Source organism: Pleurodeles waltl, chromosome 9 (assembly GCF_031143425.1).
Source record: "Pleurodeles waltl isolate 20211129_DDA chromosome 9, aPleWal1.hap1.20221129, whole genome shotgun sequence".
Classification (NCBI taxonomy): domain Eukaryota; kingdom Metazoa; phylum Chordata; class Amphibia; order Caudata; family Salamandridae; genus Pleurodeles; species Pleurodeles waltl.
In genome coordinates this window covers 81,174,250-81,246,338 of record NC_090448.1, presented here as the reverse complement: position 1 = coordinate 81,246,338, position 72,089 = coordinate 81,174,250, and positions in this window count along the sequence as shown.

The following is a 72,089-nucleotide window of genomic DNA, read 5'->3' as shown; positions in this document are numbered from 1 at the left end:
TGGCCCATAGTTTGTTGTGTAGCCATTTTAGTTATAGCTCCATGCACGTTATTTTAACACACTAGGCCGCTATGCACTTTAACCTAGATATATTTTTATTCAGCTTCGCTTTATTATTATTACAATAACCATTTTTATGGTCTTGTTTTATTTTCATCTATCTAACTGTTTTTGCCTAGGCCAGCACTCTGTTCTCAAACAAGACATTCTTGATCACTCTGTGCTTCATTCAAGGCTGCAGCTTGGTACATTGCCGGTGAATGTGGTAGAACTTTAGTCTCCAACATTTGTGGAAAATACACATCCTTACCTAGGGACATTTTCTCAGAACATCAGCTGTGTTATTATATAAACACTTCCATGTCCCTTACACGTTAGAGGGAGATTCCAGCCAGGGAACCACGACTGTATGCCGATTGCTGAATGCTTCGCTACAGATGCTAACACAGAACGCAGGCCTTTGCTTAGGTATGGGGTTTCATGTCTTCCCGGGTGAACCTGAAAGGCAGAATTAGAGTTTAACATGCTGTGCTCAAATTGAAACCTATATAGGAAAAAAGTAAATCGATCATAGTGACAATATGATAGCGTTGTTCTTAGGCTTTACTCTTCTCGTCACAATTTTAATACTGTCATGTTGTTTCGTCCAGGTTATTGTAGCTCACGCTTTGCTATCTAAGATGCAGTTGTTTTATTAAGCTCATTATTGAAACATATACTGCATCTGTTTGTCATTTATATATGAGACTAAATTGTAAATGAGAGAACCGGATGCGACCTGAGTGACCACGACTTCCCTGAGAAGCCTAGTATGTCATGCGCTCAGCTGCCCAATCATCATTATCCTTTGGTAGGGATGAGGCACTGCAAGTTAGCCGGAGCAAAACCCGGATTGGAACGACAGGTGTCACCCGCAGTGGGTTGGACTCAGTCTCCCACACCGCAGGTGATTCTGCTGCTCAAAATCCAGTAGTCTCATTAGAATAATGAGAGCCTATGCGACAAGTTGATATATTATACTATTGACTGCAATACTGCAGGCTTTGAATTATTATCTACTTTACTTCCTATGACCTAAAGGTACAATCAAGCTTCATGTCTTTTAAATACATGGGCCCTCATTCTGACCTTGGCGGGCGGCGGAGGCCGCCCGCCAAAGTCCCGCCGTCAGGTTACCGTTCCGCGGTCGAAAGACCGCGGCGGTAATTCTGACTTTCCCGCTGGGCTGGCGGGCGGTCGCCTTCAGACCGCCAGCCAGCCCAGCGGGAAAGAGGCTTCCACGATGAAGCCGGCTCGGAATCGAGCTGGCGGAGTGGAAGCTGTGCGACGGGTGCAGTTGCACCCGTCGCGTATTTCACTGTCTGCGCAGCAGACAGTGAAATACATGTAGGGGCCCTCTTACGGGGGCCCCTGCAATGCCCATGCCAGTGGCATGGGCACTGCAGGGGCCCCCAGGGGCCCCGCGACCCCCCCTACCGCCATCCGGATCTCGGCGGTCCGACCGCCGGGATCTGGATGGCGGTAGGGGGGGTCGGAATCCCCGCGGCGGTGCAGCAAGCTGCGCCGCCGCGGAGGATTCAATGGGGCCGCGGTACACTGGCGGGACCCCGCCAGTGGTGCCGGTCCGACCGCGGCTTTACCGCCGCGGTCGGAATCCCCATTGGAGCACCGCCGGCCTGTCGGCGGTGCTCCCGCGGTCCTCCGCCCTGGCGGTCAAAGACCGCCAGGGTCAGAATGACCACCATGGTGTCTTTATAATAAACACATTATGGAGACTGCACTCAAAGCTAAATGGCTTTTAGTATGTCTGCAGTGATGTGATGCCATATATGCCATTATTTGATGACACACTGCAGCCTAATGAGATGTGTGATATTCTTTTCAAGTGCATTTTATGACTGGGACCAAAGGAGTCACATGGCTACTTTGTCTTGAAAAGCACGTGGGCGCCTTCAAATGAAATTCTTTGCACCTGTGATCAAGGCTATTATGTAACCCGAAACACACCAGGAATTAGATGTGCTGCCTTTTTTTATCACACAATAAATTGTTTGCCATCTCCTGGAATTGGGCTTCAGCACTTTCTTTGTGTACTAATTCAGAAATAGAAAATAGAGAGTAACATTTAATAAATAAAACGACACCAAAATGACAAAAATCCAATAAAAAGAGCTAGAGAAATGGAATTTTAAAGATTTAGGTGAAAATAGTGCGATAAAGCACAAAAAACCACTCATGGTCACAGCATCCTGAAAATGAATGATAAAAAACATAAAGGGGACAGGCTGACGATACCAAGGGGTTCATAAAATCCATAAAGGGTCTCCACACCCTTGAATGGCTGGCCACAATATAAAAAAATATTGTGGCAGCCATTATGGATTCAGGGGAACAAAAAGGCTGATATGAAGAATGATAACAGGATCTAGTCACAAGGTAGATAGCTTGCTTGTAGTACCATGCAAAAATTTTGTGGTGTGTCCTAAGGTGAAATTACCCTGTGAAAAATGTTGATCTTATGCTGGGATTTGATTAACCATATTTGAGAGAAATATGTTCTCTTTAACTATTTTTCAGAGATGTTATGGACAGTAATCCAGAAGCTAAAATGATAACACATTTTATAAGTTAAGAGTGTCCTGCTCCAACATGTGAGAACAAAGTCTGATGCTCAGGGTAAAGCATGCACTTCCAACAGCAGCAGCCTGTCAGTTATTTCCAAAGTGTTTTGCTGCAGCTTCACCACAGGTTAGTAATGAACAACTAGAGTGCTATTATTCTGTATTTATGAGAGAAATTAGCACACCTGAACACTTTCTTGAAGGAATTGAAGCTGTAAAATGGAAGCATCTATTACAGAGGTTATTCTAATAAATGAACAGAATTATGGTTTTCTGTTTGATACAGAACTTATTGTTAGTGGTATAGAAATTATTGTTAGTGCTCTGTGAAGCTAAAATGAGGACACATTTTACATAAATTCTCAAATTTCTCCCTCACTAATGTCAGAAGAAAAAGTCTGCTATGCAGAGTGAAACATGTACATGTTGATTCCACAGTGTTCTATTGTAGTACATCCACAGTTTTTTAATGAACAAAGAGAGTGCTACTATTCAATATTCATGACAAAAGTGTGGCATTTGAACACCTTCTTGAACATTTGAAGGTATTTTATTAAATAACAGACAGTAATAACACCAAAACAATAGATAAGTAACGTCCCAATAAAAACATATATAAAATATAACTAGTATAGTAATGTCAAATTATAATCTATCTACAGAAGAAAAAGTAAGTAACATAAAATAAGACAAAATAGGGAAAAAGCAACAACTAAGGTTATAGAAGTTAAAATGGAAATAGGAAAAATAGAATTTTGTCAGCATTAGATATGTCAAAATAAAATCATGGGAAGAAACACAAATTCATCAAATACACAAATATATTGAAAGTACAATAATAGATAGATAAATCAAATTCAAGAGGAGCTTATGTACTTCTTTGTTAACACAATAAATATGATGTTAATTTGAGACATCAATAAGAAAAGAAGTCACTGGAGCACACAAAATGTTTCTTCTACTTGAAATAGAATTTGTGAAACACAAACTCTGTCATACTATAATTATAGCAAACACTATATCACCAAGCTTTGAAAGATACATTAAAAACATTCATCCAGTTCTTAGTTATTTGCTGAAAGGTAATAGCTATTAGTAAATATAGCAACTGTGCATCAAGGGAACAAGAATTTCAGACAACTGCAACAATATCCAAAAAGACATCTGAAAAAATGAAAAGGAAACGGTATGAAATATACAGTTAAGTTGAAACCAAATCTTCTTCCAAAATGTATGCATTGCTTGACAAGACAAAAAGCATGATTAATATCAGCATTTTCATGTTTAGATGGCCAGCAAAATGTATCACAGTCTTTAGAAACTTGAAATAGAATACGGAGTTATCAGTGACCTATTATAAATTAAACATAGGTTTTGAGTTGGACAGATTGTTAGTGAGGATTTATGCAGGTTAAACCAAATTTTGTCCCACATATCCAGAAAGCAGTAGAGATCAAAATATTTTCCCATTCTAACTGAACTTGAGATTTCACTTTAGGAGCAATATTGTTCCTAAGCAAGTTCTATAGGCTGGAAACCTTGGAACTAGATGATATTGTAATGTAAAATTACCATCATTAAACTGATGATGAGATGAATCAGGCAAACAATAAAAGTACATGGTACAATATTGGGCAAAGTTTCATATTTTCTTTCCAAAGTAGTTTGTAAACATAAATGTATGCTGTATGTCAGCAAATGAGAGTATGGATGCTTTACAGATTAACCCGGATTAACCCTACATTTCTCCATGTACACCAACAGAGTATTTAATTCATTATTTTGATCAATTTAGTATGCCAAATAGTAGAATGCATGAGATTAGATTGAATAACAGGATATGTTAAATAATTGTAAGGGGTTGCAAGTGTTTTAATAATAGGAGAAGGTGGAGAGAAGAGTTTTTGAGAAAAGGACAATTCTTTAAAAGAAAATGGATCAATGAAAGATTTCTCAGTATCAACCCCAAAAGGATTAAAATATCCTGACTCTCTGACAGAATGATAGAGCATTGCTCTATACAGCCAGGGAAACCTTGAGTGGTATGGCTCCATGTACCCTCTCTAACTCACATTGCCCAACAAACCCTTTGGCAAAAAACAACCATTTCCTTTAAATTTGAGAGAGAGAAAGTTTCGGAATCTGTGGGGATCCACATATTTCCTGCCAACCAGTATTGACACGCTTGATCCGATACAAACAGTACTCCACTTATGTGGGTGGGGTTACTTCCTTCAGCATGAATAACCCAAAAACTTAACATGGATCAATAAAAAATTTCCACTCAAAACCAGGGGCCTGATTTAGATTTCAGTGGATGGGTTACTCCGTCACAACGGTGACAGATATCCCGTCCACTGAAACATAAATCCCATGGGGAATAATGGGATATATATTTTGACAGACGGGATAGCCATCACTGTTGTGATGGAGAAACCTGTCCGCTGAACACTAAATCAGGCCTAACTCTTTTTTTTTTGCAATGTGGGAAGCTGTGAGTTTTGGGTCTGGGATCAGCTACCACCCAGGGAGACCTACCCCCAACAGAAGCAGATCAAAGTAGGCACTATTGGAATGGGGTAGGCCCAGCCACACAAATATGGTAAGCTTTTGATTGGGAGAAGTGTGTGTGGAAATGTTGGGTAGAAGGAAGTTTGTCAATCTGTGCAGATTGCAGAACTTTAACGTACAAAAATGTGGGAATAATGTGTGATTGCAGGGTGCTGTGGGTCAAAAACATTTGTGGAAGTCATTCAATGCACACCAACCTGGATTACCCCATGTCTGGTTTACAAAAATGTCAGGGTTTGGTAGGGGTCCCAGAGTGGGGGGAGTGCCGAGGCCCAAATACCATAGCTGTCAGCATCACTACATCAAGTCATTGTTTGAGAAGATATATTGATGTCATTGTGTTGCACCTTGGGTCCTGTTGTGTCGCTGGCATTAGAAATGTGGTGGATCCATTCACTTTGAGGACTTCAGGGCATTGTGGGTAAGAAAGTAGCATGATATTCATCCGAAGTGCTGCCCCCTGGGCCCGTGGTTGTCTAGTATTAATAAATGTCAGGGTTTAGTAGTTTTCCTAATTGCTGGCTAATGTTTTGCCTGAATAGCGCACCCATTGGGTATAGAAAGTGGGAGAAAATTGGGCTTTATCTTCATTCATTTGACCCACATGTAAAGACTATGATCGAAACGATCATTTCCACTCACTTTTTATGGGGTAGGAATACTTTAGTATAGGAGTCTTTAGCCTTTTCTGTGATAAGAGCTACTTATTTTCAATGAACATCATCTCGAGGTACTCATATTTTCATTGTTGTAACAATGACCATATAAGACACAATTACATTAGTGTCCACAGATTACCAGCAGTAATCACCTCAGTGCATCAGGCAAGGTTGCCCACAGTAACATAAAAAAAGGCTTTGTCATTGTAGACTACATCTAATTTGGTAATACATATCAGCCATAGCTGCAGTGGCCTTGATGCCAAGGTAACAATATCAGTTGCAAGTCTCCCCAACGCCCCATGATTTAGCACTCAAACATCAGCTTTAAATATATTTTGGAAATTCAACCTTTTTTTTAGAAACATCAGTTTATGAGTTCTGAAAATACACACATATTTGACTCAAGTACACACTTTTAAATGTTAGTGTACATGTGTTAATTCAAGTGGAGCAGCCTGCTTTTGTAGCCGGGATGAAAAAAGGCTTTAAGGGTGGAGGCAAGGCCCCAATGTAAAATTCCTCATGTATTTTGGATTTTCAATCCACTTGGGGCAGATTGTGGATAAATCCATCTATCTGCCCCAGAGGGTGGGCAGAAAGACTGTACCTTCCATTCTGGGACTAGGGGCACTTCTTTTCTTTGGGCCTATTCTTTTCCTGCCGACTAGTGAGATTACAACTACCCCTGGGCAGAACAGATGTAAACTTCCCAATCTGGCCTAAAAAACAATTGCAACCTTTCTGCGGTAGCACACACCTTGATGCCTGGGTGGGACACACTACACCTCTTCTCCTATATTTAGACCTATCTGTTCCCTGATGTCTTGTGGGCTTTCTGTCCCAGGGTGCTGGTCTGTGGTGGAGCATGGCCTGATGCCTGGTAAGGCCAGCCCTTCTATTTTTGGGTGTCTAGTGGACTAATGTCCAGCCCCTCCTCCTGAAGAGAACGGAGATTGTATTCTGACTGCCCACTTGATCAGCTGGTGCCACCATTCCCAGCATGTGCTTAAATACAAACCAACAGTGAAGGAGGACTCATTTGGAATACACGAAATGCAACAGATATTCATAATAAACTAATAGAAACAAGTTTTCAAAATTCTTCTCAATCGTCAAAGACAGAATTCATGTCATAGTTGTCCTACATAATTAACATTTGTATTGCTCAAATGCTCAACAAATTAATTGAATTCATCAAATGAGCCAGACAATGCACCCGCTGACATGAGTGATACATATAAAATCATACAAAAATATATGCTATCATGCATTACAAAATGAGCACACACTCCAGCATGCTAATGTTAAAACAAATAAGGTCAAGCCCCGTCACTTACCTAAATATACCTACCTTGAAGATATTTTAGCTGTCAACACTTCCACTACGATAGTCTTGCTGAATGATATTAATGTGTATGCTATTCTGATATAAAATCATTCACGATAATGCCTTGAACCAGCTTAAATATAGTTAAATCACTTATATTTCACTCCTCGAATGATAAATCTACTGGTATAATAAAAAGCAAACTGTGCCCACACTGCATTTGCCCTACACCCACATTGCCGATGCTCCATTCACTTACTTGTACATCTAGTCACCCGCCAATGAGTTAATTCACCCATCCAGTCATCCATCAGGGTACAGATTCTACCATAAATGCACTCGCCTGCTCATTACCTCAATCTATAGGTTGCTCCTTCTCTTGCCCCACTACCATTGTAACCCATGCCACTTTCATTAACTTATGCATCTACCCATTAGTATAGCCATCTCTCTATTTGACGACTCACCCATCCAACCATTTATTTATGTACTTCATCACTCGCCTATTCACTCTACCTTTTCAACTCTATTCCCCTCACTGCTTAATCTCTCTGCCCTCAAACCCACAGTATCCTTATCTTTCACTTGTTACCCTTTTGCTTTCGTCCTTTCACTGAGCCACTCATCTAGCCATTCATCCATGCACTCATCCACCCAATCATTCCTCAGTGCATTCACTCAGTCATCCATTAATGCAAAATCATGTAGAAACAAACAATGAAGAAGCACTTGTATGAAGAGGCCAGACCTATTCGCTGCACCAATGCTTTTTTATGGATGACTAAAACACTGAATAATGAGAAGTAATTTATAGCATTATGGGCCATATGTGCAAATTTAAGGGATTGTGATTTCCTAATTGTGAACCTTTGTGAATTGCAATTAGGAAATTGCAATTCTTAATATATGAAATCCACTGAGTTTCATTTTGCGATTCCTAATGGGGTCGCAATTGGGCTCCTTCATGAATATTAATGAAGTAGGTTGCGATTTGCGACTCATTAGGAATTGCTGAAATAACAGGGATAGTGGCCTGCTGCGCTCAGCAGACTGCCATGCATGCCATTGCGTTTTCAAAAAGCAATTTTTTATGTTATTTTAAATGCAGCACGTTTTCCTTAAAGGAAAACGGGATGTGTTTCAATAAAAATTAAGGGCCATATTTATACTTTTTTAGCGCTGCATTTGCACCGCTTTTTGATGCAAAAACTGCGCAATTTCGCAAAATACAATTGTATTTTGCAAGTTTGCACGGTTTCTGCATCAAAAAATGACCCAAATGTGGCGCTAAAAAAGTATAAATATGGGCCTAAACGTTTACGTTTCTTTTTTCAACAGTTGGCAGTGGTCCCTTGGACCACAGACCGATTAGCAGAATCGTGCCGATTGAGACCTCAAAAATGGTGTTGTACATCTGGCCATATATCTCTGCATCCTGTATGTAAATAAGGACAACGTGAAAAGGATATTGTGTTACCAACAATAACCACTGCGGCTGCCCTGCTTTACTAGGTTTAACAAAATCTCCCTGACCTAGCTCAGCCATCTGACATAGTAAATCAATCACAAGCTCACTGATTGAATGATTGATTCACTCATTCAGCATTCATCCACTCTATGCTGCATGGACCCCCCGAGAGACCCTTGTGGTAGTCTAATGAGGGAATTGATCCATGTCCTATTTTACTTGTCCTACATGCTTTTTCTTCAAAAGTTCAAGATGTTCCTATCTTCTCAGTGAGATGAGGTCAATGTTCAGCATGCTTAGTTTACGGTGCCCTGCGCCTTTAAGGCACGGGAACCACAGATAATACAACTCTGTTGAATAAATGCATGAAATGAATGCATAATGCAGGCGTCTGCCATTTATCTCCCTCATACGACATTACATAGTAATACATTATTTAGCATTACCTTTGGCTTTGTTGTGCATCAAAACACTTCTGACCAGCGTCCACACCTCAGCAGGACTCGGTAGGAGCATTAGAAACAGGTTAGCAGGCTGACCTTTGAACTTGGAAGCAATCTTTTCATCTAACGGAGCAACCCATACACAGACAGACGTCTGATCTGACTCAATAGGTACTAGGGATTGCAGAGAGAAGTCTATGTGCTGGTGGTCTCTCAAGACGGGATAGACAAGGCAGATGACACAGTCCACATTATTAGATGTACTATCAAACAGGCTCCCTCCAGAGGTCCAAGGATCCTAGGTGAAAACCCACTGGTCTAGAAGATAATCCACCCAATCACCAATAAATATAGAGAAATAATGATACAGTTAAGTATTGAGATAAACATAACATACATTGCATATGTATTATTTTGAAATATAGAGAGGGTGCTTCAAGAAGTGAATTAGTGTTGGTGCAGTGTCCAACTGGTAATCGTGTTCCAAAGAAAGAAAAGGGAATTGGTAAAAACAATTAAATGACCTCATGGTATTCACAGTTGGGGAGCAGGTCTTTTTCTTTGCTGACTCCTTCTACTGTAGGGTAGGCTAAGACTGATATGTTTGTCAACATTTCGACATCAGTAGCCTTTCTTTACGGTGTCATCGTCAGGACAATAACACAAAAAGGTAGCATCTCTCTATATTAATTAGGCATTCAGCACCAAACGTGGGTGCATGCCCTAGCAGCCGGGCCAACCAATGAGGTCACAAGTTATAGGCACAACAATGAGATAACATCAGATAAGATGGCTGATTCTGAAAGATAATTAATGAAAGAGTCCGGAGGACAGTGCGTTGACACAATCGTCCCAAGGGGAGCCTCATTCGTAAGCAGTTAATCCAGGAGTGCACAAGCCCAGGCCATTCATGAAAAGTCTACGCGGATGTTGCCGAACATCGATCATTGATGCCTCAATGCCACGTCTTGTTAATTTGAATCTTTTTCTCACATTTGGCTTCCATGGAGTCCAGTTTTCAACCTGGTAACCATTTGCCAGGATGTACAAAAATGTGAATACATCTTTCAGCAAGTACAAGTTGAAAGGGACAGTCATTTTGCCGTTCTCTGCATATGTTGTGTGTTGGTGACATTAGCTCTTTCATATACCTAAATCTATCTGCAGAGGCCATAGCTTGGTCAGTGAGACTGGTGAGCTTCAGGCTGGCATTTGATTTTTTAAATACATTATACGACATGCAAGGTGCATGAGCGAGGCCTATGGGGCAGTGGAATGGTAGAGGATAAGGATTGCTAGGAGCACTAAGAGAGAAAATACAATATCTCTCTTACATTTTGAAGGCATTCAAAACAAAGAGGGAGAGTATGTGTGTGCATTTTTGTCTGTGTGCCTGTAAAAATTCCTGGTGACACCCGACAGACATCTCACCATACCTGACTCCGAGCACCTGTACCCAACTATAGGGGGGTGTAACAGCCTATACTGTCCCCCACCCAAGCTACGCCCCTGGCTATCTGTATCCACAAAGTAAAGTATCATAATTGCTGCTACCAAATGGCAGCCGCATTCAAACGTCATCATCTTGGGGAAATGTAAACTGGGCTTTTAACTGTTTATCATATCACAGCAATTACGCATGTCGGAGTCTTGCAGTCGAATTACACATTATTCACGTGACCTTTCGCAAAGTTTGTCGTGAAATTACACAGCACATCAATAGCTCCCTTTTCGTCTGAAACGCTTGTGGCGCTCCGCTCCTTAGCTGTCAATACTGTCCATTGCTGTTGCAAGACTCCTGCATTGGAGATTGGCAAATTTAGCCACCTAAAGTTAAAAATCCACTTTTAAGAAGGGAATTAAGACAGAAAGATCTCGAGATATGAATTGTAAACACCTACTAGAAGGGCAACAGTGTATTGCAATTTCCACTAAAGCCCTGGGGAGGGTGGATAATTGATGGGAGATGTGTTTAAATTGTACTTTGATTTTATCTGGGCACACACATAATCAATCACCCACCTGCAAGTGACAGCCTGAAAGACTTGCCTCCTTAAATTAGAATTTTATTGGCTTAGAAAAGAACAGAAAAGATGTTTTTATGTGAATTAAATTATGTTTCTTCAAAAGAGCACGTGCAGAAGAGATGTTATATCAAGACCCTAACAAGCTGTACAGAATAGAATTGGCAAATTCAATAAGGAATCTGTCCAGTTCTGTTAGTAAAGAAAAATGACGTTTTAACCCACTGTTTCTCGGAATGGCTTTTTGAAATACTTATGTTGTGTTCAGCAAAGAGACAAACGAGCTTTGAGCATGGTAATTTGTCAACATTTCTTACTGCACTATTCACCTTCATGTTCACAACTACTTCCAATCCCTAGAAAAATGACAATTGATTCACTGGCTTTTTTGATGTTTCATTTATTTTTCTGATGCTTCACAAGGGTGTGTGTGATTGAAGCTTGTACTCACGCTGCATTAGCTGTGTGTGTGTGTGAGCATGTGTGTGTGAGAGGGAGAGGGAGAGGGAGAGAGAGTGGGGCAGCGAGAGAGAAAAAGATTGCGCGAAATAGGCAGCCAGTAGGGTGACCACCTGGCATTGAGACAAATTCTGGACAGCATTGTAAAAAATTCAGGACAAAGGGTAAAAAATCAGGACAAAAATTAAAGAACAAACGTAAGTTTTCCAGACACACACAAGAGAGGCCATGCCTCACTATGTTGTCAGTGCATTTATTTACTCTATTTTAACATAGCACTGTTTATTCACTGTGGTCTTTTTGTGATTGCCTCCTGGTATGCTACATTCAGGTGTCACATTACGTCCTTGTTCAGTAGTAAATTAATGCCCTTCAGTACTGCTGCAAAGCCATCACCCCTACCCAAATCTACCCAATCTATCTTGAAGAGAAAGTAACAGTAACATTTTGATTATGTTTCTGAACATTTTATTACCCTGGCAAACAGTTTGGGAAACATTAAGGTAATTAATCTTTTGCTAGTTTAAAAAAATTGAACAAAAACATCTGGCCTACCCAAACCACCCATGGACTTTCACCCTAAAAAAACAATTAAAGGGGCAGGACAAATGGTGTGGGCGGCAGTCTCACACCTAATGTCAGGATGCCCAGACTACCATAAAAAATAAAAAAAAGATGAGGATGAAATCGAGATCAAATGGGAGATCCACGGCAAGTGATTCAAAGGATTGTAGCTAAAAATTAGATAAATAAGGAAGGGAAGAACAAGGTGGGACAATTCCTAAAATCAGACAAGATGGTTCCACCAAGACTACCGGAAGGTATTCGGTACCTGGGGAGTTTTCTCTGCAAACAGGAGAGAAACAGAAGAGGCACTGTCAAGTGGTTGAACAAGCAACACTCATCCACCTTGGCAAACTCTTCTAGTGCAATGGTCCGCTGTTCTTGCTTGTGAAGAGTGAGCAGGGGCTAGACCCCTTGCAAGGTTGTGCAGGGCAATTGCCAGCTTTGTCCATGTCTTTAAATGGTTTTGAAATTGAGCTAAAGCTAAACTAGTGATCTGGGTTATCCTTATGTGTCAAGTACACATTGAATCTTCAAAATATTTGGGATGTAAATTGCACGTACAAAATATAAGAATTTAAAAATGTAATTAGTGTTTCTTTAACATATAGCACTGTTTTCCCCTTTATATACAATTAGATCTCAGATTGAACTGGGAACCAGTTTTCCTTTTGATACCTAGTGAATAATATCTACCATTCTCTGCATGATTTGCAGGATGGAAATCTCAGCAGGGCGTCACAATCCCTTCAAGCCCAGTTTGCTTTTTGGTCTTCTCTTCTGCTTTCTGTAGTGGGCCAGGTGGCACTAGTGATGATGGTTTGCTACCCCAATGATAGTATTATTTTGCAAACCTTTCCCTGCTCGTCCTTCATTCCTTCTTCAGACATATCACACATGCCACACATCTGATTTGGTCGCTGCGGCACAGTCGGGTAGCTCCTTCCACTCTAAAGCTACCCATGACTGCGGGTGGATTAGGTCTTCTGGACTTAGAATGCTATTATTCAGCTGCACAGGTCCAATGGGTGGCTAGCTGGCTTTCTGTCCACCTCCCTGCATGAGAAGGGGTTTACCAGTAAAAATTTTGAGGAAGGCTTAATGCACTGCTCATTGTTTCCTACTGACCATTCTATGGATCACCATCCGAGGTTATCATGCGCAGCTTTCTCTTGTCTTGCTAGAACCTGTAAACTCACTGATACGAAGAAACCCTATGCTCCTGCAGTACATTTGCTAAGCCTTCCCACTTGCATAGGATGGCTGTGGTCAGAGCAATTCATCAGTGGCATGCTGCAGGTATCTTAAAATTGGGGGATTTGTTTCTGGACCGCGAACTACTAAATTTCCAAACCCTTGTGGCAGACTACCATCTTCACCCTGGTCAATTCCTTACATACAACCACCTTAAATAATCATTAAATGCCCTATTTCATGTCTGCCACCTAGCACTAACCCTACAAGAAGTGTGCCAGAATCTCTACACCATGGGAACTGATGGCAAACTGATAGAATGGGTGTACAGACCTTTCCTGCAACATGGAAACTACTCCAGGTCTTCTTGTCACACTACCTGGGTGATTGATGTGGCCAAACCTCTGCAAGATATGGACTGGACTAAAATACTGGACTTTCCCTGCAAAGTATCACACATCTGTCAATTTAAGTACATTCATAGTGCTTCCTTGTGAATGCATTCCGCCTGTTGCTTGTCATTGGCCTTGTGGTTTGTAACTCACATTTTGTTGCTCTCAATCTGCTTACTTTAATTGTTTTAGGCTATGCAGCGTGTGTTCGTCCCTTCCCTTGCCAAAACCTTATTTACAGTATCCTTCTGAGTGCTCCCTTTCTGTAAACATCCCTGTAAATCTTATTCTTATCTCATCACATTTGCTGTGCATTCAAAGAACAAAGTCAAATGTCAGGCTCTGTCTTCGGTGGGAATTTAGTGTTTACTTTTCTTTCTCTGACTTCAAACTGAGAGGACAATCTTGCTGGATACTGGGGTTAGGAAGAGTTTTTTTTCTATTATATGAGAACATTTAAATAAACTTCAGAATATATCAGAATTAGGAGTACAAATGAAGCACATTTTTGTTAATTCTGAACTGTGCTGGAAACAAATACCTTTATATGATTAAAACAAATTGTTGCTTTAGGTGATGCAATGTCCACACATCATCGTCTGTGCACAGTATAGTTTGATTTGAAAAACTGTATATCTGTGCAAATGTAATGGTCATTTCAATAAAAAATGTGTTGTCTGTAATGGCAGTGTGTTCCCACACCATGCATACTCCACTCCACTCTGCTCTCTACCACTCCACACCACTACACCTTACTCTGTGTCACTCCACTTTATGCCACTCCATGCCACTGCACTGCACACTTCTCCATTCTGAACCACTCCACATTATGCCACTGCACTCTATGCTACTTCAAACTATGCTTCCTACTTTACTCTGTACCACTCTACTCTATGCAACTGCACTCTACAGCACCATACTCTACTCTGCACCTCACCACTCTGCACTCTCTGCCACTGCACCACTCCACACTACTGCACTCTCTGCCACTCTATTGTATGCCACTCTACTCCACTGCACTCTATGCCACTATACTCTGTCCCACGCCACTCCATGCCACTGCACTCTAAACCACTGCACTCTACGCCAATGCACTCTAAACAACTTCACTGTACCCCACTGCACTGTACTCTGCACCACTGGGCTCTACGCCACTGCTCCTATGCCACTCTACTCCATTCCACACCACTATGCCACTAACTTTTAGCCATGCTGAAATGCAGCCACTCTGGTGTATAACATGGCTAAAAAATATTGGCAAAGCCAGTAACTCTTGCATAGACGAGACCTTTTGGCTTTGCCAATGTTTGTTAGTACTATGAGGTACCAAGGTCCCTGAAAGAACTGTGAATATGTAAGTCTTTATTGTAAACATGCATTTAATGCCTCGTCAGGGGTAGTAAGTGCTATATAAATGCAATTACCTCATAATATAGGCTGTTACAAAATGCGCAAATACATTTCGGTTAAATAAAAAAAAGTGCTTTTCAAATACAGATTTGAATAATATACAGTTTATACCTAGTACTAACATTTTGTATAACACTCTATTAAAACCACACACTCCACAGCTCTCCTTGGAATACCATTACAGTACCTCTCTAAAAGAAAATATCTTTGCCATCAGAAAGATTCAAGTGACTCCTTTGGTTACAGTCAATGCAGGTTTTCAAGCCCATTTGCATTTGCATATTTACAAGTTGCCCACATTTGCATTTCTTTAGGGAAGGAGACACCCTGGCTTGAAGGTCTGTTTCTTATCTGTCTGCCGCTCCCTCCCTCAGAGCACAGGAGACTCCCTGCCTTTCAATACAGCTTGGGAAATGAATCTGCCCGTAATTTCACCCTGCCGTCCCTTGTCCTTTTGGTAAAAGGCTAAAATTATGGACAAATGCCGCCCCTTAAGCCTTTCATCACGGACAATGGACGGCAGGGTGAAATTACAGGCAGTCCGTGTAAATTACGGACGGGTGGTCACCCTAGCAGCCAGGAGTGTTCATTCTGTGTCTATTACGTGTGTGAAAGGAAATAATGCCAGTGTGGTTCAGTCCCATTTAGTGGCAGAAGCTTGCACTCTGACTGCTTGTGATGTTGAGGTTTGTGTGTGTTAATATGAGCGACGTTGGACTAACGTTTGTCTTATGCAGATTAACTCTCTCTCATGCATCATGTGTGGTGGGGGAATACAGAGAGTATGACAACTGAAGAGAGGATAAGAGGGGAAGAGAACTGCATGTTGGCACAGTTGGTGCCCAGATTACCTATGTAGTGTGTGATGGCGGGGTGGTGAAAAGATACATACAGTTTAGTGCTCAGTATTATTGGGGGACACCAGAAAGAACCACGCACACTTTAATAAGGGAGGAGCTCTTCAAATAGCTCTCCCTTATACCTCATATTGGAAATTAGCCACACTGCTTAGTTCCCACGTCATTTCTTGTTCTGCAAGACCATACACATTTACCAGATAAGTAATAGTAGTAAAGGAAAGCCTAACAAGATTGATGTGAATTGATACTAATTTGACAATGGGAGACGTCATAATGAGGCACATGGGACATATTTTGATTACTTGCTTTGTCCTCGCTTTTTGAGACTAACCAAAATTCCTTTTGCGAACCATGTGGAACTGATACTTTTGTAGTGTTAAAAGCAAGGCAGTCATTACTGATCTTTAGGGTGCTGCCTTATATAGATATATACATAGGGCACTTGTGTTGGAATGTGACTTTTGTAATCAATATTAACGTGAAAATGCTTGCAAAATAATGTATGAGGAAGCTGCATAGATAATGTATTAATGAGCTACTAATTTACGCATTTGAAATGTGCCCACGGGGAGTGGCCACCAATGTATGCAATGACTAATGAGATCGATAAATAATGAGTTAATAATGTACTAATGTATGATTTTGTACTTGCATTATGATTCATATGTTATGCTTTTGCTAAACTAATCAATAGGCCTTAGTTAGCAAGGGTCTGGGCCTAGCTGCCTGGTCTCATATTAAATGTGTTTTTCTAACGTGCAATGTGCTGTCTTCCTGAAGGACATAAAACTGTAATTTTCCAGAAGCTAGAGATGTGTGTAACCATAGTAAATTCTTTCTAATGAAAACCCGACTTGCTCAAGGAGACATTCTTGCCGAATGCAACAGTGTAATTAGCAACAGGTGCAAGGTCGCATAAACTGGTAAAGACAATGGAGCTACAGACTGAATCGACGAGACCTGACATTCTACCCATTGAAGACGTCAATCACAGGAGCCAATAAACTATGTGAGAATTGTTTTAGGTGAAAATTCTAGTAAGGTGATCGATGGATCATTGGACAGAGATAACGATGCACCAAATACGGCACAATTGGAAATTAGAGGCTTATTCGACAAGATTAATATAATCCTGTGTCACAAGGCGAAACCAGCCATTAAAGGACATTCTTGCTGTTACTCTGATATTCTGCTTAGCTGTTCTGATTCCTCAAACCATCCTCATTTTCCTTGCCTGCCCAATACTTACTTCTCCTCCTTATGAGGGAAGAATTTCTTTTTACCCTGCCTTGCTGAGACTTTTGCTGCTTATCCTGGCTGATGGCAAATCAACTGATGTCCTGAGGACGAAGACTGACCCTGTATGCTGACCCATTACGGAGGGTAACTATATGATAATAAAATTGTAATTGTCTGTTTGCCTTTTCTTTCTAGGTACCAACTGCTCTTTTGATAGAATCCATAGTTAGATATTTTCTTAATTTGTGTTACTAAATTGTTTTGCATGAAGCCCAACATGCTAATGCTAATTCGAGGCTAGTTAAGGAGTTCACTAAAACGGATGCAAATAGAAAAATATCTGAATCTTTGCTTTGTTGAATAATGTGCTTATAATACTCTGCTAAAGTTAATCCATGTTGACGTTGTGCTTTGTTTTAATGTTCATGATCTTTGCTTTGATAAAGTCGTATTCGAGCTGCCATATCGTAACATTGTTGATGTGTTTGCTGGTTTTGAGACTAATGAACTTACTAGTAGAGTGTAACAAATAGGGTAAAAATATCATACATCTTACTAAATTTGTGTGGTTATTCATGACTGACAGGTCATGGTGTGTCTTCGTCTTTATTAATGTTGGTAACTAATTTGATTGATTTGTTTTTGTGAATATTGATGAGGTTATTGGTTTATTGATTGAAATGCTAAATAGATATCTTGTCCTAAGGAGCCCCCAATCAGGGTCAAAAGGTTCATTGGCCTAAAACGAGTCCCCGTGTAAGTAAATTATTAAAGGTGGGATGCGTTATCACTTGTTATATCCATGTGGGACCTTTGGGTGGTGGAACATTGGTGATAAGATTCTAGAGATGAAAGAGAGAGAAGCAGTGGGCAGCTGGAAGGAGGTGGGACCGCTTGGTGGTCTGTATTCCTGTATCTAAAATAAAAGCTTTAACCAACTTACCTAGATTGTGGTATTTAAACAAACTTAACATTGGTGACAAGCGTTCTTGGACCACAGTTGTTACAAAGCTGTGGTGCTGCAGTAGACACCCTGTGTTAACTTCTTCCTCATCACCATTATCCCCGTTAAAGATTCAGCTGTTATTCCCTTCGAAGATGTAAGTGCTGCAGGATGCTGGAACCACCAGTATGAGAAACTGCTTTTTTCCCTTTCCAATGTTTGCTTTGAATGCAGTCAGTCATCATCTTTGATAAGGGCATTGCCTCTGCTCAATGATTCAGGGCATCCAATGTCAATTCTTATTGGAATACGTGGTTGCATTGCTGGCCATTTTCAATTGGGGCATTATCGAAATTAGCTGGAGCATCTAAATCCGGATTGGGCATGATGACATCACTGCTAGGTTCACATCACTGTTTTAGGGATGTGTTTGGAGCATCATTATTATATATATGCTTCTGCTTAAAAGCCTCCATTTTACATTGGGATAAAATGATCAGCAAAGAGTGAATGTTGGCAGGAGGATTGCTTTACTTCTGTTATGGAAACGTTCTGGAAGCGTTTTGTAGCTGTTTTTAAGCTCACATTAATTTGACTTGAAATTGGTGTTTCTACAACAACTGAAAGATTTTGCCCCATTATTGCAAATTTGTTATTAATACTTGTTCTTTGGAATTATTTAAACTGGAAACACTGCCTCAACTATGGGTAGTGTGTCAAGCACCGCAGTTTCTAGCTGAGAAACTGATCCAGTCCTACCGTTGACGCATTGAACAATTATTTGACTCATATCTCCTGGTAATTCTACTTCAGAAACTCAATGTAGAATGCAGGAATATTTATGAGAGTTTGGATGATATTCAGATAGGTAATGCTGAAGGTGATCTAGGAAATGTCTATGAAATGTCTTGAAGCTGGAGCAACATTTTGGTTAAGAGATCAGTGTGGTTCTGGAATGGCACAAGTTTTCTTACAAGACACTCCAACAGCCAACGTATTGAACAGCTACATCTTTGGCTGTGGACTATCTCTAATTACTTCAGCCTTTGCTGTTGTTCTACATTTTGAATATATAAGAATTGATATGAATATTCAATGTTTGCACATTCACTAATATACTATGGAACAATAAACCCGGATTTTTTTTTGAAGTTGTGATGTGCCGTGGTTTATTCGTGGACTTTAAGCAACTGTTAACCCATATGGGTTCTCAGAATATACACCTTGTGGCTGGGTGTATAACCAGTGTGGCACTCTTTTGAACAAAATTGTGGACATTCTCAAATATGCATCGTGTTTGACTATTCAGCTCACATTGTGGAAGTGTGCACCAATTTGTCACACAGCCACTGTTTTTGTCTTCAACATTTGTAGAGGTGATAGAGTGGTGCCACCTACAAATTAGAGAAAAAATCTGGTTAATCCGGCTCATGAGGGGCATTTAGCCAGGAACTTAACTAAGTCTAGACTTTGTGAGTGGCATTGGTTGGCAAGCATAGATCATAAGGTAAAAGTGGTAGTTAAGGACTGTTTGTTGTGTGCACAGATTGGTAAGAGTAAATCCATAATGTCAGCTCCTCTTGCACCTGCTAAGGTTCTTACTCAGCCCAGGATGAAGTTAGGACTAGATATTGTTGGATAATTTGAATTGTTGTCTTCCAATGAGTGATATGCTTTGTTTTTGGTGGATTGCATGGAAAAGTGTGTAGTAACTTATTGTGGTGGTCATTCTGACCCTGGCGGTCTTTGACCGCCAGGGCGGAGGACCGCGGGAGCACCGCCGACAGGCCGGCGGTGCTCCAATGGGGATTCCGACCGCGGCGGTAAAGCCGCGGTCGGACCGGCACCACTGGCGGGGTCCCGCCAGTGTACCGCGGCCCCATTGAATCCTCCGCGGCGGCGCAGCTTGCTGCACCGCCGCGGGGATTCCGACCCCCCCTACCGCCATCCAGATCCCGGCGGTCGGACCGCCGAGATCCGGATGGCGGTAGGGGGGGTCGCGGGGCCCCTGGGGGCCCCTGCAGTGCCCATGCCACCGGCATGGGCATTGCAGGGGCCCCCGTAAGAAGGCCCCTACAAGTATTTCACTGTCTGCTGCGCAGACAGTGAAATACGCGACGGGTGCAACTGCACCCGTCGCACAGCTTCCACTCCGCCGGCTCGATTCCGAGCCGGCTTCCTCGTGGAAGCCTCTTTCCCGCTGGGCTGGCGGGCGGTCTGAAGGCGACCGCCCGCCAGCCCAGCGGGAAAGTCAGAATTACCGCCGCGGTCTTTCGACCGCGGAACGGTAACCTGACGGCGGGACTTTGGCGGGCGGCCTCCGCCGCCCGCCAAGGTCAGAATGAGGGCCTGTGTGTCTAAGGTTGATACAAGTAGCGTCATAGAATTTTTTAAAGATGAATGTTCTAGTGAAGGTGTTAGAAATTGGATCTCCAGCTGGCTGAGGTATACACCTTTGTTCAAGTAGGGACCACAATCCTAGTCAGGGTAAGTCACAACACAATCCAAATTATCCTGTGCCCACCCTCTGGTGGCTTGGCACAGAGCAGGCAGGCTTAATTTAGAAGGCAATGTGTCAAATATTTGTGCAATAACTCATACAGTAACAAAGTGAAAATACCACATAGGTTTAGAAAAATAGATAATATTTATCTGAACACAATAGGGCCAAAATTATGAAAATTCAATGTACACAAGCAAAGTTCTATATTTTTAAAGATTAAATCCCACTAAAGCGCTTAGAAACACAATAGCTCCAACTGGGGCTATCACGGCATCGTTGACGGAATCGTTCTCAAAAATCTAACGCCACAAGAATTACTTATGGAGTCGCATGGACCACCAGGCACAGTACCTTTGGAAACGAAGAAGCAAAGACATTGCACGGAGTTGTGAAGGTGATGCGTCACTGGAGTCAGTGCAGCGTCAGTCCCTTACGGCATCCGGCATCGGTTCCGCACTAAGAGGCAGGGGGAGGCGAGGCCTCGGTTCCATCCAGTTGCAAGGGGAGCTGATTCGACGTCAGTGGCAAGGCATGGGTTCATTGTGACCCGGCGGGGTTGATGGATCTAGTCAATCAAGATGCGATGTGTAGAATTCACAGTGTGGCAATCACACTGTGGCACGTTAGCAGTGTCGCAGCTACGTCAGACCTGCATTGCTGGCTGCGGTCGTTGCCTGCAAAGTGGACCACAGAGCCGGAACAGGCAGCGAGTGGTGTTGGGCAGTGGCGTCTGTGTTGGAGTCGCTGAAGTCCATCCTGGAGTCGCTAAAGTTGGAAACCTAGCTAGAAGCTAGTTGGTGAAGTCTTTGTTGGCCCTGAGACCTCAGAACAGGAGGCAAGCTTAATCCAAGCTCTTGGAGAGCACTTCTAGGGAAGGTAGAGTCCTTCCAGCAAAGTCAGAAGCCAGCAGGCAGCAGGGCAACAAGCAGGGAAGCAGTCCTTTTCAGCAAAGCAGTCCAGATGAATCCTTTGGGTAGCCAGGAAGTTCCTCTGACAGAGTTTAGGTGTAGATCCAGAAGTGTCTGATTTGGAGGGGTCAGAGACCCAGTTTCTATACCCCAAAATGCCTTTGAAGTGGGGGAAACTTCAAAGGTTGGCCTTTCAGCCAAGTCCTGTCTGCCAGGATCCCAGTGGGGGGTTAGCAGTCCTTTGTGTGAGGTCAGGCCACTGACCTTTGAAATGTAAGAGAGCTCCCCTCCACCATTCCTGCACAGGGAGACCCATTCAGTATGAAGATGAGTGAAGATGTGAATGTGTGCCCTGTGTTTATGGCTGTCTGGGTGGAATGCACAAGGGCAGCTGTCAGCTAGCACAGACCATACCTGGATTGGAGGCAGTCCTGGAAGACGCAGATGACAGTAAGTGCAGAGAAATGCCCACTTTCTAAAAGTGACATTTCTAAAATAGTAATATTAAGTCCAACTTCATCAGTAAGCAGGATGTTCTATTCCCATTCTGACAATACTCAACATGACAGGGCTACTCCTTCCAGAGTAGAATATACTACTTGTATATGACAGCAGTTCTAATGCTAGTCTATGAGAGGAGCAGGCCTCACAGTAGTGGAAAACAAATTTGTGAGTTTTTCCCTACCAGAACATGTAAAACACATAGGTACATGCCCTGCCTTTTACTTACATAGCACCCTCCCCCATGGGTTAATCTGGGCCTACTTTAGAGGTGACTTATTTATAGAAAAAGGGGAGTTTAAGTCTTGGCAAGTAGCTTTAAGTACTGAATAAAGGTACACTGTTCCAAAGAAAAATGAAAGCAGGAGACCTGTGATATCAGGAGCGAGAACCCTCAAGCATCACTCTGGATGACTAGCATCATCATCGGGAATTGCTCCTCACTAGGCCAGCTCTGCAATGCCTAGTGGGCACCCCGAAGTGGGGGCTCTCAGCCGGATTTTTGTAATAGTGACTAATAAGTTCAGCTATGCAAAGTGTGAATGCTACAAGTCACCACCAAAAGCAAAAAAAGAGGTTAAAATTGGTTATTCATCCACTAGACACCATCATTTAATAAATCTGATATAACAGAGACGAAGACCAAGGTTAAAATCAAAGACTTGAAAGTCGGGTTGAGGATTATGCTCAAAAACCTTTCAAAAATTGAACTTTGGATTTATCGAGGTCTAGCATGATGTCAAATAACCTTTTAGCACTATTGACTTCTAAGCACTACTTTTTGATTTACTCTTTAAAAATTCTTAGCTCGACTTCTACTGATTGGATTTTTGTAGTTTTGGTCTTGCTTTACTCATAAACATATAGGCCCTCATTACAACCCTGGCAGTCGGTGATAAAGCGGCGGTAAAACCGCAAACAGGCCGGCGGTAAAAAAGATGGAATCACGACCATGGAGGAAACCGCCAACACAGACAGCCACTTTAACATTCCGACTGCCACGGTGGTAGCAACAAACACCGCAGTGGTAACCACCAACAGACTGGTGGGAGACAATGTACCTCCCGCACTATTACAAGAAACCAATCCGCCAGCTTTTCCGGGGTGGTACCAACGCCATCAAAAACACGGCGGAAACAGTCTTTGGAACGGAAACCACTTACCTCACGATACCCAACGAGGAACCAGGACGCCATGGAGCCCGAACTACAGGTCCTGCCCATGTTGGTCTACCTCCTCATCTAACAGGAACATCAAAGACGGCGGCTACGATCACGGTGAGTACTGCACCTAGCACACAGGGGAGGGGGGGAAGAAAAAGAGAGTGACACACACATGCAACACCCCCACCCCCAACACCATGCACACAAATACATGCATCAACATTACATATACACCCAGTAACCCCCTGGAAGAACGCAAGGACTAAATGAAATGATTGTAACAAGTGTAATAATCGAAAAATCAAATAGGCCAAGATAACTTTAAATTATCAATCTATACAAATATTCGCAGCAAGTACAAAAGTCCGTATACTGTTCCATGAAATGTCCGTAGACCAGTGGTCCCAAAAAGCATGGGCGAAGCCCACACATGACACCTGCCTCAAACCGGAGAGAACACTGCAGGGGCATCAGGTCGAAAAAAAACAGGCACCTCAGGAGGAAGGGGAGGGGGGGCACCTCAGCTGGATGATGGAACAACGCCACTGCTCCTCGAGGGGGCTCCATGCCCACTGACTGGTCCTGGGGAGTGCAAAGCCACAGTCTCTCAAGTCTCTCAAGTGGGTCCACTGCCCACTGCCTGGTCCTGGGGAGTGCAAAGCCACAGTCTCTCAAGTGGGTGCCCTGCCCACTGCCTGGTCCTGGGGAGTACAAAGCCACAGTCTCTCAAGTGGGTGGTTTGCCCACTGTTTGGTCCTGGGGAGTTCAAAGCCACAGTCTCTCAAGTGGGTGGTTTGCCCACTGTTTGGTCCTGGGGAGTTCAAAGCCACAGTCTCTCAAGTGGTTGGGTTGCCCACTGCCTGGTCCGGGAGAGTACAAAGCCACAGTCTCTCAAGTGGGTGGGTTGCCCACTGCTTGGTCCTGGGGAGTGCAAAGCCACTGTCTCTCAAGTGGGTGGGTTGCCCACTGGTTCTGGAGGTGGCATCGTGCCCTGAGTGCATCATCCTGCCAAGGACTGGGGTAGTGGATGCTGTTCTCCACTGGTTCTGGAGGGGGGTTTGGTGTCCAGAGTGCTTCATCCTGCCAAGGACTGGGGTAGTGGATGCTGTTCTCCACTGGTTCTGGAGGGGGCTTGGTGTTCAGAGTGCTTCATCCTGCTAAGGACTGGGGTAGTGGATGCTGTTCTCCACTGGTTCTGGAGGGGGCTTGGTTCTCAGTGATGCTGCACTTGGGGTGTGCAGTTCCCACTCCCTCACCTGGGTGTCTGAGCCATGAGATTTTCAGGGAACAGGTAGCATGATACTCCATGGAGGCACAGACACACTCCACCCTGCGGTGACTTAGCCTGCAAACTGCTGGTAGTGCCAGTGCTGGTTGTGGTGCCTCATGTAGTGTGTGCAGGGTCCAGGATGTCTCCAGCAGCCTCGGACGGCTGCCCACTGGGTATGCTGCTGATGTCCGCTGTAGTGGCACTGGCTGGGCACGTCGCGGGGCAGGTGGCAGTGTCTGCGGCGATGTCTGCAGCGGAGATGCTGCCGGTGGTGCAGGTGTCTGCACTTGTGGAGGGAGACACCAGGTCGTCTCCTGCAGTCTCAGAAGGGTGCACAAGGGGGATGATGCTAGTGACTGTAGTAGAGGCAGCAGACGTGCAGGTGGCGGTGCAGGTGGTGATTGTTGCGGCGGTGGCCACTGCCGTACAGGTTGCTGGTCTGTCTTGCAGAAGAGGTGACACCAGTCTCTCAACCGGAGCTCCATGCCCTGAGCTGACTTCCCTTTGCCCTTGTATCCCTTCCCCACCTTGGAAGTCGCTGCTGGGACCTTGCCACTGTCCTCTTTGGTCCTGGAGGAGGCCTTGCTGGGTGGTTGGTGCGGCTTCGCTCTTCAGCATGCGGGCCCCTTCTTTACCTTGGCAGGTGGAGGAATAGGGTGGTCCTTGGCCTCACTAGGTGGCACACTGGCAGCCCTGATGGGTGCCGCCTTTGATGTTCCCAGATTTGCTGGGACCGCACTGGATGAGGATTTTGTGGCATGACATCCTGGCCCTAGGGGAAGGACGGAGGGAGGTGTAGGAAGAGGTCAATGGAAGCTAGGAAATATGTTTTAGACACACTGGGACGGGAAGATTGAGGGGGTTTGGAAGAGGAGGAAGAGGAGGAAGAGGTAGTGGTTGTAGGAGGTGTACGACTGCTGAGTTTGGGTGAAGGTGCATGGGCTGGAGGCTGTTGTGAGTGGATGGCTGTTGAGTGGGTGGCTGCATTTGTGTACTTTTGGAGAAGGGCTCACAGACACACTGGGAGAGGACACAGGGGACGTGTGCATGGTAGTGGGGGAAGTGATTGCATTTGAGCGGTGTGTGGTGATGGGCTTGCTGGTAATGGAGGTAGTGGCTGAGGATGTAGTGCATGCAGGTGTGAGTGGAGAGGACCTGGGAGGGAGGTGGAGGACGTGGAGGACGTGTAGGAAGTGGAGGAGGGGGACATAGTGGAGGCAGTGGATGTTGGTGTGTCTGCAATGGTATGCTTGTGTGAGTGCCTGTGGGATGTGTGATGCTTATGTTTGCCTGAGCCACTTTTGTGTGTTGATGTGTGTGCATGCTGGTCTGATGGTGTGCTTGGGATAGGAAGAGGTAGAGGGGATTGGGTTGGGTTGGGGTAGTGGAGGTTGGAGGGGGGAGGCTGGACAGAGGGACAATGGCTGCCATCAGTGCTGAGGCCGGAACCTGAAATGCTCTCTGTTGGGCCACCACGCAAGAGTGAATGCCCTCCAGGTATGCATTTGTTTGTTGCAAATGCCACTCTACACCCTGGATGGCATTCAAAATGGTTGACTGCCCAACAGTGAGGGATGTCAGGAGGTCAATAGCCTCCTCACTGAGGGCAGCAGGGCTGACTGGGGCAGGGCCTGAGGTGCTTGGGGCGAAGGAGATGCCCACCCTCCTGGCTGAGCGGGCACAGGAAACATGCTGAGGGGCTGCTGGGAGGGCAGTGCTGGTAGGGGGGGTAGAGCCTGTACCTGTTATTGCAGTGGGCACAGAGGGAGGGGAGCAAGGGAGCTCACATCAGAGGAGAAATCGCTGTCGCTGGAGGTCCCCTCGCTCTCCGTCCCACTGGTGCCTTAAGACTCCGTACATTCACCCTCCAGGGTCATGTGGGTTGCAGCTCCCTCCTGCTCCAGTGCCACTGCTCCTCCACCAGATGATGCTAATGCACACAAGGACAGGGTGGCAAAACAAAAAGGGTGGGGAAAGACAGAGTAGACACATGGTCAATGCAAGCAACAACACCACCGTTGACGGACACCACACACAGGGAGCAGCCCTATGCACTAGGCCATGCACTAACAGTTCTTAGGAAAATCACCTGCCCATGGGGGACTATGCCTAAGCCCATTTGCTGCACACCTGGAACCCACAGGAGGCTGACTAGTTGTAGATGGCCACTACCACTATTGGGGTTTGAGTGCCACAGAGCCTGCCTAACAAGGGACCTTCCCTACCAAGTTCGCCCTGGCCTAGGGGAACCCACAGCCCACTTCCCCACCCAGACACCTCGTAAAGCGCGCTGAGTCAGCTGAATGAGACTGTACTCACCCCCTTGTGGCTGCTGTGATGCCCTCAAGCACCCATCCAACTCCAAATATGCCACCCCCAGGATCCGGTACATCAGGAGGGTCATGGTGCGACGGGCACCCCTTCCATGTTGGGAGGCCATCCCTAGCTGGGCCTCCGCCGTCTTCTTGCTCCAGCGGCGCAGGTCCTCCCATCTCTTGCGGCAGTGGGTGCTCCGTCTATGATAGACCACCAGGGTCCGCACTTCCTTGGCGATGGCACACCAAATACCCTTCTTCTGGTTGGCGCTGACCTACAGGAAAGGTAAAGTAAGAATGGATTTTACTCCCCCGTCCGGTTATTCTTACTCATTGGCCACAACTTCCCAACCATGCCCTGAAACACATACACTGACCATCCTCACATACAGGCCACAGCCACCCTCACACCCCCATTTATCTTCAATCCACGCCACTCTATACATTAATGTCACATCCACCATGCACACAGTGCTTCACCTGTTTGTCTGGAGGTCCCGTAGAGTAGCGTGTACTGGGGGAGGACCCCATCCACCAGTTTGTCCAACTCTTCCGCGATGAAGGCAGGGCCCCTTCACCCAAACACTGTAGCCATTGTTGCTTCCAGACTCAGGTCACAGCAGCACTTGCAGTGTAGGTCCTCTCCTGTTGAAGGTCAGGTTTCAAGTGAGTGAAGAGATAGAAAATGGCGGTCACGTCTGCGGCGGTGCGTACATCATCATTGGCTCCTGGAACCCATAGGGCCCAATGAGAACCAATGCGGAATTGTGCAGCGGTCTTCGTCTGCCTACCGCGATGCTGCACAACGGCAGCGCAGTTACCTCATTTCCCCTTGTCCCTACTTACAGGTCAGGCAGCCGCCATTTCAGGGGGCCACATGGCAGGGCACCTAACTGCGTCACAGCTCTTTTGGGCAGGAATACAGACAGACAGAGCCACACACAGATTAAATCACAATAGTGCAAAATACCTTTGGGCTACATATGTGGTATATGACCCTCTGCTCACCCTTCTCCTCCATAGGGCACATCCGCTGGGGCAGATGATGAAATGGCGTCATCCTCCAGTGTACAGACCCCTGGTGGACCTGTCAACAATGGAAGACAGACACATCATTATCACCTACAGACTTGATCGTGCCAAAATCCATGAACTGTGTGCCCAGTTGGAGCCAGACCTGATGTCAGCTATCCGCCATCCCACAGGAATCCCCCTCTAGTGCAGGTCCTGTCAGTGCTCCATATCTTGGCCAGTGGTTCCTTTCAAACAACAGTGGCCATGGCATCAGAGATGTCTCAGCCAATGTTCTCTAATGTGTTGTCCAGAGTGTTGTCTGCCCTGCTGAAACACATTCACAGCTACATCATTTTCCCCCAGGTGGAGGATTTGCCCACAGTGAAAGGTGACTTCTATGCCCTGGGACATATCCCCAACATCATTGGTGCCATTAATGATACACAGGTGGCATTTGTCCCACCCCGCAGGGATGAACAGGTGTACAGAAACCGCAAAAGCTACCATTCCATGAATGTGCAGATGGTGTGTTTGGCAGACCAGTACATCTCCCATGTGAATGCCAAGTATCCTGGCTCTGTGCATGACGCTCACATTTTGAGGAATAGCAGCATCCCTTATGTGATGGCCCAACTCCAGAGGCACTGTGTGTGGCTAATAGGTGAGGCCAAGGTCCCCACCCATTTTGAATAGGTGTCTGGGTATGGGGTAGTCCCTAAGGGTTAGTGTATGTCTAACAGATACCCCTCGCTATTTGCAAGTGACTCTGGTTACCCCAACATGTCATGGCTACTGACCCCAGTGAGGAATCCCAGGACAAGGGCAGAGGAATGCTGCAATGAGGCACATGGGCAAACTAGGCGTATTATAGAGCAGACTTTCAGCCTCCTGAAGGCCAGATTCCAGTGCCTCCATCTAACAGGTGGCTCCCTATACTACTCACCAAAGAAGGTTTGCCACATCATCGTGGTATACTGTATGTTGCACAACCTGGCTTTGTGACGCCAGGCGCCTTTTTTGCAGGAGGATGGGCCTGATGTTGGTCTTGTGGCAGCTGTGGAGCCTGTGGACAGTATAGAAGAGGAGGCAGAAGAAGAAGATATAGACAACCGAAACAACATCATCATGCAATACTTTCAGTGAGACACAGGTAAGAGACTGGCACTGCTCCTCTCATATCAGACTACTGTAGGACTTTGCATAAATCTGCCTTTTTACCTCTGTGTATGGACTCTGACAGTTCACTTTGGCTTTCCTTTTCACAGATCTGGGTACCACATTCTGCCTTCTGCTATGTTTACTGCTGCCCAACAACTGTCATACTTTGGTATGTGTAAATGAACATTGCCATTGATATTTGTCAGAGATAAATAACACATTTGTGAAAGTACAGACTGACTCCAGATTGTTTGTGATTCAAGGGTGTTTATTTAAGTGCTAATCAGTGGAGGGGTATGTGTAATGGGCTGGGGTGATGGTGGAGGAATGTCCATGGTAGAGTCCAATCTCGTTGTATCACAGGTGCATTGTCCAAGGGGGCATAGGAAGTGGAGTAATGGCAGTTCAATTAGGAAAGGATGACATAGTGGGACAGAAGGGTGACAATCAGGAGAGTTTTATTTCATGTCGGGGGTCTTGGCAATGTTCTCTGTCTTGTGCCTGGATTGCAGGGACCATTTGTGGGGTGGTTCTCCTTCTGCAGGGGGTGGGGTGCTGGTGGCCTGTTGGTGCTGTGGCGGGACCTCCTGTCCACTAGCGCCAGCGGACATGGAGGGCTGCTCATCGTTCGGGCTAGTTCCCTCATGGTGTTGGCCATGTCTGCCAGCACCCCTGCAATGGTGACCAGGGTGTTGTTAATGGACTTCAAGTCCTCCCTGATCCCCAGGTACTGTTCCTCCTGCAGCCGCTGGGTCTCCTGAAACTTGGCCAGTACCGTGCCCATGGTCTCCTGGGAATGGTGGTATACTCCTATGATGTTGGAGAGTGCCTCCTGGAGAGTGGGTTCCCTGGGCCTGTCCTCCCCCTGTCGCACAGCAGTCTTCCCAGTTTCCCTGTTGTCCTGTGCTTCTGTCCCCTGAACCGTGTGCCCACTGCCACTGACCCCAGGTCCCTGATTGTCTTGGGTTAGTTGGTTTGCCTGGGGTCCCTGTAGTGATGGACATACTGCTGATTGATGTGTCCTGGGGACAGTGGCATGGGCCCACTGGGTGGGTGCTGTGGTGGTGCTTCCTGAGGGGGGAGGTTCAGTGGTGGTTTGGGACTATGGCAGGGGAACCTACTGTCCTGAGGTCCCTGATGGGCCGGGCTGGTCATCTTGATCCAGGCATTCAGAGCTGCTGTCGCCACTGTGGGCCTCTTCTGTGGGGGGACTAGATATGGCTGGCACCTCCTGTGTGGTGACGTTGGGTAGGGGTCCTATTGGGGTGTAAATGCCTAGTTATTGTATCTGTGTGTGCCATCTTGTGCAGTGGGTGAGTTTCCCTCTACTCCTGTGCTCGCATTATTGCCTGGGCCCTTGTGTGAGTGGTGATTTTGTGGCCTGGGTGAGTCTCTCTACTGGACACGCTTTGGTGATGGGTATCCATGCAGGTCTGTGATGGGTGTCCATGCATTGGTGTTACATGCAGGGCTTGGTAGTGGGATGTGTGGGTTGTGATAGTTGGGTATCTGTGAGGTGTTGGGGTGATGGGTGTGAGGGTAGGGGTAGGAGTAGAAGTTTGTGATGGCATGCAGGTAGGGTGGGGATAAAGTAGTAAAGATTTGACTTACCAGAGTCCAGTCCTCCTGCTACTCCTGTGAGGCCCTCAGGATGCATTATGGCCAAGACTTGCTCCTCCAATGTTGTTAGTTGTGGGGGCGGAGGTGGGGGTCCACCGCCAGTCCTCTGTACAGCTACCTGGTGTATTGGATACTACGGAACGCACCTTCCCCCGTTGGTCGTTTCACCTCTTCCTGATGTCATCCCGTGTTCTGGGGTGCTGTCCCACTCGTTGACCCTGTCGACAATTCTCCGCCATAGCTCCATTTTCCTAGCAATGGAAGTCTGCTGCACCTGTGATCCGAATAGCTGTGGCTCTACCCAGATGACTTCCTCCACCATGACCCTGAGCTCCTCCTCAGAAAACCTGGGGTGTCTTTGCGGTGCCATAATGTGGTGTGGGTGATGTATGAGGTGATATTTGTTGTGCTGTGTGATGTGTTGTGTTGGGGTGTGTTCTTTGAGGTGCGTGGATGTTGTATGAGTGATGGTGTTGTGTGCCTGTGGATGCTGGGGTTGTGTTTGCTATTCTCTCTCTCGCTGCTTCTTACAGAAAAGTAATTGTAAGGGGTTGTGGGTAATGTGGGTGTGTGTTTTATAGTGGTCTGAGTGTGTGAATGTGGTATGTGTATGTGTATCATGTGTGTGTATTTAGGATTTTTCAATGTGGTTGTGTTTGGTAAATATATGTGTATTTTGAGTTCGGCGGTGTGTACCGCCAATGGATTACTGCGGTTGAATGACCGCTGCGTTGATTCATGGGTCGTGATAGTGTTGGCGTATTCCTGTTGGTGTAACGGTGTAGGTTTTGCTATCGCCAGTTTATCACTGACCTTTGGTGTGGCAGACTTGTGTGGGTGTCTGTATTGTGGCGGATTACGAGATGTGGGTTGTAATACCTGTAGCTGATTTCTGCCACGGTATGCTGGGGGCCGTCAACACAGCGGTAAGTCTATTTTTCGAACTCTATGTGGAATACGTTTTATGGTGTTTTCACTGTGTTACTGTGTTTGTTGCAGAAATACTTTACACATTGCCTCTTTACATAAGCATAACTGCTCTGTGCCAAACTACCAGAGGGTGAGCATAGGGTATCTCTAAATGTGTATCTAGCTGACCCTGACTAGAGTGGTGGTTCCTGCCTGCACAGGGTGCATACTCTGACAATCAGAAACACTGGTTCTAACACCCTGCACTATCAATTAGCTACTTTAGTTGGACCACCTTTCACCTGCTTGAAAAACTCAGATCATCATTTGCATAACACACCTCCTTGAAAAGGCTGTGCCTGAAAACAGCCAGTGAAAATGTGATAGAATCTGTAATTCACAGTATGTGGCCGTTAACCTGAAATGTTTTGGATCCTTATATATTTAAGACTTCCCTCACACTTGTGCACCCTCCTCATCAGAAATGTTACCAAACATATTCTATGAGATGCAGGCATTCAGTCTTCCCTTCACATGGATAGCCATGGATTAGGACTTAGGCCCTCATTACGATTTTGGCGGTCTTTTGGCAAGACCGTCACGGTGGCGGCTGGCAAAAGACCACCATGTTCGTGGTAATCCGACCACCATATTAGGAATCACCCTGTGAAGTCAGCCCAAAAACAGCCAAATGTCTGAAATCGCCAGGACACTGGAGGCTGGAAAAGAGGCAGTCCCAGCCAGACAAAAATTCATCCATCAGACTATGATCCACAAATCATGACAGCGGTTCTTACATGGTGGAAAACCATTAGCGTTGCGAACCGCGGTGGTCTCAACTCATTTCAGTCAGAACACCACACCACATTGGATAGTTGGAAAACCCCACGCCTGATACACATCCACACACCTGACACACCTACTCATTACACCCCTACACAACTCACAATCCTATGCAATCAAAATGCCACACACAGCCACAGACAACCAATATCCCAGAGAGTTTAAAATAGCAAGAATAGGTACCCATTTACACTTCACTACACACACATCACCCACCTGCACAACATACAAAATACACAATCCACCACACCCGTCACCCACTCACATCACAGCACCTACACCTCACCATTTACCTAACTCTGCACCCTTTCACTTTGATCACAACCACACGGTCTTCACAACCACTACCATGCCCCCACAAAAACACCCATGTTTCACTGATGAGGAGTTGAGAGTCATCATGAATCAAATTTTAAGGGGAGAGCCACACCTGTTCGCAGCACAGGTCAACAAACATCTATTGCAAGGAAAATAAAGTTGTCGCAAAGGATAGTCGACACAGTCAATTCTGTGGCCAGTTATCCACGTACAAGGGAGGGCATCTGGAAGAGGTGGAACGACCTCAGGTGAAAGGTACAGTCCATGACATCAAGGCACCTACTAGCAGTGCTGAAGACTGGCGGTAGGTCCCCACCTCCTCCCCCACAGTTCACATCTTGGGAGGAGAAGGTCTTGAACATCCTGCATTCTGAGGGCCTGACAGGAATACCTTGGGGAGTGGAGTCTGGTAAGTACAAACAAGTTTCATGTCACACAATTGTCTTGTCCTGCCTGATCCCTCACCACCTATACCCACCCCGATTTACACACCACCCATTACAACTCTCTCCTGATCACCTAATACCCTTCTCTGGCATGCCGCATGACCACTAAACTCATGTGGCCCTACAGCCCTTGGAAATGGCACATGAAGTACTGGCTAATTATAGCACTATAAATCCCAGAAAGCAATATCCCAACATTTTCAAAACCAGTACACTGCACCAAATATTACTTGTCATGAATGTTAAAATAATATTCTATCTAACCTATCTTGATTGTTGTAGTGTGGAACAGTACATGGCAATGACAGCAGTGCAATGGCTCACTAACACTAGCATCCCAAGCAAAACACAGCTATAGTTGAGTGCTCGTATATAATGACCACAGATTAAAGATCCCAAGCTAAAAATACACTCAGCTGGTTTGGAAAGTCAGATGGCTGAGTGGATGCACATGCAGTACATGCAGATACAGGTCAATGTTTATTGTTTACTCACATACTGTGTTCCTAGAAGGACACAAATGTGCATTGTGCAGCTCATATTTGTGCCATCTATCATGCCACACAGTTCACTAGCTGACAGAGATGAACAACCATGTCAATAGTCATCAATATCTTTAACAGCATAAAACATGGTGTATGGAATTGAAGTTACACGTTGTACTAAGTTAGAGTGTGCAGCAGCTGTCAGTGTCATTTCTGGGGATCATGTTAAGGCACTGTCTGTATCTCACACGACTTCTGTAATACCCCCATTTTAACCTGAACTCTGTGTTTCACTCCCTTCACAGGTAACCTTGCCATTGTCACCATGGAGAGGATACCAGAGATTGTCACTACCACCCTGGATGAAGGTCTCAGTTAGGACATCCTCCTGGGTGTCTGGACACTGACAAAGAACCTGGCCCATCTGGGACACCTGGTCAGTCAACAACTGTCAGCCTCACCCTGCCCACATCAACTCCTCCCAGCCTTGTTGCATCCACATCACAGGCAATCATTCTCCCCCAAACCTGTGTCCGACGGACTGTTTCATTCATTGTGTGCCCCACAGTACAGGTACCTGAGTCTCACCTTGCCACCCCTGATAATGATGGACCTACCACCACTGGGAGTAGGCACACTGTGCCAGGGGCACAGGCATGTGGGAGGTAGCGTGTGTGGGAGGGATGCTATGGGCCAGAGGATGGGGTCTCAAAGGGACAATGCTGACCAGGAAACCAACTCCAAAGTTTTGGGAGCCTACCAATGTTCCAAAGGCATCATGGGCCAAGTTATCACCATGTTGTGGGAAATCCAAAAGCTGCAGAGGGATAACGACCAGGAAGTCATGCAGCAGTGAGGTACAAAATGCCCAAATGGGTTCCATTGCAGGGGTGCTGAGAAACATGAATACCACACTGAGTATGTTTTGTGCCCAACATCTGGCCCCTTCCACTAGCAATGAACATCAGGCCCTTTTACTTCTGCGGCTGCTAGTAGAATTGAGGCCCTGCCAAGGGAAGGACATGCCTCAGACACCCCACCCTCTGTAGCTGATGACCCCCCCTCGCAAATGTGAACATCCACCCAAAAATCCAGCAGGGGCAGATGCGAAGATGCTAAGACCAAACCCACTGCAGGAAGTAAACCTCTCCTGACGTGTTCCCCTTGTGTGCCACAGATACACCCTGTTGACTGTTCTGTAACCAATCTCAATTTTCCTATGGTGCAAGGGAACTGGACTTGTGTTTCCAAATGGTGTAGCAGCTACCCTGATGATTTCATCCACCATGACTGAACCTATCACTATTTTTGTGTGTGTGTTTTATATGAATAGTCACATATGTTGTTTTTATTTCCACAATAAATCACACTTAAACACAGGTCCTGTGTATGTTTTATTTATCATCCTTGTATAATAGTTATGCATGCCAACTCTAGTCTGATCATGTTCCTCTGTATTGTACACCCATTGGTATGGACATCAAACATAGACTCCATCAGCAGGAGACTCATTACAATAGGATTGTAACAGGAAAGATTCCAAAAACGTTGTAAACTATAACTACACACAATCAGTGATAGATATGCTAACAGCACAAAGAACATGACTGAGAGTAGCATCATAATATTTGCTAAGGTGTAACACAATTCTAAACCACACAATACAGAAGTTAGGGTCATGTTACCGTACCAGCAAGGTAGGAGGTACACAGCTTGGTTCTTTGTATTACCTGGTAAAGCCTTATCACAAAGCCATACCATAGCTTCCAAATATACATATCCAATGGTACAGCCAGAGATCAGTACTGATGTGCCCAGTCCTGGAACCTTTCACTTACATTGGTCACATACCTGTAGGCTTGTCACTCACCTATGTCAGTCTACAGTGACATGCACATTGGTCTGCAAGTAGGAACACACTGACAGCTAGGTTCTCATCTGTTGTCTCAGGGCGAGACTGTGGAGCATGCAGTAGGCAACTATTATCTGACATACCTTGTTGGGCGAGTAGAGGAGGGCTCCTCCAAGCACCTGAATCTTGCCTTCAGGAGGCCAAAAGTCCACTCAACGACACGCCCTGTCCTCCTGTGGGACTCATTGTAGCAGACTTCCACTGGTGTGGTTGGGTACCTCACTGGTGTCAACAACTAAGGATGATATGGCTATTCAGAGTCACTTGTGAAGAAATTGGTAGAACAACACACACATGTATGTTGTACATGCCAAATTGTGATGGCAGGAGGCATACATTGCAAACACACATTTAAATTGTAACTTACCAATCCGCCAGGCCCTCTCTGTGTAGAGTCGTGCCATCAGCAGTGGGACATTGCTGGTCCGCATGATGAAAGAATCATGGACTGATCCTGCATACTTTGCACTGATTTGTGAAATATACTAGTCTGCCAGACACACAACTTGAACGTTTATGGAGTGGTAGTTTTTCCTGTTCCTATACTCTTTTTCATTGGCAATTGACACTGAGGGGAACCAAGGCTACATGAGTGCCATCTATGGCTCAAACCACATGCAGGAATGTGTCCCATAGCATAAAACTCTGCCTTCACATAGGCCAAATCCACATGTTGGGGAAACCTGATGTAGCTGTCCAGGTGTTTTAACAATGCACACAGTACATCCCTCAAAACCAGACAGAACATGGGCTGAGATATTCCTGCAGTTAGGACCAGTTTAGTCAGTTTAGTCAGTTTATATTCTGAAATGACCCAGTGGCCAGTAAATGTAGCACTGACAAGACTTGAACGATGGGAGATATGCTGTAGGGACTGCGAATTGCAGACATCAGATCTAGCTCCAGTTGATCACAAAGATCCATGATTGTATGACGATTCAGCCGATATGTCCGGATATAATGTCTCTCCTCCATGGTGTGCAGGTCTACTAGTGGACGGTACACTGGTGGTTGTCGTCCTCTCCTCATGGCAGGATAACTATGTGAAAACATTTCAACATAGTAGGTGACTTGCAGCCTGCAAACATCTTGTAAAGTTAAATAAACAATTCAACACATATCTGCTGTTGAGGTTGGTTACAAACTCTGATATCTACAGTACAGCACATAGCTATGTATCTGATGACACCCTCCTTGGTGCACATTCCCTCAAATAACCATGAACTACACATACAGATTCTTCAGTTACTGTTTATGTTTGTAAGTCCAACCGACTCAACATGTCTTACACATATTGTTGCACATTATCTACATTTTCAAAGCACATAGGAACCAAAGAGTAGGTATATATTCCTATCACCACGTTTTCCATTAGCACAGCATTTGCTGCACAAATGCACAAATAGACAACTAAACATGAAGGCATTTCTTACAGATGTACTGCACAAGATGGGGTATAGTTTATGATGCAGATTATACAATTTTTACATACATGAAATGAGCTTAAAATGGCATCCACCTGACCTACTGTACTGGACATGTGGAAACGACCTAACTCCGTCAGTGGAAATCGTCATGGCTGAACATGGTCACAACCGCAGTGGAAATTGCCATTGGAAGAAATTTCTGCCTTTGGCGAACTTGGGCCAATGGCATGTCTGCCGGAGGTGACAGTCATTTATGTGGCAGTTTTCGAATGCAAAAGTGCCTTTCAGGATTTATGAAAGGCATTCGCAATGGAATTTCAAGGAATCGCTAAAGCAGCGATTCCCTGAAATTGCGACTCCATTTAGAGAATCGCAAATTGCTATTCTCTAAATAAGAAATCGCAAAGAGGGAATTCCTATTTGCGATTTCCAAAGCACATTATCAAGCATTTCCTAAATGCAAATTGGGCATTTAGGAAATGCAATTACCACCAAGTCCAATTTGGTGGTAAGCATGTGAAATTTTTAAAAATGCATTATAAATGCATTTTTTAAAATGACATGTGGTGCACACATGACCCTAGCGCATGTGTGCACTTCACATGTCGGCAAATATTTTTTTGAGGTGCATCAAAGGGGGCCTTAGGCCCCCAGCACCCTAGGGTTTGCATTACCTCATGTGTGAATTCCTAACTGGAATTCGTAAATTAGGTAATGCAAAACCATTCGCACCTATGGCCCTACAGGCCCATAGGGATGAATGGAGTCACATTCCCTAATCGCGATTTGGTAATAACGATTGCGAATCTTAAGAAATCGCTATTACTGACTCGCAATTTTCATACATCCCATTTTGCATTTCTTAAATAGCGATTTGTTAAAATTCGCTATTTAAGAAATGCAAACCGGGAGCTTGATAAATCTAGTCCTTAATCCTTAGAAAACAGTTAGAATGCTGTTGTTACACAACGTACCTGGTATGTGCCAAAAATAAAGCCACACGGGCAAGCGTGTGTCGGAAAAGTCAGCGATGCGTTGATTCCTTACTTGTAAGTGAGGCCGTGCATCATCTCCTTCTCCTGTCAGGTCGGCGATGCGTCATTTTTCTCCCTTGCAAGAGATCTATTTGTCTACTTCTGGAAGGGCACCTTTGGTATGGGCAGGCTTTGCAGTGATTTTTCATGCCTAGCGATGTTGCATTGAAATCTGGTCGCACGGGGTCAGGAACCGGCACTGTATGGGGTTTGCTTCATTATCACCAGCCACCAGTGGGTGTTGCACTTCATTTCTTCAGCCACGATGCGTCGATCTTCCAGCTGGGATGCAGGTGGAGCATTGATTTCAGCAGCGTTGCAGATGGTGCATTGGAAATTTCCCCGCACAGCAGCGTTTGCATGGATTTCAGTCCTTTTCCACCAACTTTACCTTTCAAGGGCCCAGGTACTGGATGGGGCACCACTTGGCAGGGCAGGAGTCTCACCAGAGAGTTCAGGTGCTAACAGAAGAAGTCTTTGACGGCCCTAAGACTTCAACAGGAGGCAAGCTAAACTCAAGCCCTTGAAGATTCTTCTCAAACAGGAATGCACAACAAAGTCCAGTCTTTGTCCCTTTTCACAGGCAGAAGCAGCAACTGCAGGAAAGCCCAACAAAGCACAGTCACAGGCAGGGGCAGCACTTCTCCTCAGTTCTTCAGGTCTTCTCCTTGGCAGAGGTTCCTCTTGAATCCTTGAAGAAATATGAAAATGTGGGGTTTTGGATCATACATCTTTCTGCCTTTGAAGTTGGCAAACTCCAAAGGAAGGTCTCTCTTGTTCACAAGATCATGCCTTGCCCATGCAAAGCCCCAGGCTCACACCAGGGGGGTGGAGACTGCATTGTGAGAGGGCAGACACATCCCATTCAGGTGTAAGTGACCACTCCTCCCTCTACTCTAACACAGATGGCCCATCAGGATATGCAGGCTACTCCCCAACTCCCTTTGTCTCACTGTCTAGAGGGAATTCACATCAGTCCAAGAGTCACAGAATGGTTTAAGCAAGAAAATGCCCACTTTCTAAAAGTGACATTTTTAAACTAACATTCTAAAAACCACCTTCACTAAAATATGTATTTTTAAATTGTGAGTTCAGGGACACAAACTCCATATTTCTATCTGATCCCAAAGGGAATCTCCACTTTAATTATATTTAAAGGCAGTCCCCATGTTAACCTATCAGAGACATAGGCCTGGCAACAATGAAAGCTGAGTTTAGCAGTATTTCACTGTTTGGACATGTGAGACACACCAGTACATGTCTCACCTTTATCATACATTGCACCCTGCCCATGGGGCTAACTAGGGCCTTCCTTAGGGGTACTTTACGTGTAGAAAAATGAAGGTTTAGGCCTGGCAAGTGGGTACACTTGCTGAGTTGAATTGGCAGTGTAAGACTGCACACACAGGCACTGCAGTGGCAGGTCTGAGCCATATTTACTGGGCTACTCAGATAGGTGGAACAACCAGTGCTGCAGGCCCACTAGTAGCATTTGATTTTCAGGCCCTCGGTACCTCTAATGCACTTTACTAGGGACTTACTAGTAAATCAAATATGCCAATCAGGAAGAAGCCATTTACACATACAATTTACACAGGAGCACTTGTACCTTAGCACTGGTCAGCAGTGGCAAAGTACCCAGTATACCAAAAACAGAGAAAACTGATTTCACAGTCAGAACATGGGAAACAGAGGAAAAAAGACAGGGAAGACCACGCCAAGGATGGCAGGTCTAACAAACACCAATGTGTGATATGTGTGGTGTATAATGGTGTACCTGAAATGTAAAGTAGTGAAGGTGTTGATGCATGCAGATGATAATTATTAAATGAATGTGTGCTGAAAGGATGGGAATATTTGCCTTCTTGCTGTCACTAAAGTATACTGTCCACTACGATTGGTATGGTGCATGTGAACTTAACTGTTCCCTTTTGTGTGTGCCATCCATGCAGGTTAACACCCATCAGAAGAAGGGAATTTGGTGTTCCATCGCCACGCAAGTGCAGACCCTGATGGTAAACAACTTGTGGAGCACCCACTGTAGGAAGTAGTGGGAAGACCTGAGACACTGGGCCCGGAAGACCGCTGAGACCCAGCTGGGTATGTCCTCCCAATGGGGGGAGGGGGTATGCCTCTCAGACCTTAACCCCCCCCAATGGCCTGCATTTTGGTGGTGGCCTACCCTGAGGTGGATGGGCTTTTGAGGGCAGCAAAGCAGCCACAAGGGGGTAAGTACTGACAGAACCCATGTTCCTGCCTCTGTAAGTTGAGTGTATGATGTGTAAGTATTGCAGCTGTGACAATGTGGTAAGTGGTGCAGGTATAATGTCTACTAGGAAGACATGGTGCTACAGTTGCCAACATACAAACACAGATGTGGCCATTCTATTGTGTGTAGGGACTATGCCAACCAAATAGTATGACAGCATGGGGAGATGCACATGTGACTGTGTCATATGTGTAACTCTACTCAGCCATACATAGGTGTAACCTGCTGTCTCATCCTTCCCACCTTGTGTTCCCAAGTCCATTTACCCAAATGGTAAGTTGTATAGCTCTTTTGTCTCTCACCAGTCCTATTCCACTGGATCTAGCTCTATGTGCAACATTGGATCTGAAAGATAAGTAACAGGGCCAAGTAATTGTTTCCTGAAATAGATGGACACTTCATGTGAGGCTGTCATCCCAATCAGGCTTTTGGTTATGCCAAATTGCTACACTCTCTATGAGGTTTGAGGAGGTGTCCCCCTTGTCATGTCAGATTCAAACACTGGGAAATATGAAGTTTGATCAGGGTGGAAATTCTACATTTTGAAAATCATGGTGACAATAATGCATTTACATGCCATCAGATTACATTGACGTGTACAAATACCTTTTATCATAATGTTTTTGGTGCTGGGAAGGTAAGTGGCTAGGCCGATGATTCCTTAGCCCATGTATATTGTCCATGCTACATAGGGCAATATCATTCCTATATGAGTGCAAAAAATATTATTTCCAGCCTACATCATGTGTCAACTGATACTTTGGGCCTACTGTTATGTTGAAACCTCTTCTTTGACAGATTTACCTGTGCTAATCTGAGGCTATTTGGGCAGTTTTGGTAATGGCTCTGCTAAATTCTGCCTGACTTAATGGTGCAACAGGTGTTCCATTTGACATACACATGTTGGTTTACGGGATATGTTGTCATTCAATTTGCTTGACTCTAGGTGTATGTGTCATTCAAGGATACATTAGTAATTAGTTGTGTGTTAGTTCTGGACTAAGGTAATATGAATCACATGTCTGGACAGTTGTTAGTGATGTAGGTGTTTAGATGTTGTCATGTAGAGGTTTCTAATCAGCATGTATTCTTGGAATGCTATGAGCCCTTCATGCACATTGTTTGGTGTCCATTGTATTGTTGGTGTTACTATGCTCCCTGTGGTTGTCTGTGGATGTATCCTGTGTGCTAAGTAGGCCCCTATTACAGTACATAGACCTGTTATCTATGTGTCAATGAGTAAGATAAGTGGTTCCAGATATTCCTAATGAGTCTTTTCCTAGTATGTAAATAGATGTTTCAATGCCATGCTATGTCAAATTGTAAGGCACACTGTATGGGCATGTGTCTTCATCTGAGGTGTCTGCCACTGTGTAAGTTGTGTACAGAATGGTAGGTTAGACATATAATTGGAAAGCAACCCTCTGCGTCCTATTTGAAATGAGATGAGTTTACTTTTATAGAACATGACTGCTGGTGATGACTGGGCAGATGTCGAGTAAGGGAAGGCATGCTACTGTGTTGTTAGTAAACTGCATTTCCTTAGACTGATTTGTTGATAGACAATGATCTGTATGGGGATAGATTTTAGATGTAGCCAATTCATCTTGTGCATGATGCTTTTGAGTTACTGCTGCATTGATGGGATGGTGATGTAGTGGTCAGATGGTTCACTTATGCTGTGGGTGACACTGTGGTCATATGGAAATGTTGGAAGTATCTTGTTGTGACATGATGTAGGCTCTGAATGGTTTCTACCTGGTGCTTTATTTGACATAGATATGTTGTTATTGTTGTGCATGTTGTAATGTATGTGTATTTTAAGAATGTGATGACCCTCTCTCTCTCTTTCTGTGCATCAGCATCGGCAGGCGAAGGAGATGGGGCAGAGCCAAGTGGGGAAGCTGCTGGCCACAGGACCCAGAGAGCTGAGACCACCGACACAGAGGGACCGAGTGGCCCGGAGGGCGAGGAGATTGCCACAGAGGAGACAAGATCCACGTCTTCATCATCGGAACCCTTCTCCAGTGGACATTCTCTGGCAGTGGCAGACCCATCTGGGACCATGCAGGACCATTTCAGTACGCCACCCGCCTTATTACCACCACCCTCCCTGTAGCTCCCGACCCAGTTGGCAATGCCCGCTCACCCAATAGGGTGGGCGTCTCCTTTGCCACAGGCACTTCTGCCCCTGTCCCTTTCAGGCTTGCTGCTCTCAGTGAGGAGGCTATTGACCTCCTGAAATCAATCTCTGTGGGTCAACCAACCATCCAGGGACTGACAACTCAGATACACCAGAGCAATGCATTCCTGAAGGGCATTCACAGTGCACTATCTAGCCTACAGAGATCCTTTCAGGCTCTGGCCTCCACACTGATGGCAGCCTGTCACCCTTTGTCCTACATCCCCCCTCCACTTTCCTCTTCCCAACCCCAAACCCCTCTTCCCTGACCCAGCCAAAGAACACAGACAGACAACAAGCATGCATCCACCTCAACATCCAAGAGTAGCTCAGACAAACACAAGCACCACAAGACACACCACTGGCATGCACACAATCCACATACACCTGCACACACATCAACAGTCACAACCTGCCCTGACACCCCCACCACCCCCAGCATCTCAGACACAACACCTGACACACCTGCAGACACCACACCAACATTCACAGATCCAGCCACTACATCTATCTTACCCGCAAACAAAACGACAGCTGACCCTTAGACATTCACCCCAGTTACCACATCTGCAGACACCACAGACACGGCTACATGCAGCACATCCACCATACCTGCACTCACCACCCCAACAGACACTCACCCACCCATCACGGCATCTCCCTGTAATTCCACCCCTCCTCCTCCCAAGACACATAAACGCCCACACTCACCCAACAGACCCCCACTAGCATACCACTCACAAACATGTACCCAAGAAATCCACACCAACACCTCAGACAACAACTCCCTCTCCCTCCACACCCAAACTCTTTTGCTATGACCATCCCAGTGTATGTAAGAAAGCTTTCCTTTCAGCGTTTGCCCTTTTCCCTCCTCCTCTCCCACCCAGTGATATCCCTAAATGTTTAGTGTCCCTCCCCAAGTCCAGCCCTTTCCACCTCCAAAATCTCCCCTGCCGCCCTGCAAGTCCCCATGCACCTCCCCCTGCCAAGAAGTCTACCCCTCCACTTAAAAGCCAGTCCTCCCCTAAATGTTCAGTGTCCCTCTCCAAGTCTAGCCCCTCAATCTCCAAGACCTCCTTTGCCCCTGCAAGCCCCCATGCCCCTCCCCCTTCCAAGAAGTCTACCCCCACCTAAAAGCCAGTCCTCCCCTAAGCCTAAGTCCAAATCCAAACCCCCCTACCAATGTCTGATCACAAAGGCCACACCTCCAAAACCCAAACCCACCCCCACCTCTGCCCCTCAAGATAACCCCTGTGGTGCCTGCCTGCCCCATTGATGCCCCTTCCTGTGGAGGTCACATGGTAGTCAGGTGTCAAGTTTGGAGCACACATCTGTGCACTGTGTGCATGCAGCATGTCTGCATTGTGAACTGGCCTATGGCCTTTGTTTTATATATATATATATATATATATATATATATATATATATATATATATATATATATGTATATATATATATTGCTGACTTACAATAATTACTGGAACAAACCAGCGGTTGTTTTCCTGGTTACATCTGTCATGCATTTCTTTCCCTAGTATAGAGTTGTTCCTGGCTGACACTATTTGTGTGTACATATGTGTGTGCTTGTTCTGCTTGGGCTACGTGTGTTGTTTGGGCAGTATGTGTGGTTGTGTCCAGTGTTTTTGTCTGAAAGTGGTCGGTATGTGTTGTGTCATGGACATTTGTGTGTTGAAGGGATTAGTTATGTTGGAATTGTGTGTTGTTGGTGTGGTGATGTGTTTGTTGGTGTGTTTTGTGGCTTTGTGTGCATTGAGTGTGTGAGCGTTATGTGCATAAGATGTTGGACACAGAGTTCTTTGTAGGTCAATCAATATGTAGTATGATTGTGTATTTGTATGTGTGTTTTGCTTGTTGGTGTAACGTTGTGAAGTCTGTGTGATGTGTCCCTGGGTAGTGCCCCTGTGTGTCCCTACCAAGTGACTGTAGTTGGTGAGGATGTGTTGTTTTGTGATGTGTTGTGGTGTTGTGTGGTAGTGTGGCCTGTGCTGTGTTTCTGTGCATACCTGTGTGTGTTTGTGATGTTTGTGGGTGTATGTGGGTGTGTGTGCAGTGGCGTGTTTGTTCTGTATATGCGAGTGTGTGTATGTCTGTGAGTGTGCATGTTAGTGTGCAGTTACGTGTGAGTGTCGCCCTGACACCTCCTTCCCGAATGCATGTTGTGTGTGTGTATGAAAATTGTCAATATGCAACAATAACAGGTAAGAGCAGAGTAGCAGGAAGATGTGTAGTTCTGGTTCCATGGCGGCTACGGACAAGTATGGCTTCTTGAAGGTGAGTGTCCCCTTTTATACAGTTCGTTTCCACCTGGGTTTTTGTGGTGGTGCAACCGCAGCAGAATCCTTGGTGGTGTGCAACCTCGTAATCTGTCCGGCAGAAACACCGTCTCCACTGGCCTGCAGGTGACTTCTGTCATCCGAGGGGGGTAGACCGCACCAAAGGTGCCAGAGGTGCTTTGGCTGTATTCTGTTGGGAATACCGCCAAGGTCAAAATACCAAAGTCTTCTCTGCCAGCCTGTTGTCAGTGTGACCACCAACATAGTGGTCTGGGACCGCCAAACTCGTAATGATGGCCTTATAGATAGTTGGTTTCATTTAAAAAAGCCTGTCAACGTCAGCACTCTGTGTAATGGTGCTCAAGGGGATCCTGAGTCTTAGCCATTACAAATGGGTGGACATCAACCTCTTACACATCCTCAGTAACACTAAGTAAAATGCATAATTTCTCAGCAACATTGATTCTAGTGAATCAAGGTGGGTTTAAATTATCACCTTAGCTATACCAGAAAATCAGTTCACCAGAGCCTAAAACTTTGGATCCTACAAACCATCATCTACACTTTCCTCTCTCTGCTCTCTCAACTGACTGAAGATCCTAGTTAACATCAAGTTTCTAATGTGAAAGTGACTGGCTCTCCAATCAGCTCATGGGAGTAGAAGAATGAGACAGCAGCACAGTGCATACCTAACACTAAAATTTAAATTCAATCATGCATTGGAACATACATTCACACTGTGATTCACAAAGGTAACTTAAACTTTAGAGCACGTTTACACTTTTGAATATGTTTGCTTCTTTTTGGTATTCAAAAACTGCCTTTTTGTAGTAACTAAGGGGCATATTTATACTCCGTTTGCGCCGAATTTGCGTTGTTTTTTTCGACGCAAATTCGGCGCAAAACTAACGCCATGTTTATACTTTGGCGTTAGACGCGTCTAGCGCCAAAGTATGAGGATGCAAGGTAGGCGTTCCCGTCTAAAAAACTGACTGGGACGCAAATGCGTCGTATTTATACTCCCGGGCAAAAATCACGCCCGGGAGTGGGCGGGGCAAAAAACCCCGCATTTGCGCCTCTTTTTAACGCCTGGGTCAGGGCAGGCGTTAAGGGACCTGTGGGCTCAAAATGAGCCCACAGCTGCCCTCCCATGCCCCCAGGGACCCCCCCTGCCACCCTTGCCCACCCCAGGAGGACACCCAAGGATGGAGGGACCCATCCCAGGGACATTCAGGTAAGTTCAGGTAAGTATAATTTTTATTTTTTTTATATTTTTTTTTGGCATAGGGGGGCCTGATTTGTGCCCCCCTACATGCCACAATGCCCAATGACCATGCCCAGGGGACATAAGTCCCCTGGGCATGGCCATTGGGCAAGGGGGCATGACTCCTGTCTTTACTAAGACAGGAGTCATGTAAATGGCGTCTGGGCGTCGTTAAAAATGGCGCAAATCGGGTGCAGGCGATTTTTTTGCCTCAACCTGACTTGCCCCATTTTAAGACGCCTTAACGCCATTTTCCCCAACGCCGGCGCTGCCTGGTGTACGTGTTTTTTTTCCACGCACACCAGGCAGCGCCGGTCTGCTAGCGCCGGCTAACGCCATTCAATAAATACGGCGCCCGCATGGTGCTTCAGAATGGCGTTAGCCGGCGCTAATCTTTTTGGCGCAAAACTGCGATAGCGCAGTTTTGTGTCAAAAAGTATAAATATGGCCCTTACTCTTTTGTAATAACTTACACTTGTAGTAGGTCCAGCACTACACACCCTCCCTCCCATAGAAACTAATGGATGTGGTGATTTACTTCAAAAGAGTAACTTACGTAAAAGTGCAATCTACTACAAAAGTGCAGTTTGTGTACAGGGCTTTGTTGTACTACTGTAAGACTACACAATGGATGAAACGTGCATTTATTTGAATCAGGCCCATAGTGTTTTTGCAAAGAATCATTCTAATAGCTAATTAAAACAGTAAAAGACCCAAATTTGGCTCAATCAACTTATACAGTCACAAGCCACTGCTGAGAATCGCTGACCTGTTATGATCTGCCAGGGAAACCATTCCCACACCATACCAAGTCTCCTCAGTGTTTGTTATGCTTCTGTTGTATGCATATAATAATAACGCTGTCTCAAATCAAAGTTTGCTCTTAGCCCCTGGCATTGTATCTTTATAACCGTGTTGTGCTCAGAGTTTTTTCTTTCTTTGAGCATGAGAGGCGGCTTTTATTCTGTTGAATTAAACATTTATGTCATTAGATGCAGAACTGACAAGCAAGATGCTGACCAAATGCATGTATATTTTATGAGGTAATACATTAGCACTTCCTGCACCTCCCCAGGCCAGAGTTATAACCAACATTTTTTTTGAGCAAACATAAATTACAGCATTCTCTTCCTGTTACCTCTTCATCCACCACAGACGTTCTGTGTTTTTTTCAGGTGTCAGTGTGGAGATCAAATATGTGCTTTCACCCATAAATGTTGGATGCACTATTTCTTTAAAACAACAAGTAAAATGCCTGCCAATACTTCAGGTGCTTTAGAACATGCAACTGTGTGAGGAACTGTGTTCTATAGAAGTCGGGGCCCTGGAGGAAGAATATTCTTTCTATAACAAATTCTTTGTAATGCAGAATGGTTCAGCTAGGAAGGGGCTATTTTTTACTCATTCTCTTCAGATGTTTGGTGCTGCCGTGAATTACAGAAAGTATTACAAGAAACCTCTGTTTGGTTCCAAAATGTCATATTTTACATTCACTGCTTCATGTCACTGTCAGTAATTAGGTTATTATTTTGGTGGGGTGGGGGGCTTTAACATTATTGACACAACGGGGGAAATTCACTGAGACTAACACATTGCGCTTACCAGTGAGAAGGAAATCTCCCTGAAAAGTGTTTGTGCTAGATCACATGAGAAGTGTTGACATTTAATGGAGACACTGTTCACCTAAAGTTGAACTGCTAATGGGGATGGAAGATTAAGTTGAGTTACATTGAGAAGGATGAAGATAGCAGGATGTTCTCAGGCAAGACAGACTTCACAAGCCCAGAGGTGGAATTGTCATCATCTACAACACCATCAGCTACACCACATCCACAGACACGTCATCCTCCAGCATGGAACACCTGTCGTTCAAGCTTCATGTCACAGCCAACTTCAGTCTAAGTGGCACTCTCTTCTACAGATCTTCAGGACCGTGCACCAACTTCATTGACCACTTGCCCTCAATGCTAGCAATTTCATCCTACTTGGAGTGCTGAATTTTGACCTGGAAGACCATGGTGACCTTGGATGCCAGGGCCTCACCCAATGAGGAAAGACAACTCCTAAACCCGATTTTCACCAACTTCAGTGACATCTAAGTCGACAAGCCCACACTAGCCCCTTAGACAGACCACAGCCTTGTCAAGTTCAGCATGCCCATCCCAGTTCAATGCCTTGTCAAGTTCAGCATCCCCATCCCAGTCCAATGCACATGCACCACCTCCATACCAACACATCGAAACAGGAACTGCATCACTAAAAAGGACTGTAACAGCACACCTAAAATCCACTGATCCGAACACAGCAAAGATTTCCCAAAACAATCAAGAATTTCAACTATTGTAGTACCTCATGTGCCCCTTCACTGGCACCCCTCAAACACAGCAATACAACAAGATCCAGACACAAGGCCAGTTACTACATCGTGAAACTCAGACTGATGAAACGCCACTGCAAATAACAGGAATGCAAATGGAGAATAAACAAGGACAATGCAGACAGGAGCACGTTCAAGTCAACCCTAAGATGCTATCACCACATTATCTTGACCACCAAATGCGCCACTCTGGCAGAGCGCAATGATGCCAGCACCTACAGAAGCAAAGAAACCTTTGCTACTGTCAAACATTTCACATCACAATCAACTGCCTTCAACCTGTTCACCCCGTTGCAGGACCTCTGAAGCAATCTCTCTCAATTATTCAGCAATAAAATCACCACCATTTACAGCAACTTCAGCCTGGATCCAAACCCCAAAAGACCATGCCAACCACCTCCTAATTCTATCTAAAGAAACAATGCTAACAGCATGGTCCATCATTACCCCAGAGAAAACCGCTGCCTCCATGAAGTCCATTCTCTCAGGAGTCCCATCGGACCACTGCCCCCAACACCACTACTACAGAGAACTGCAATCCATAACTGCTATGCTCACACTCATCCTGAGTGCCTCCACCTCTTCTGTGACTTTCCCAGATGCTTGGAAATGTTCAACTGTCCTCCCATTGATGAATAAACCCCCTGCAGTAGGGGTGTGCTGGGAGCCTGAATTCAGGCTAAGGGCGTAGGAAGCGAAAGAAAGCTGCTGTTTCAGGCCTCTTGTGCACCAGCCTGCCCTGTGTGAACTCCACACGGGACAGGCCTGTGCATAAGAGGCCTGAAGGGGCAGCTTTCACTTTCTACGGCCTTCCTGAATGTGCACATCTCGCAAGCGCTGAGAAGGGTCGAGCCTGGTCCTGACCAGGCCCTACCCTGCTTTAGCGCTCCTGAGATGGGCACATTCAGGAAGACTCTGTGGGGCACAGAACTCCGGCTTTGCGGAATTCCAATGAGTTTTTTTTCAACTCTGCAGAATACCCTGAAGCCGGACTCCATTCACTCCGCCCAGGCCTACTCTACAGTCCTTAAACCATTGCCAACTACAAACCAAGCTCTCTGCTTCCATTCCTGGCCAAGGTCTTAGAGAAATCATCAACAGACACCTCACAGAGTACCTCAATGACCACCAACTACTTGACACCACTTAGCCTGGTTTGAGACACAACAACAGCACAGAAACTGCCCTCATCGCTGCCATGGATAACATCTGCATGACTCTGGACAGAGAAGACACGCAGCCCTCATGCTACTGGACTTCTCCACGGCATTTGACACAGTCTTACACCCCATATATATCTAACTCCAACACAACTTCAAAATCCAGGGACACACAATGATAGATTAGAGTACTTCCTAAATACCAGGCAAAATCAAATCATGCTAAATCATATATATTTTCACTCCAGACTACCATCTTTCTTGATCCCACTTTGATAATCTAACTCTTTAAAACATGCTCCCCTCCATGAATCACACTTTCCCTCTACAACCACAGTCATCAACATGGCCATAAAGCACAGAGAGATCAAAGTAGGAATAACACTATGCAGAAAATCACAACAAAGACAAGGTGGTATTGTACTTCCATTAATAAAATAGGAAACAAACCATTGTGGTCCTGCTCGACTCTCTTTAGGTTGTTATACTTGACATAATGTCACTGGTTGTTTATCTGTAGTGGTAGCAGCAGGCTGACATTTATTTGGCAGCAATTGTATAACCACTGGATTCACAGGTAATAGTCAGTGTGCCATTCAGCTCTTGAAATATTTTACTAACTGGCACACTGTGAGAAATCAGGGGGCATATTTATACTCCGTTTGCGCCAAATTTGCGTTGTTTTTTTCGACGCAAATTCGGCGCAAAACTAACGCCATATTTACACTTTGGCGTTAGACGCGTCTAGCGGCAAAGTATGAGGAAAGAGCGTCATGATTTTGCGTGAACGCCTTCCTTGCGTTAATGAGATGCAAGGTAGGTGTTCCCGTCTAAAAAAATGACTGCGACGCAAATGCGTCGTATTTATACTCCCGGGCAAAAATCACGCCCGGGAGTGGGCGGGGCAAAAAACCCAGCATTTGCGCCTCTTTTTAACGCCTGGGTCAGGGCAGGCGTTAAGGGACCTGTGGGCTCAAAATGAGCCCACAGCTGCCCTCCCATGCCCCCAGGGACCCCCCCTGCCACCCTTGCCCACCCCAGGAGGACACCCAAGGATGGAGGGACCCATCCCAGGGACATTCAGGTAAGTTCAGGTAAGTATATATATATATTTTTTTAAATATTTTTTTTGGGCATAGGGGGGCCTGATTTGTGCCCCCCTACATGCCACAATGCCCAATGACCATGCCCAGGGGACATAAGTCCCCTGGGCATGGCCAGTGGGCAAGGGGGCATGACTCCTGTCTTTACTAAGACAGGAGTCATGTAAATGGCGTCTGGGCGTCGTTAAAAATGGCGCAAATCGGGTGGAGGCGATTTGTTTGCGTCAACCTGACTTGCACCATTTTAAGACGCCCTAACGCCATTTTCCCCAACGCCGGCGCTGCCTGGTGTACGTGGTTTTTTTCCACGCACACCAGGCAGCGCCGGTCTGCTAGCGCCGGCTAACGCCATTCAATAAATACGGCACCCGCATGGCGCTTCAGAATGGCGTTAGCCGGCGCTAAACTTTTTGACGCTAAACTGTGTTAGCGCAGTTTAGCGTCAAAAAGTATAAATACGGGCCCAGGACTTTGCCATGCTGCCTACCTCTCATTGGGAGAGAGACCTCGGGATATGCAAATACCGCCACACATTCTGTGGGTCTCTGTCTTTGTCCCAGCTTGCTAGCCAAAGATAGATAGACTATGCACTTGCCAGATTGTAGAGCGTGAAACACTGCTTACCACTTAGGGGGAATCATTAGATTGGAATAGAATAGCATATCTGATCCCCCTCCTGTTCACCCCGCAAAGTATGCTCTTTCCTAATGAGGTAAGACTGGAGTTAAAATAGTACATCTGACCCGCCCCATGTATGAACTTTCCCAATGTTTGCTAGACTGTAGTTAGAATAGTAAATCTGAAGTCCCTGCAATGTATGTGTACTGCTCCCAATGTTTGTTGGACTAGAGTTAAAATAAATCAGAACTTTCCAATAGCTGCACTTTCCTAGTGTGTTTACAACTGGAGGAAGAATAGCATTGCTGCCCCCCCATGTATGCACTCTCCCCAATGTGTTTTCAATAAAGTTGGAATAGCATATTTGACCCATCATTGTATGTATTTTCCCTAATGTGTGTTAGACTGCACACAGAATAGTTAATGTGATTATTTTCCCCAAAATTGTAGGTATGTTTACAGTGTATATAGGATTATATTTATACTAGTGGGCTTGAATAGTTTCCAAATGTTTAAATGTTTTAGGTTTGGAGTTTGGTTGCTATTTTTATTTCTGTCAATATTTTCTTAATATTCTGCTGTATTTAATTTAAAATGAGATATTTTTAAAGTTATTATATTTCATTTAATCTTTTAAATTGAGTTTTGATATTAATTTATATTTTAGCATTAACAAGACAAAGATATTTATGTTGTATTTTACATTTTAAATTGTTAATATAATCTTATTTTTAAACTATATTTATTTATTTAATACATGTATGTTAATCTATAATTTAATTTTGAAAGGTTTATCATATTTGAGTTGTTATGTATATTTGTATGAATGTATTTTTAAAGTTATAAAGTAATGTTAACATTTTTTGTGTTATATATATGTTTAGAAAAAATGATTTATGTTTGATGTTATAGTCAGAATATAATGTCAGTGAAGGTGTAACGTTTTAAACTCAAAACACCACTGAAGTTCACCAGTTAACTGAATTAACTATAACTTGCACCCTCACCATGCACAGTAATGGCGTCAATGTTGTCATTTCAGATGTCAGCAGTGGTGTTATTAATGATGTCAAAGGACATATCTTAAGTGATGTACTATGTAAGGTCAAAGCAGTGCATGGCAAGGGTGTGAGTTGTAGTTATTTGAGTTAACTATAACTGGTGATTTTCAATGGTGTTTCAATTTTAAAACCTTATATATAATGCCTGTTTAACATTTGTTTCTTTCAGTGAATTTCTGAGGATGTTTTAAAATTAAAATATGATATGATTACTAGATCTAACTATACCTTCACTTTAACCTTTGTTTTTGTCAATAAATTTCAAATTTTTAACATAATGAAACAATTTAAAGAGATGTTGTTTTAAAAAGGGCAGACCCACTATATTTGTCAAAATATAAAAGGCTAACGTATTGACTTTAGTAATGGGTCAGCAATATAAGCTATATAAACCTATGTAGAGCAGACCTACTGGCATTGTCAAAAAGGCACCAAAATAATTTATTAATAACTATATTACAAATAAATCCTAATAAACACATACATGCATTTCTGTTCTAAACAACTGTAAATGTGGGTTTGAGTCTTTCTTTAGCACTCTTTAGGTCACGCAATGCAGCCATATATACCAAAAAAAAAAAAGTCCCAGCACCTCAGATGAAGAGCATACAGCTCTAACTCCTTGAAAAATTATTGTGAGCTTTCCTGGGGTCATGCATTGAATGACCAGAAGGCACAGTTTTAAAAAACAACTTTCCTGGGGCCTGCTGTGCTCCTTGAAGTCTTCCACAACACTTGAGATTTGTAGGTTTTGCACCTGCCTGGGGCACCACGTGGAGCACCATGACAACCACAACTTTAAGAAAAAAGCCCATGAAGGTCATTATGAGGCACTCCCGGGACTAGTAGTGAATATCAATGAGCGGTCTTCCTGCTTCAATAGTAAAGCAGCAAGGCTGTGACTTTTCCTTTTTCATGTTTATTTTTTTAATTTTTTTAAATGGCAGAGTATGGAGCCCACTCCCCCACTGCCCTTGTCTTTTTAATTTATTTAAGTGTAAAACTGTGTCTCTTTCTTATGCTTCTAAACTATGGGGCATATTTATGAGAGGCTTGCGCTGTCTGTGTGTCACTTTTTTTCGTGCTCAGGCAGCACAAGCCTCTCAGACATGTCTATGAGGACCCACAAAGCCACTTAGCATGGCTTTGCATGGCCTCATAAATATGAGTAAGACAAAGCAGCACAATTTGCTGCATTGTTTTACTCTGCACCAGAGAGGCGCTCCATGGACGTTGCAGTTTTTTTTCCTGTGCAACACCTATGGATTTTGATGCATCCCCAGATTTACTTAATCACATAAACCTGGGACAGCGCCAAAACCTTACACCTCCCCACAGCAGGTGCAACAAGGAGAAATATATTAATTTCTCTTAATTAATGCCTCTTTCCATGTGTGCTGCATGCTGCAGTACACCTGGAAAGAGGAAAAGGCCTCTCTGGATTGTTTTTGAGCAGGAAGTTGTCCCTTGCTGCACAAAAACAATCCTGCATGCAACACAGGCACCCTAGCACTATGGCGCTAGTCAGCAAATTGTGCACCATCACAAGAGGAAAGGACAGGAATGCACCATATTTCAGAAATATAATACATTCCTGCCCTTTGACATTGGCTTAGGGAAGCACAGCAAGAAGACTTGCTGCATTGCCCTGCACCGATTCCCCCATAAATATGGGCCAATTTTGCCTAAGTCCCCCATAAATGAACATGGAGATAATTCTAACTTGGAGAATCCTAACACAGTTCAACATACATGCAGAATGGGGAAAGAATGTAGTTTAAAACAGAAAAAAAAAATTGGTGATAACTTTGAAGGAATGCTTTGTTACAAATGGAGAAACGTTTTGTAGTTTCCTATGAAACCTTGGATACTTAATACCACCTTAGGACACATCTCAAGATAGGCAAACAGACAAAGGCCCATATTTATACTTTTTTAGCGCCGCATTTGGGCCACTTTTTGACCACAAAGCGGTGCAAACTCACAAAATACTATTGTATTTTGTAAGTTTGCACCACTTTTGAGTCAAAAGATTACGCAAATGCGGCGCTAAAAAAGTAGAAGTATGGGCCAAAATGTTTTCACTTTTGCTTGTTACTGCTCCCAACAGCCTAACAAGGGCAGCTTTGCACCCTAACTGAAGCACTGTGAAAAAATGCTGAAGACTTGCCAGGTGCAAAACTAAGGGCGTGATTTCGATTTCAGCGAACTTGTTGCTCTGTCGGAACAGTGACATATATCCTGCCTGCTGAAATATAAATTTCATTGTTTCCAATGGGGTTTATATTTTGGTGGTAGGCATAGCCTTCACCCTTGTGACAGAGTAAGCTGTCCGCCGAAACCTAAATCAGGCCCTGAATCTATAACCCATCTCATCTGTGGCTTCCATACACCTTGTGAAACACAGAAAACTCTACTGATGCTTTGGATCCGTTATAGGCACATTCAGTTGACTACTCAAGTGATGCCAGCATGCTTTCAAGGCATGGATAGTTATACAATTTGTGGCAGCTGGGAAGCAACGGCAGAGCTGGCCCCTGGTCAGACCACACCCTGGAGATTCCGAACTTGGTGCCCCCTCCCACTCGTTCACTTTAATTACCTATGTGTCCAGGTCAGCGCGAGATTTTTGCAGGCAGCTCCTGCACCCCCTGGGCGTGGGTCCAGCTCCCACATTCTATAGGCCAGCCCTGAACATGGGAGCTCTTAACAAACTTGACAGCCTCAATTCATACTAAAATCTTGTTTTATTGTACCAACGTGTGCTGTCATAATGCTTTATTGTTATTCTTAAGCGATTACATTTACACCATTTATGATCTTAATTGATTTCCATCTCCAGCATCCCTAGTTCCAAGGCCACTGTTTATTCTGCTATTACGTAGTAGTAATTTACAGATGCTTATAAGTGGCCTTCCCAAAGTTATCTGCACACATACAGTGAATCACAAGGGGTCAGGTAACTTCCTGCAAAAAAAGTGTTGGAAGAAGCACAATTTGTCCCGGTTGGGGCAGGAAAAATAAACGTTATGGGGGAAATAATTTTAGGTGAGAAAAAAAAAGGATTTCTTTAGGTAAATAAAATATGTGCTTAATTTCCCAACCCTAAGCTACTGGTTTTATTCCTTGTCTTAAATAAATAAACACATTGTGAACTAGGAAATCATTTGTGTTTGATTTTGTAAATTCTGCGAATGTCCATCGAAGTAGTAGGTTGTCTGTTGTGGTGATCTCCATGCCGCAAACGTAAATACAGAGGCATAGTGGTAGAAATACAGATGTTTTTATATTCAAGCTCAGACCATACAGGAAACATATTTGCCTGGCTCTGCTGCTACACCCGTAATCCTACCAAATGCTTCAGAGGAGCAAACCATGTAATACAGTGTAGCCTGGAATAAACCACAACATTGGGCCTCATTCAGAGGCCGGCGGGCGGCAGTCGCCGCCCGCCTGGCAGGAACCGCCATATGGCCGCTCCGCGGTCGAAAGACCACGGAGGCCATTCTGGCTTTCCCGCTGGGCTGGCGGGCGACCGCCAGAAGGCCGCCCGCCAGCCCAGCGGGAAACCCCTTCCCACGAGGAAGCCGGCTCCGAATGGAGCCGGCGGAGTGGGAAGGGTGCGACGGGTGCAGTAGCACCCGTCGCGAATTTCAGTGTCTGCTAAGCAGACACTGAAATTCAAAAAGGGGCCCTCTTAATGGGGCCCCTGCAGTGCCCATGCCATTGGCATGGGCACTGCAGGGGCCCCCAGGGGCCCCACGACATCCTCACCGCCATCCTGTTCCTGGCGGTTGGAACCGCCAGGAACAGGATGGCGGTGAGGGGGTCGGAATCCCCCATGGCGGCGCAGCAAGCTGCGCCGCCATGGGGGATTCCTCAGGGCAGCGGAAAACCGGCGGGACACCACCGGTTTTCCTGTTCTGACCACGGCCATACCGCCGCGGTCAGAATGCCCTGCGGAGCACCGCCAGCCTGTTGCCGGTGCTCCCGCCGACCCCGGTCGGAATGACCCCCATTGTCTTTTGGGATACAGAGGATAATGAAATGTCCCTAAAAAGTGTAACTCTTAAAACAGTCATACCTGGTTAAACTAGTACGCGCACTAATCATCCGCATTGTGTTTCCCTTCAAAATACAGTGAGCCCAGTTTACTAAGATGTTATAATATTTAAAAAGGCCTTAAAAACTGTATAAATTGTGGAAAGACGTGCCTGGTTAAAAAGGATTTGTTATATTTTAAACTGTTGTTCCTGGCTTATTTTCAAACTATATGACCTCGATGATTTAAAACAGTTTTAGAATTGACGTAAAGCCAGCCAAAAATAAAAAGTTGCAAATGAAGCTTATTCTATCTCATTTAAGACTATTGTAAGACTATCTGGATTTTTTTTCTATAATTGAGGTCCATATTTCTAAACTTTGCATCATTTTAGTTTGCAGTGATGTTTACACCAACAATTATTTAATCTATGGTTCGTCTTTGAAGTTTTGTAAAATTTCCGAAGAACATTATAGTGACTCACAACTGATTATTTAATTTACATTGAAAAGAGGTACGGAATAATGGTGACATTTATTTCATGTAATTCGTCTACAACTTTATTTGCATTGGTTCCAGGGTCTGCACACTCTGGCAACGATTTGACTGAGTAAGGTATTTCTCATAGACTTTGGCAAGATGCTTAAAGGCTATGAATGTTCACAACTAGGTGGACTAATACTGACCACACTGTTACGCCAGGATAGCAGGAGGTGACCAACCAAACCTTCAAATTATGCATTCTTCAGGTAGGCTCACACTATGTCTTCCTGGGTCCCATTCTGCCACAAAGTACTGCCACAAAACCCCACTGTGAAACCTTTACTTTCAGAGTAAAAAAAACCAAATAGGGGCATATTTAAGTGGTCCTAGCGCCACCTTAGCACCGCCATAGCGTAATTTTGTTTACGCTACGGCAGCACTTAAGTGGTTTTTCCAACCACCATATCTCCAAAGTAGTGCAATGTATGCATTGCGCCACTTGGTAAATTCTTGCGCCACATTATGCCTGAGCCAGGCATAATGTATGCAAGGGGGGGGGGGGGGCGTTCCAACACAGGGAAGGCCGCAAAAATGTTGCAGTCAAATTTAACAGATTTCACTGCACCATTTTTGGCATAATTTTTAACACCTGCTCAGAGTAGGCTCCTAGATAGGATATCGAGTCAGATAGTAATGGAGGAGCCATCCCTTTGAACTCGATAGGAGCGGACCATTAGAAAGGACGCTGAAGTATAAAATACACGCTTACGGCAGAAGTGAGAGGCTGTCTAGCGAGTTTTTCTTGCACTTGATAGAGGCGGACCATTTATATGGACGCCTAAATACAGAAAACACGCTGAGGGTGGAAGGTAGAGGCTGCGGAAGGTTTTGAATACTACTACTTGTGGTTTCTTACACCAAATGCAAAATGTAAGTTGAAGTTGTTATTGGTTTTATGTATAATTCCACGCAGAGGCAGTGAATATGAAATGATGATGTTGACACTTTTGTGTTACCCGATGATAACTGTGTGAACAACGGGCCAATTGTATAATGGCATTTGTGTTTCTTGAAACCGTGTGAACTTAGTAATGACAATTTGGATACAAGTTTAAGGTCAGACAAGAAGCATGTCCATGATTAAATGAAATACAATAAGGGGAATAAAAAGAATGGGAGGCACATGAAAAAGTGGTGAAATATGAGACACTGGGTTATAATGCATGCATCCATTGGGTGGTTTTTGTGGTTTTTCAAAAAGGGTGATACTACAATAAATCACCCACAAGTCATTGAGGGGCAATGAATTGCACATGGCAGAGAGCCCCTGGGGCGAGGTAAAAAATGTTTGTGGTGATTAAAGGTGCTTGTGAGATAATGGTGAACAGGGTTTCTAAGGACCCTGGTGATAATGTTGGATATGGCTCTGAGGCATTTAGAATTAAGGGAATAATATGTTGTAATATTGTACATATAGGCACTGATTCCGATGTCCTGAGGAGGCCAGAAGTTGAAAGGCTGAAACGTGACGACCATCTATCAGAGGAGTTTTTTGTTAATTGGTGAATAAAGGAGAAGAATAAAACAGGATAGTACCGCACATTGCCAACAGAAATTAATATCCTTAAAAAAGGCAGTACTAAAGAGTACTACCTCATCGAAAAACACTGCACACCTGGAAAAGGTTTAGCAGCGGATATCTTTAAGAACTAACGATTGGAAAGTGTCTCCGTAAAATACTTTTTGGAACTTTAAATGCCAATTGGCATATGTACAGTGGACAGAAATGTGTATAGTTATATGTGTAGATGTTTGTACCTCAGTTTTTAAATAAGATATGTTCTTTTTATGTTTTACGTCACAATTTAAGAGTGTGAGAGAAAGAGAGAAAATAAAAATAAAAAAGAAGAATGTGAAGGAAAAAAATATTTCCATTGATTAATTGATCATTTCACTGAGGAATAAAAGGATATATATATATTTGTCCCTTCTGTATAGCTGCATTGGTGTATGGTATGGTTATATGGCCCATATACAGAGGGGTTACAAGGGCCTCCCTAAATGGTATAGAAGAAAACCGTATTTAAAATACGGCACACCGTGGCACAGGGTAGGGGGCAATAGCGTCATTTTATGTAACGCTATGGATGTACTCCGCATGAGTAGAACCAAAATGTTGGCACTACTCCTGCAGAGTACATAGGGGACCATTCTAAATAATGGTATGCCCCCTTTGAACGCCTTCTCTGAGCAGGCATTAAAAGTTCTGAAAAAGATGGTGCAAGGAAATGTCATAGATTTCCTTGCACCATTTTCTCAGCCCCCCTAATGAAGGAACGCCCCACTTGCATACATTATGCCTGGCTCAGGCATAATGTGGTGCAAGGGTTTACACAGTGATGCAAGCATTGCAACACTTTGTAAATATGGCACAGGGGAAATTACACCTTAGCGCCACATTTGCTTAGAAATAAAAGCTGCTAATGTGGCACAAGGTGGCGTTAAGGCCTTATAAATATACCCCACAGTCTTGTGCAAAAGGAGTGAGTGTTAATGGACCCAAAACCTGCTTCAGCACTGCAGTTTTTTTCTGTGATGGCACAGGAAGTGTTGATTAAACACAGAGTCAGGGAGTTATGCAAAAAAGAACAGAACATTGTAGCCAGACCCATCTTGCTTAAAGTGGGCAATCCATTTTGTTTTTAACGTATACTTGGTTTTCAGGAGCAATGGAGCACTGTGCACAGTATTCAAACGAGGCTCAATTCTCAGAGTGTGGGTTACGATTCTTGATCATGTACACTGGGAGGGGGTAGGGGAATGATTCATTAACTTGAAGCAGAAGTCATTTTTGGTGTGAATCGATGACCTATGGGGGTCCAGATTTACAGAAAAGTCACAGAACGCAGCACAGCAGCCAAAACTACTGTACTGCGTTGCATGACAGGGAGAGAGCAGGATAGCGTCATATCTACAAAGAGATGGCACTCTCCTCTTCCTAGTATCGGCACTGATTTCAGCTGCTGTGCACCACAGCTCACTTTTGCGCCATATTGCAAGTGTTGGTGAGTAAGTGTAGCATAGGTTTTGTACTGGAAGGGTACTCTTCCTGTATGATATACTATGCTTAAACACACTTCAAAATGTTTCCTCCTTTGTATGCTTGCTGCACAACGCAACACGCATGAAAACTCAGAACAGAAGGAGAAATGAAAACACTTCTCCTTTTAATACCTGCTTTCAAATGATATTAGCTTTTGGCACAACACCCTGTCTGCTATTGTTTGTAAATTGGTTTTTGCATCAAAGTGCATAGGTGATTGAATGGAAACACCCATGTACCACCCATGTAATGCCCCCCCTTGGCACTAAGTAATGCAAAAGTGTTACTTTTAGGGTACTTTCTAGCGCAAGAAAAGTTTTGCACTGGACTCGCTGGAAAGTAAATTAGGAAAAAAAGAATTGTGCTGGTTAGCGTCACCAAGCGCAAAATGTTTGTAAATCTCCCCAAGGAGTTTTTCAGATCTTCAGAATTATTTAGTGAATGTGAAGAGAGGAGAGCTGTGGACAACCACTGTTTGAACTTCCCAGGCACAGTCAGCAATTGTATTCGTTTCCAAGAAATGAAAGCACAGCTTGGATTTTCCCACTGACAAATTTGTCTACATACACTTCAGCCATGCGCCCAATAATTCCAATGGCCCAGCAACAGCAGTAGTTACTGCGACCATCGTAGTTATAAGATGTGGGAAATAATGTGCAATTCATTGCAGAAACATAGATTCCCATTTATGAGTCCACAAATACTTGTAATCCCCCTTATTTCCCCGTCTCAGGCTTTAAAGTGGACTCCAGTAAGTGTAATTTGAGGACAGAGAAACCATGTGAACTACAACAGGCCACTCTTAACGAGTGCCATTTTAAAGAAACATTTTCATCTTGGCCTACCTGAGGATGATCTTACACAATACGCCTCATTTCACCTAAATTTATTTGTGAAGCCTTCATTTGCCACCCCCTTTCATCTGCATTTGAATAATTTCCAACTTTGTTTGAGGAATTCAGAAACTCATTCGAACCAGGTCGTTAACAGCATCCAATAGACCAGCATTTCTAATGCTCTCAGAGGGATCGACGTGCTCAGGCAATAAATAAATGTACCAGGGTGATCCTTGTGGTATTTGTAATTAACAGCTCTGCTGACATTCAATTACCTCTGCAGAGATGGGGACAGGCTTGCCTTCCTTTGTTGGCACTAATCTACTTTAATTGCACTCTGCACACTTAGGCCTCGGGGCAAATTTGTCACCGTTGCTGGTTCCCCAGTATATATGAAAGAGGTTTGACCTGATATGTAATTTTTATTGAAGTGTGGGCAATCACAGATAAAAAAAAAGTGCGGGATGCACGAGTACAATGCATGAATTTGAAGTATAGCAAATTGGACTGCAAGCTATAACTAACTCTCTGTTCGCTGGAAATACATTGGCTAGTGAGAGACCAACCATGATGTTCAGCCCTGTTGAGTTTGCCAGCCTCAACAGTCAATAGTGGCGCCAGCCCTGCTTTTTCTTTGCATTCTGGGATTTGTAGTGTTTTTTATTCCATTATAAAACCAGGCCATGGTGGGTACCTCTGTTCTTTTATCAACTGGAGGTAAGCGCAATAGTGCTGTAGATGTTAACTAGCACAATGGCATGAGGATGACTTTCACTTACTCCTTTTTTCAACCAAGAGCGCTAGGAAAGGCGCAGGCATGTATTGTCCTGTTATTTCATGTTCACTATTCAGTTGGATAATAGCATGGAACTTCAGTGTTTTTGTTCTTTAGTATGGCTTTTCAAATGGTTCCGATTTATCTTGATATAGGATTAGTAGAAATATATGTCCTATCCTTACCAGTAGAGGTGTGCTACATTTAGGAATAAAGTGGGTTTGTGTTTGTGTATATCTATGACATACAGACATACAGTTAGATCAGACTATTGACTTTCCATAGGAAAGGAATGTGTTTAATAATGTTGGCACTATTTAATGAACCTGCACAAAACTGTGTGTGTGTGTGTATTTGTATACAGACACACACTGTTAGACTTGGCATCCTTGGCGTGGTCTCCTCTAACTTTGTGCCTCTGTTTCCCAGGTTTTTGATGGGTGTGGAACTCTGTTTTTACTGTTTTCGGTACTCTGGGCACTTTACCACTTTTAACCAGTGCTTAAGTGCAAGTGTTTCTGTAAAATATTTATGTATAATTGGCTATCCATGATTGACATATTTGATTCACTAGTAACTCCCTAGTAGAGTGCACTAGAGGTGCCCAGGGCCTGTAAATCAAATGCCACTATTGGGTCTGCAGCACTGGTTGTGCTACCCACATTACTAGCCCTGTAATCATGGCTCAGACCTAACACTGCAGTGTCTGTGTGTGTGCAGTTTTAAACTGCCAATTCGACTTGCCAGGTGTACCCACTTGCCAGGTTTAAACCTTCCCTTTTTATACATGTAAGGCACCCCTAAAGTAGGTCCTAGGTAGCCCCATAGGCAAGGTGCAGTGTAAGTTAAAAGTGGGGCATGTACTTATGTATGTTGCATGTCCTAACAGTGAAATTCTGCCAAATTCGGTTTTCACTGTTGCAAGGCCTATCTCTCTCATAGGTTAACATCGGGGCTGCCTTTAAATAATATTAAGGTGCAGATTCCCTTCGAGACCAGGTAGAAATTTGGAGTTTAGTGTCTCTGAGCTCACAATTTAAAAATACATCTTTTAGTGAAGTTGGTTTTTGGATTATGAGTTTGAAAATGCCACTTTCAGAAAGTTTAAAATGCTTAAACCATTCTGTGACTCTGCCTGTTTGTGGATTCCCTGTGTGGGTCAGTATGACAGTTGGGCTGTTTGCGCCTCTCCTCTAGACAGTGACACAAAGGGAGCTGGGGTGTAGCCTGCAAATCCTGATGAGCCATAGGTGCTAGGAGGGGAAGGTTCACACCTGAAAGGGCTGTGCCTGCCCTCCCACAATGCAGACTCCAACCCCATGGTGCGTGTCTAGGGCTGGGCTGGACAAGGAAGGATCTTACAAACACTCAAGACTTTGCTTTGAAGTTTGCCAACTACAAAGGCAGAAAGGGGTGACAGTATTGGACCCAAAACCCCTGCAAATTGGATTACTTCAAGGATTCAAGAGGAACTCTACTTGGAGAAGAGCTGAGGAGCTGAGGAGAAGTCCTGCCCTTCCCTGTGCTGTATTGGGCTATCCTGAAGTTGCTGCTTCTGCCTGTGAAAGGGGACAGAGACTGGACTTTGTTTTGCATTCCTGCTTGAGAGGTATCTCCAAAGGCTTGGAGTAGAGCTTGCCTCCTGTTTTGAAGCCTCAGGAACATCAATGGCTTTACCACCCAGTTCTGAGTCTGCCTGCTGTGGACTCTAGCTTGCCAGAGGGTGCCATTCCAGTTCCTGGGCCTGTGGAAGTCACTCTCTGGAGAAAACCTGTCCAAGCTGCCGGATGTCGCCGTGCGACTTTGTAAAGGATGCCGCTGCCCGGATCCTTGACGCACCTGCCTCGAGGCTGTGGACCTCACAGAAGTGTGACGACCCCAACGACTTTGTAGGCTTTGCGTTGTTGCAGCCCCTGATCCCACTTGACTTCGCTGACTTCAGAGTGTCACAATTCCGACGTCCCTGACAATCAACGCCATTGCAGCCTGTGGCCCTGTGAGTCAGGTGACCCCGTGAGGTTGCCCCACAGCATTGTGACTTTGCCAGACTTTGTGTCTGTCGGAACCAGGAGACCGACTTTGCAACCGATGCCACTTCACCTCCATTCCGCTGCAGTAAGGACCCGACGGCACTGCACAACACCTCTGCCCTTCTGCCCCGTAGCACCGGAACCGGCGCCACATCAGATCCAGCTACGGCATTCTTCCCAGCTCCAAGCACGAGTCTATTTTCTACTGGTTAACTAAGGTATTGTACCTGGAGGTCGAACTACTCCTTAAATGGTGCCAGTGGCATTGCATTGTAAGAAACGACTCTGTCACGATGCCACTTAATACCAACTTGCAGTATTTGTGCTTTTAAGTGCCAAATTAATATTTTTAACTGTGTATTGTGGATTGTTATCGTATTTGGTCTGGTTTATTTAGATAAAATATTTACTATTTTTCTAAACCTGTGTTGTGTCATTTTGTAGTGATTTACTGTATTACTGTGTGCGTTGGTACAAATACTATACACATTGCTCCTGAATTTAAGCCTGCCTGCTCATGCTAAGCTACCAAGGGGGTGAGTAGGGGTTAACCAGGTGTGTTTCTCCTTTGCGCTGACTAGAGTAAGGGTCCTTGCATGGACAGGGGGTTCTGGCTGCCAACTAAAGACCACATTTCTAACACACACACACACAAACACACACACACATGCACACACACACATATATATATATAAAACATATAGTTCAGTCAGACATTTGACTTTCCATAGCAAAAGAATTTGCTTAATAACTTTGGCAACATTTGATGAATCCACACAAAGCTTTTCAAAAAAAGTTACCCCAATTTGACTCCTTTATGAAAAATGTTGTGTTGATCTGTCAAGTAGGAGCCAAGAAAAAGGTGAGCTCCTAAAAGTGCAATTTTGCAATTTAATTTCTAGACAAATGTTGGCTCTCTGATAAAGAAGAAACGGCTGAAAAGAATTACCCCAAATTTGGCACAAAATTTGAACTTTACTCAGAAGGCATGTATTTTGTTATTTGGTGTAGATGCGCTCAGTAACTTTTGAGAATTTAGCATTTAAAAATCTGCTTGGGTGGGCATGATGGAGTGAAAAATTTAAGATATCTAGAGCCGCTATACCCAGACTCCAAAACATTCCTTTCTGATTGACCTGTACTGCAGATCCAGAGAAGGATCTACAATGTCAGAACAATCTTATTGGGTGGCTGCAAAATGGGAGACAATATTGCAGCTGACAATATTACAGCCACCATTAAAGGACTCTGAGACTTGGTCCCTTTTTATACATGTAAGGCACCCCTAAGGTAGGTCCTAGGTAGCCCCATAGGCAAGGTGCAGTGTATGTTAAAGGTGAGGAATGTACCTATGTATGTTATATGTCCTAACAGTGAAATACTGCCAAATTCGTTTTTCACTGTTCAAAGGCCTATCTCTCTCATAGGTTAACATAAGGGCTGCCTTTAAATACTATTAAGGTGCAGATTCCCTTTGAGAGCCGGTAGAAATTTGGAGTTTAGTGTCTCTGAGCTCGCAATTTAAAAATACATCTTTTAATGAAGTTGGTTTTTGGATTATGAGTTTGAAAATGCCACTTTCAGAAAGTAGGCATTTCCTTGCTTAAACCATTCTGTGACTCTGCCTGTTTGTGGATTCCCTGTGTGGGTCAGTTTGACAGTTGGGCTGTTTGCGCCTCTCCTCTAGACAGTGGCACAAAGGGAGCTGGGGTGTAGCCTGCATATCCTGATGAGCCATAGGTGCTAGATCTGAGGCTCAGTCCCCAAGTCCTGAAAAAAAATAGAGAAAGGGCACATAAGGGACCACTGAGAGCACACCCTGACCCTAGGACTATGTGTGGGGGGTGGAGAGTGCAAAAGGATACTTCCTGTGTTTAGTATTTTAAAAATGTTTTACATTTTGTCAGAGGACTCTGGATCCAGCAGGCAGATCCGTAGTACCCAGTGAAGCCCTCCTGTATGGAAATGCAGATCCACCCCAGATTCATGGTTGTAAAACTAAATTTAAAAAAGGTAGGCGTTTCTGACCATAAACCAGACCCTGCAGCCAAATACAATTTTACAGGCCATGTGCAGTACGGTAGTCTGCCCACAGAAAGTTGGCTTTCTGTAACTGGTGGGGTTGCCTGCCTTGGGAGGTTGGACACGTCATCTACAGGAGTTGGGGGTTGGCTGCCCTTGAAGGGTTGGGTGCAGGGCCTGGCTGGAGGTATATGTCTGTAAGATGTCTGCATTTAACCTGTGCACTGTCAGATGCAGTAAATTGTACATATCGATCTGAATCAGAACGTTATAATGTACTATTGACTGTTCACAGTGCAAAAGTCGTTATTAAAGGCAGCTGTAAAAAATTTCCATACCAGAGTAGATGCAAACATACCTTATTTAAAGATTTTCTCCGGTGTTACAAAATATTGCATTATAAATTACAATCTAAATCTTATTGCACATTTTAATGCGAAACCAATTATATTTTCCAATTATATAAAAAAATAGAAATTACATCGTAATTAAATTCACTTCCACGCTCACCTTTAAACTACAGTCACATTTTTATTGCCAGCTTCTAATTACATGCTTCAGATATTTTCTTGTAAATAAGTGCTCCACACACAAGGATAAAGGTTTTGCGGATCTTTTCTAATACGAGTTGCTTTGTATATAAGAATATCGCATTATCGTTATGAACCCCCACACTCCCCTCCAAAAAAGAAGCTACTAATAGGATTAACATCAAGTAGAAAAAATATTCTGTTCACAGGCGTCTGTTCAGTTCATGCCACGTACGGTATAAATCTGTTCATTAGGCCTTTTCTACCCCAAAAGCCAAAATGCATATTGGGGATCGAAGTTAAAATAGGGATTTTACCTTTAAGGACCCAGAAATAGCAATTGATCCAGAAGGGGCTTTCGAACAATAGGCAGGCACACGATTTAAGAGGATGAATCTGAGGTTGGCTTACCTTTGAGCAGATCGAAAACATTATCAATAAACAATCTTTCAATATGGACTCGGCCATGACAACAGTCACTAGTGCTAATGTTGTGATATATAATGTCATCACGATCTGCGATTAATCATGGTGTGAGAATAGAACCGGTCTGGAGACTATGGAAAGTCTGAGAAGCTGCGGTAAGCTAAGTGGGAAGACTGGATGTTTATCTGTCTAAATCAACACGTAAAGTAACCATCGTTCCCATACGTGCATCTATCTAGGATCTACATGGTCCGCCCTGTAGGCTGTAAAACATTGAAGCTAACAGTGAATGGGCGATATTATACTTTAGAAAAACTGTTCTAAATAGAAACATCACAGAAGACGTCATAAAACACACTACAGTTTTATACTTTAAAGAGTAAAATCTATGGTTTTGATCAGTGCCTAATTAGGGAGAGATAGATGATTATGCAGCTGTTCCAACAAGCCTATTAATATGTCAAGTGAACCTGTTTTAAATGCGGATACTGTTGCCAGAAATAACAGATGGGTAACTTTCTTTAAAAGAAAAAAGATATTGGGGGTCATTACAACATTGGCGGTAAAAGGTGCTTACAGCCGTGCCGAAGACCGCCAATACACCGCCGCCGCGGCGGGAGACCGCCACAGCTATTATGACACACATCACGGAATCTGCCGAAATTCAGACACCCACACAAGTCCGCCACACCAAAGGTCAGCGATAAATATGCAGAAACAAATCTCCACCTCCACGCCAACAGAAACACGCCCATGCTATTACGACCCACGAATCCACGCGGCGGTCTTTCAACCGCGGTATTCCATTGGCGGTACACACCGCCGCGCTCAAAATACACACACCTCTCCAAAACACCGCCACATAGGACAATTCAAAATACACACACCTGATACACATACAAACACCACTCCCACACATCCAATACAATATAAAACACACACTCACATCACCCACAAACCCCTACGACCACAAATTAGAGACAAAGGCCAGAGAGAGACAGCACAGAATAGATAACACCATCACACAGAGGCACACTACACCATCACCCACACAACATCCACGCACAAAACACCACATACCATTACACCCACCACACTCATCAACACATACACCACCCCACACATCACACACACCACCCCATGTCACGCCAAAGACATCCCCGCTTCTCCGAGGAGGAGCTCAGGGTCATGGTGGAGGAAATCATCAGGGTAAAGCCACAGCTATTTGGCGCACAGGTACAGTACACATCCATAGCCAGGAAGATGGAGCTATGGCAAAGAATAGTCGACAGGGTCAACGCTGTGGGACAGCACCCAAGAAATAGGGAGGACATCAGGAAGAGGTTGAACGACCTACGGGGGAAGGTGCGTTCAACGGTATCCAGGCACCACATCGCGGTACAGCGGACTGGCGGCGGACCCCCACCTCTTCCCCCACAACTAACAACATGGGAGGAGCAAGTCTTGTCCATCTTGCATCCTGAGGGCCTCGGAGGAGTCGTCGGAGGAACGGACACTGGTAAGTCTAATCTTCACTATCATATCCCCCACCCTACCTGCATGCTATCACACACCCCAACCCTCACACCCTCCCCTATCACCCTAACTCCTCACTAATCTACCCATAACACCAACCACCCATCCCAACCCCAAGACCTGCATGACACAACTAAGCATGGACGCCCATCACTAAAGCATGCCCACTGCACATACCCACAACACCCCCAACCATCACCACACAAGCCCCCACACAGGAATGCCTGCACTGGGGTTCACGCACACCCATCCATAGCACACCATGAAACACACACATGCAATAATCATGTTCTCATACCCCTGCAGGAACCCGAAGGACCGTCATCACACCAGAGGGTCCAGACAACACCACTCCACCCCCAGAAGAGGCCCACAGTGACGACAGCAGCTCTGCCATACTGGATCTTGATGACCAGCCCGGACCATCGTGGGCCTCAGGACAGTCGGTTCCCCTTGCCCAGCCACAGCCCAACACCGAACTGCCATCCTCTGGGAACACCAGCACAGCACCCACCCAGCGGACCCAAACCTCCCTACCCAGGACAGGTCAATCAGCGGTGTGTCCACCACTACAGGGCACCCAGGGTAACCCACCACCCCAACAACAACAGGGACCTGGGGGCAGTGGTAGTGGGCACACGGTCCAGGGGACGGAGGCACAGGAACACAGGGGAACTGGGAGGGCTGATGCGCGACAGAGGGAGGACAGGCCAAGGGAACCCACTCTCCATGAGGCCCTATCCTCCATCATGGGAGCATACCACCACTCCCAGGAGACGATGGCAACGGTCCTGGACAAGTTGCAGGAGACCCTGCGCCTGCAGGAGGAGCAGTATTTGGGGTTCAGGGAGGAGCTCAGGACCATCGGCTCTGCCCTGGGCACCATCGTAGGGGTGCTGACAGACATTCAAAAGACTTTGAGGGACACCGCGGCACTCCAAGGGGCCCCTGACACTAGCCAGGACGACGAACTGCCCACCACCTCCACCGGCGCTAGTGGACAGAAGGCCCAGCCACAGGACCACCACACCAGCACCCCACCCCCTGCAGACGGACAACCACCACGCAAGCGGGCCCTGAGATCCAGGAACAGGACACAGCAAGATGGCAAGACCCCCGCCAGGAAATAAGACTACCTTGATTGTCCCCCCACTGTTCCACTTTGTTAGTCTGTCTAGATTGGAACTGCCCCAGCTCCACTTCCAATGGCCAGATGTGCAATGTACCTGTGAGACCAATAGACTGGACTCTGCCATGGACATTATTCCACCATGACCTCTCCCCATTTCCCAACCCCCCTACAAACCTCAATAATATTGGAGTCAGTCAATGATTGTGAACTTTGTATTGTCAATTACAGTGTTAAAAAAGGTTAGCCATTGGAAGGTCAACATACCTATGTCACACATCACAAGCCTTTCAAGGGTGCAAGCTGTTGACACGTAGGTCAACACATTAGTGAAACTGAAATGGAAGGGGACAACTCAGTTAACAAATAGGGAGTGAAATGTAGGTACAGGATAGAGGTAGACGTGTGAAATGTAATATAATGTGAAACATGAAATTGCACTCACCTGTGTCTCATTGAAAATATTGCTGTATGACTGACTCCCTGTTGTTGTTTTCATCTTCATCAGCTTCATCCTCATCACTGTCCACAGGCTCCCCAGGCTCCCCCGCTGCAACAACACCGTCATCTGGATCATCCTCCTGCAGAAAAGGCACCTGGCGTCGCAATGCCAAGTTATGGAGCAGGCGATGATGATATCGCACACCTTCTTCGGTGAGTAGAATAGGGACCCACCTGTCATATGGAGGCACCTGAACCTGGCCTTCAGGAGGCCGAAGGTCCGCTCGATTACCCTCCTAATCCGCCCATGGGCCTCATTGTAGCTTTCCTCTGCCCTGGTCCTGGGATTCCTCACTGGGGTCAGTAGCCAGGACAGGTTGGGGTAACCAGAGTCCCCCAATAGCCATACACGGTGCCTCTGGAGTTCACCCATCATATCAGGGATGCTGCTATTCCGCAGGATGTAGGCATCATGCACTGAGCCAGGGAACATTGCATTTACCTGCAAGATGTACTGGTCTGCCAAACAGACCATCTGGACATTCATCGAATGATAACTCTTCCGGTTCCTGTACACCTGTTCATTCCTGCGGGGGGGACCAGAGCTACATGGGTCCCATCAATGGCACCTATGACGTTGGGGATATGTCCAAGGGCATAGAAGTCACCTTTCACTGTAGGCAAATCCGCCACCTCAGGGAAAATGATGTATCTCCTTACGTGTTTCAGCAGGGCAGACAACACTCTGGACAAGACGTTGGAAAACATAGGCTGGGACATCCCTGATGCCATGGCCACTGTTGTCTGAAAAGACCCACTTGCTAAGAAATGGAGCACTGACAGCACCTGCTCGTCAGGGGGGGTTCCAGTCGGATGGCGGATTGGTGACATCAGGTCAGACTCCAACTGGGTACATAGTTCCCGGATTGTGGCATGGTCAAACCGGTAGGTCACGATGACATGTCGCTCTTCCATTGTCAACAGGTCCACCAGCGGTCGGTACACCGGCGGATTCCGCCATCTTCCAATATGTCCCAACTGACGGTGCCTGAGAAGGACAACAGCGAAAAAACTGTCAGCATTCCTTCAGGTATGTACCCACAGTCATACACAAGACTACACCAGACAAATAACCCATCCGGGAAAGGTTTTGAGTGTAGGCCTCGGTATGTGTGACGCAGTAGTAAATTAAGCCATTTGGGACCCTGAAATGGCGGCTGTCTGACCTCTAAAATGGGACAATGGAATTGTGGGGTAACTGCGCTGGCGTTGCACACCGTCGCAGTAGGCGGTCGTAGAGCGCGGCGCAATGCTGCATTGGTTAACATTGGACCCTATGGGTCCCAGGAGCCAATGAACAGGTGCGCTGGCGGTGATGATGCGCACCGCCGTGGACGTCACCGCCGTGGACGTCACCACCATTTTCTATCAGTTCAATCACTAGATACCTGACCTTTGACAGGAGAGGACCTACACTGCTAGTGCTGCTGTGACCTCGGTCTGGAAGCGACGATGGCTGCTGCGTCTGGGGAAAGGGCCCCTGCCTTCACTGCACAGGAGTTGGAGAAACTTGTGGATGGGGTCCTCCCCCAGTACACGCTACTCTACGGTCCTCCAGACCAACAGGTTAGTACACAGGGAGCACGTTGTATGGGCTAGGCCTGGGTGGAGAGGGCTGGGTGGATGAGGGAAGGGGGCAGAGTACATAGAACAGTCATGCATGGGGATGAATGGGCCACAGGGATAGAGTTGGGAGGGGGCCAATTACAACAACGGTGCAGTAGGTAATGACTGTTCCTCTTTCCTTGTGCATGTCATGTAGGTCAGCGCCCACCAGAAGAGGGACATTTGGCATGCCATCGCCAAGGAGGTCCGGACCCTGGGGGCCCACCAGAGACGGGCACCCACTGCAGTAAGAGATGGGAGGACATTCGCCGCTGCAGCAAGAAGACGGTGGAGGCTCAGCTGGGGATGGCCTCCCAATGTGGGAGGGGTGCCCATCGCACCATGACCCCCCTGATGTTCCGGATCCTGGCGGTGGCCTACCCGGAGTTGGATGGGCGCTTAAGGACATCAAGGGGGTGAGTTCAACCTCATGCAATGGACTTTGCGTGCTGTGGAGCTATCTGGGTGGGGGTGGTGGGCTGTGGGTGTCCCTAGGCCAGGGCGAGTTAGGTAGGCAAGGCCCCTCCGTTATGTAGGCCATGTGGCACTCTACCCCAGCTAAAAAAAAAAGGCAAATTGATGTATAGTTGCCCCTTTCCATCCGTGTGGGCAGATGTCTACCATTGCCATGTAGGCCATTTCCCAGGAATTGCATGTGCAGAGGGCATGAGCACGGCGTAATGCAGGGGGCTGCTGCGTTTGTCTTGTCTGCCAGCGGTAGCGGTATGCCATGCACT